Source organism: Beta vulgaris, chromosome 3 (genome assembly GCF_026745355.1).
Source record: "Beta vulgaris subsp. vulgaris cultivar EL10 chromosome 3, EL10.2, whole genome shotgun sequence".
Lineage (NCBI taxonomy): Eukaryota > Viridiplantae > Streptophyta > Magnoliopsida > Caryophyllales > Amaranthaceae > Beta > Beta vulgaris.
This window is the reverse complement of record NC_079204.1, coordinates 56,067,467-56,131,010: the sequence shown is the minus strand read 5'-3', so window position 1 is coordinate 56,131,010 and position 63,544 is coordinate 56,067,467. Positions and strand designations below refer to the sequence as shown.

Sequence of the window (63,544 nt, the reverse complement as noted above, 5' to 3'; positions counted from 1 at the left end):
TGTGTTGGAATATTATCCTCCAAAGTTAGTAGGAAGTTAGTTGTAGTAAGTAATTTCCTAGTTTTACTCTACCATAGTTTAGGATTCGTTATTTGATTATGATAAGTTAGCTGTGTCAGTGGAGTTAATTGTAGGATCATTGTTGCCCCACATCGCTTGTTAGTTGGTTCTTTATAGCTACTTAATTTTACATGTAAGCCCATATATATGGGCCTAGTATTTTCTCTTTAACAGAAGTAAGTAAGCATTAGATCAACTTCTCTTGCTTCTAAGTTCTAACTTCTTTTATTTTTTTTCTACATGGTATTAAGAGCATCAGGCTGGGTACTAAAAAAATAGAGAGAATTGAAAAGAAAAAGAAAGGAGAGAAAGAGAGATAAAAAAAAGTTAGGAGATCAGAAAACTATAGAAACAAAAAAAAAAAAATTGAGTGTGTGTGATAAACCATGGAAAGTAATGTTTTTTTCTTCTTGGAAGTGTGTGGATGAGTTCCCTTTTAGCCCATGAAAATATGTATTTTGGGTAATATAAAAAGAGGGAGATAAGTCATTTGGAGTGCAGTCTTCACAAGCAAATTAGATATTGGCAATCTGATTATATATGGTGGAAGTCGTAGTCAATGCAGACACGATTTTTGGAATTTTAGTAGTATATGTGGTAAAATTTGCAAGACTACGTCGAAAAGAGTTTATGGAGAGAAGTGCTCCATTCGTTGAAGGTTGATGAGAAGTGCAGTAGCAAATTTGAAGATGGTAATGAGAAGTGCATTAGCAAATTTGAAGATGGTAATGAGAAGTGCATTACATTAGGAAGAGAAGTGCTTCCATGTTAATGGGGAGAAGTGCTCCATGAAGATAAAAAAAAAAAAAATTAAAGGTCCATCATGCGAGAAGAATTACCAAGAAGCAAGATTGTGACACAACATTTCAATGTTAGCCCCTACAAATTTTGGAGCAAGGGGGTGGTTGAAAGTGCTCCCAAAATTATAGGAACATTTCTTATTTTAAGAGTAGTTGAGTAGCTCCTAAGGTCTAACAATATGTTAGTGGGTTGTTTATTAAATAATTGAGCATGTGTTAGTTTAATCTTATTATGTGGTATAGGAGTGGGTCTCAGCTAGGCCACTACCTAGTCATGCGATTAGATTTTAGATTTTGTTGGTTTAATCCTAAGCCTGTTTAAGGTCTCATGTAATTTCATTAATCGAAATATAATGTGCAAGCAGTCAACTTCATCTCTCATTTGTACATCCGCTTTTAAATTCTACACGATAAGTATTGGTGGCGCGGCTGCTTGAGTGCTCCTGATTTTGTTGACAATATTTTCCAGGCAGCAACTGCTTCCTATGTCAAACATCATGCTTGATGAAACTGTGTCAAAGGTAGGGGAAACATGAAGTGTATAGCAGAGGACGAGCTTCGTGGCCGCGCGCTCTAAAAAAAAGGAAACTCCTCCCGGAACTGTTTGCCAGCAAACTATGATAGAAATTTGTGGCGCACACGGAAGTTTTGACGAACCCGAATAGTATCATGAAATTGTTTTGGATTATTTGCCCAGAAAGGGCTCAACTATTACCCATTTACTTTAATAAGTCCCACCTTTTGATTATTCCCTATAGGTCCCATGTTTTATATTTAGTTTCCCCTATAAGACCTAGCAGGTCACTTACCTGCTGTAGCAGGTTTAATGAGGCACGTGCTTTCAAATTAATGAAAACACGTGATTTCCCCTTCCCTTTTTCATTTCCCCTTCACCCCTGCTCAATTTTCCTTCATTTTCCCTCCTTCTTCATTTCCCCTTCACCCCTGCTCAACCATGGCTGCTCATCATCAACACTCTGGAGGTTCTTCGAATTCAAGACATTCAGGAGGTGCGCAATTGGATGTGTTATGTAACCATAACATTCCTTCGAAGCTGAGGACTGTCAAAAGCGGAGGACCAAATCAAGGGAGGAAGTTTTATGGGTGTGCGTTGTGGCCTGTAAGTGTGAATTAGTGTTAAAATTGCTTAATTTGAACCTTCCATCTTTGTTATTGGGGCTTTGTTAATGCTACTGAAATACCCAAAAATAGGAAATTAGGGCTTACATGAATCCTTTGAAATTAGGGTTCGTAAAATTCGAAATTAGGGCTTTGGTAATGCAATTGAGATACTGATATTTTTTTGTTTTGTTATTAGGCTGAGGACTGCAAATTTTTTAGATGGGAATGCAAGGACTCTGACTGCCCCAAGTGTAGTGACCTTCAGTCAACACTGTTAGAGCAGTATACTTCAATTGCTGAACTGGAGCTCTTGTATAAGACTGTGGAGGAGAAATTAAACAAATTAAAGCTGAAAAGAGAAGTTGTGTGAAGAGCTTGCTGTAATGAGGACTGAGTTGGCTAGGTCTTCAGGAGAAGCTGATAAGAGTGCAAAGGGGGAAAAATTTGCTCTTGTTGGGTTGTTTATTTCATGGGTTTTGTTTGCTGTTGTGTTGGTTTTCATTAAGTAGTTGGGTTGTTTAGTGGGGCAGTTGGTATGGTTATGGGGAATGTTTTGTACTAGGGGGTTAGTAAGTACTAGGGATTTTGTAATGGAGGTTACATACTCCTATTTTGCCTAATGTAATGGAGGTTACATACTCCTATTTTGCCTAATCAATGAAGAATGATGTATTCCTACAGATGAATGAAACATAATTTTGTGTCCAAAAGTAGTTAAAAATTGACATTGCTGTAAAAATACAATGTTGTGAATACACCCCAAATAACAAAGTTGCAATTGTTACTGCCTTAACAAAATACATTAATCTTGCAAATGTTTCAGTTCATAAAGAGCTAAAAAAATGTGAAATCCAAGTGTCACATGAGCTGAATCAGCCAAAGGTGGCTTGTCTTCATGAATGGCTGGTTGATGCTTGACTACCTAATGGACAGCCTGATGTTGTTGTAACAGAAGGTTGAGACACCAACCTTGGACCTCCAATCTGTCCAGGAGCCTGTAGAACATAAGTGGTAAGAATGTAAAAGTGTGGTAGCTAGAAAAAGTATGGAAAAAATAAACTCAAATCAAGAAAAAAACTCACATTGATCATTGTTGATCCATCTTCACCAATTAAAACACCAACTCCTTTTGGCATCTGCTACACCATAATGAAACTAAACAAGTTACTTCATGGTGAAAATGTTGATGAACAGAAAAAAAAGCTATTCGGTTGCACTTACATTTTTCCCTCTTCCACCCCTTCCAGCTCTTCTTCCACCCCTGCCAACACCAGACCCACCCCTGCCAACACTAGAGCCACCCCTGCCAACACCAGAGCCACCCCTGCCAACACCAGACCCACCCCTGCCAACACCAGAGCCACCCCTCTTGATAACTCTTCCATTCTTTCCAGTTCTACTTGGTTCTGCAGTGGGTGTCAAGTTATCAATTTGTGGTCCTCTAGATGATGCAACTGTTGACTTGCATCTCTTTAATGGAGGTTGTGGAGGTGCACTGGTAGTAGTGTCCTTATTAGGACATGTTCTTTTATTGTGGGTCTTTGATTTACATATGCTGCAGGTCATTTGAATTCCATGTTTTGTTAACCTTCCAGGCTTATTGGGGTTTTCATGGGGGTCTTTCCTTCTATTTTTCCTTGGCCTCCCAGGACCTATCTTTATTGGGGGTGGGTTCAGAGGGAGTTGATCTTTGGCCAATGTCTATCACCAGCAACAGGTGGGATTGAACCTCCATAAGACTGCAAATATATGTCCCTGGTGTAGTAGCCAGAAACATAATCTTCTGCATCCTTGTGGCAGAAGAAAATGCATGAAATTGCATGGCAACAAGGGATGCCAGTTAAGTCCCACTTCTTGCAAGTGCAGGACCTTGCTTGCAGATCTACAGTTAAGCTATCCATGCCATGGTTCACTTGGAAAACTGTATTGGTGGATGGTATGGGAGTGCAGTTGGCAGCCCATTCTTTCTCTTTTTCCAACCTTGCTGTTATTCTAGGGCATAATTGTGCAGAACTACCCTCCATGGTTTGTCTTTTAACAACCAATCTCTGCATCAAAGCTACCCTAATGTCTTCTAATAAATATATCAAGTGTTTGGTCCTGGCATTTATTATGTAGCCATTAAAAGTCTCAGATAAGTTGCTAGTAATGACATCCACTTTGGTTGTAGTATCTAAAAATGCCCTACAAAAGACTTTAGGGTTGTGAGCTTTGAAATCAGTCATAGCATTAGGGTTTTCTGCCTCCATTTCTGCTAAAGCTTCATTGTAATCTGCTAAAGAATATGCTTTAGCAGCCTTCCAAAAACATGAGTTTCATGTCATCTCCTTTGTGTACCTTGTGCCAATGGGCAAAAATATGCCTGGCACAATGCCTATGCTCACAGTTTGGAAATACTGCCTTCACACTACTTAGTATGGCCTATGTTGCATGAAACAAAGTGCATTGGTAAGAAACAAAATACATATTAAGCTAAACAAATCAAATGCATAAGCAATAATAGATGAGATGAAGAATATATACCAGATGCTCATCTGAAACAATGGTGAGACCATCTCCTTCACCTAAGCTGAGAGCCTCCCTCACCTGGGTCAGAAACCACTCCCAAGAGGAGTTGTTCTCTCCTTCTACAATAGCCCATGCAACAGGGTACATCTGGTCATTTGCATCCCTGCCAACTACTGCCATGAGTTGTCCCCCCAAGAAAGTCTTCAAAAAACAGGCATCAATGCTCAAGAATCTCCTACACCCATCCATCCATCCTTTTCTAATCCCTTCAAAACAAATGAACAACCTTTGAAATACTGGTGTAGCACCTCTTCCTGTAGTGAACAAGGTGATACATGTGTTAGGACTGCTGTCCTTTATAGCTTGCAAGTACCCTCCTAGCTTGAAATAATGCTCCTTCATTGAGCCATGTAACAGCCTATGGGCCTTGTACTTGACCTTGTAAGCCATAGACCTTTTAATGACCACTCTGTAGGACCTCCTCACAGCTTCCATTATGTCTTTGGCTGGCCAATGAGGTCTTGCTTTAAAGATCTCTAAAAACTGCTTAGCAAGCCAACTGGATTTCATCTGCCTATTAGCCTCCATATTCCTAGTGCATTTGTGCTCACCATCAATTGACTTCACCACAAAACATTCTCTCCTTGAGTCCCAGCTTCCAAACAATCTAAATGGACAACCTTTTTTACACTTCACTTCAATTCTCTGCTGCCTTTTAGTATTACTTGCACAAATGTACAAGTCTCTCCCACATTGAATTGCAAAGTGTGCAACTGCACTCCTGAAAGCCTCTCTGTTAGGAAACCTTTGTCCTACTTTCCAGACAAACTTTGCCCAATCTGTGTCTTCAGGCACCAACATCCCCCTACCTTTCCTTCTTCTACCACTGTACTCTTCATCTTCACTATCCTCTGGTGTATCAAGATCATCCTCACTATCATAGTAATCACTCACATAGTCTCCCTCATTAGGTACATCATTTTCCCCAGATATATTACTTGCACCTCCAATCCTACCCTCCTCTGCCTCTTTCTGTAGCTGCTGAGCAAGCAGTAACAATTTAACATTTACTGCTTTCACCCTCCTCCTAGCAGTTTGCAACTCATCATCACTAGTCTCTGGATATTCACCAAACTCAACACCTTCTCCCTCTAATTCTGCAGGTTCTTCTTCCTCCTGACCCTCTAGATTTCTCAACTCCTGCTCATCAATTTCAGGATCATCAACCACCTCCCTTAGATCTTCTTCTTCTGAACTAGCAGTTGAAGGCTCATAACCAGGATCTGTATCATCTGAAAACTCCTGCTCTGAACCTAGTGGGCTCTCTAACCTACAGTCATACCATTGGTAATAATCATGTGGGAAGGTCTCTTGGTCATATATGTATGCCTCATCAGGTATAAGAGGTGTTTCATTTGCTTTGCTAGTTTCACCAGTGTTTTTTGTTGTCCTCTTGGTTGTTTTCTTGCTATTTTTTGTATTCACAGTGGGATGGGATGGTTGTTTTTTTGTCTTCTTGCTGTTCAGTGATGGTGTTTTGTCAACAGTGGGTTGGGATGGTTGTTTTTTTGTCTTCTTGCTGTTCAGTGATGGTGTTTTGTCAACAGTGGGTTGGGATGGTTGTTTTTTTGTCTTCTTGCTGTTCTTTGATGGTGTTTTGTCAACAGTGGGCTGGTCTGTTGTAGGTGGTTGGGAGGGCTGGTCTGTTGTGGGAGGTGGGGAGGGCTGCTCTGTTGTAAGAGGTGGGGAGGGCTGGTCTGTTGTAAGAGGTTGGGAGGGCTGGTCTGTTGTGGGAGGTGGGGAGGGCTGGTCTGATGTGGCTTTGTTTTGCTCAGCAGTTGGGGTCTTAATAACAGGTATTGAAAAGGCAGGGTCATATGGGGGAGGTAGGTCTGTAGGTAAAATAAGTTGGCATTCCTTCAACCTTTGACTTGACCTAATTGGGGTCAACTTTTTGGGTGGAGTCATTTTCCTTGAAATTGCTACTTTGGGTGGGGCCTCATCCCTTTTGGCTGACTCAGTTACATTTGCTACTGTTGTGTCTGTGTGGATGGGTGGGAGAGGTTGGGGGATTCCATCATATAACATTGCAGGCTTATCTACTCCATGTAATACATACAGATCAATAAACTTGGTTTTCAACACAATTGCACCCATTTGAAGCACCTCAGTGTCATTGTAAACCATCCTCAACCCATCATTTAGTGTTTTCCCAGGAATCAAGTAAAAAATCTTATCAATTTTCCTATAAGTACCACATTTCCTTGCCATATCCTCCAAAAACCACCAACACAGTTCATCAGGATCCACTGCAAATGTCCTACCAGCCCCACCAATGTACTCCATTTTCCCTCCTTTATCCTTAAACAAACCACCATGCCAGAAACGCAAACAAACACTTTCCATGGACTACAACATTCACAAAACAATGACAAACCAGAGCAGCAATTTAATTAGAACTACATTTTCATTTGGGGATGGGGGCCATGCGCAGACAACAAACAAAAAACCCATAATTCAGACAACAATGAAAATTAAAACCCTAAATTGGTTTAGGAAAGAGAACCAAAGGTCACTGAAAAGCTAAATACATGCTCCTACTTAGTTAACATTAACATTAGTAAAATAAAAATTCATAATTTGGGAAGGGAGGGAGAAGATGAGCAGAGAAAACTTACTTGAAGAAGACAAACTCCTCAACTTCGCTACTGAAGAATCGACTCCAATTGAATGAATGAAAAAAAAAATTTCTTGCGCACCTTCGTTAATGGTGAAAATTTTCAGAAGAAGCTTTAGTGGGGAAGAAGACAATGGAAGTTTTAGGGGGGAAGGTGAAAAATTTGTCAACTCACCTTTTCTCAGAGTAATAAAGTCAGCACTTGTAAAAAAAATTAAAACCGGCTGTGGGTCCCGCTTTTAAAATTTTTGTTTACCTTCTCAACAGGTTATAAGTTACCTAAGACTTATAGGGGAAACTAAATATAAAACATTGGACCTACCGGGAATAATCAAAAGGTGGGACTTATTAAAGTAAATGGGTAATAGTTGAGCCCTTTCTGGGCAAATAATCCAATTGTTTTTTCATTGATAATTATTTGTACAAGTGTGTTTGTGAGAGCTCATGTCTCTCATTCACCTTGGTAGAACTCTTTGTTTCTACCTTTCCTAAAATTTTGTGTGGAGCTCACTTGTTTGGCTCTCCCTCATTTTTGAGCTCATTTTGCTCCCTCTCATTTGAGCTCATTTTTCATCTCATACAACTATTACATATTTATACTAGTTACATATTTAACTCTAGAATTTTCTATAATAATCTAATGCTAGATACTTCTACCTACAAATATCTCTAGATATTTCTACAATTCGATATCTCTAAACTTTTCCACATCATTTTTCCATCCTAATATAACTTAGAATTTTAACAAGATATATCTAGATACATCACTTAATTTTTCCACTTAATACAAGATTTTTCTAGAATACATTAGATATTTTCTTAGAATTTACATCACTCACCTAGAATTTTCTAGATTAGTCTTCAACACTCCCCCCTTAATCTTGAAAATTCTTGTAATTCAATATTCTTTTGTTGACGCACTTGTCATCAACGATCCCAATCAAGATTCCGATTTTGTTCCTTGAAATTTTTCCAAGTCTCGTTGGCGTCCATGTCACCAACCATCTCCAAGTTCACTTTCATTTTCTTCACATATTGTTGATATTCAACATTTTGTGTTGGCACCCTTGTTACCAACTTGCTTCCCCTAATTATCATTTTTTCTCCTTTTTTTTTTGTTGGTACTGATATTACCAGCAACTCCTTTTTTTCATTGATTTTTTGTTGATCATTATGTTGACACCCATGTTGTCAACCATTCAATCTTCAATCTTTTTTTTCTTTCTTGGGGTGCTCATGTCACCACCCACCACTGCTAATGCTGATGTCATTAGCAAATTCCAATAATATTCCCTTTCTCCTTTTTTTTCTTCTCTTTTTTTTTTTACTTCTTCTTCCCAACCGTCGGTGCTCTTGTCACCAACATACTCTGCTAATGCCTTTGTTATTAGCTTCCTCTTTGTTTTAGCTTTCCCCCCCACCATTTTTAACTTCATTTTGTTGATGCTCATGTCATCAACCCTCCAGCTTATCATTTTAATCCTTTTCCACTTTATCTTCAAATTTTCCCTTCACCAATTTTTTTTATCTTCACCTTTTAATTTAAATTCTTCCACATATTTTAAATTTGACACTTACCTCAACTTCTTTATCTTACTTCAACCTTCAACTTGATAATTTGCATCTTCTATCTTCTTCTTGCTACTCGGATGTTGGCGTTATCACGTTCCGGCTCTAATACCATGATAGAAATTTGTAGCGCATACGGAAGTTTTGACGGACCCGAATAATATCATGAAATTGTATTTTCATTGATAATTATTTGTACAAGTGTGTTTGTGAGAGCTCATGTCTCTCATTCACCTTGGTATAACTCTTTGTTTCTACCTTTCCTAATATTTTGTGTGGAACTCACTTGTTTGGCTCTCCCTCATTTGAGCTCATTTGGCTCCCTCTCATTTGAGCTTATTTTTCATCTCATACAACTATTACATATTTATACTAGTTACATACTAAACTCCAGAATTTTCTATAATAATCTAATTCTAGATACTTCTACCTACAAAGATCTCTAGATATTTCTACAATTTGATATCTCTAAACTTTTCCACATCATTCTTCCATCCTAACCTAACTTAGAATTTTAACAAGATATATCTAGATACATCACTTAATTTTTCCACTTAATACAAGATTTTTCTAGAATACATTAGATATTTTCTTAGAATTTACATCACTCACCTAGAATTTTCTAGATAAGTCTTCAACAAACTAAACGTCGCCTCGAGTTTCATTGCCGGCTCGCAGTGCCAACACTCGTGTTAGGGATAATATAGTTACCCTAGTTGATATATTATCATATACGATGTTATTGTTATAGTAGAAGTCTAGTAGTAGAAGATATGACTACAGTTAATAAAATAGAATTAGAATATATATTATAAAAGGTGACTATATGAAAAAAAGGATCACTATGTCATATAGATGGTTGTGGTCCACGCTAGACATGTGCATGGGCCGGACCGGGCCTGTTCATGGGCTCCGTCCGCGGGCTTAGGGAAATGGCGGGTCGGGTCGGGCCGGGCTTGAAATTTCCAGATTTTACCCACGGCCCGGCCCAGGCCCACGTGCCAAGCTCGTGTCTCCTGCGGGTCTGGCCTGTGTTTTATGTTGTTTTTTTTTGTATCTTTGACAGTTTTAGGCTAAAAAACAAAGGAAATGAGCGTTTGGCTGGCGGACCGGTCCACGCGGGATCGTGCCGGTGCGGACCTGAAATAAAATTTCTTGACCGTGAGAGGCCCGCGACCCACGTAGTGGAAAAAGGGCCTCGAGCAGCCTCGTGCCTAGCCGGGCCAGCCCGCGTGCTGGCCCGGCCCATGCCCACCTCTAGTCCACGCAAGCTAGACTAACTCATTTTCCCCCACCCCCTCGGAATTGAGCCCCTGAGTATCTCTTAAGTTCAGTAAACATATTTCTATACGTGAAGCCATGAATTGAGGTCATCTTTCTTGAATAAAAAGGTTGTTGATCAGGAGGAGGTTAGTTTCAAGTAGCAAGGAAATTTGGACAGTCTCATGTTATATAAATGGTATATTTCATTGAATTTTTGCAACCAACATACGAAGATTTGCCTGCACTAGAACTGTAACACCCCAAAATTTGAGTCGTTCTTATAATAATGTAAAAAATTAGATATTTCATAGAAAAAGATCATTCACACCTTGAGGATAATGTTCGTGAAATTTGAAATATGTCCCAAGTTAGTGAAACCTCGCTCGAACAATAAATCATTCCATACATTTGAAAATACGGAAAATGATCCCCTTGCCACATAACCATTTGGATTCTAGATACCCGTATAATAAGGATCTTAAGAAAGAAAATGCAGAGTTAGCACTACATCTTGTAGTTGGAAAATGTTTGAGTAACCCTTAGGGTTGCCAACCCTCTTAGACACATTAGAATAAAATATTAATATGTATGTAATAAATGAGGAGAGAAGAGATATAAAAATAATGTTTTAATGTATTCCTAACCAATGAAAATTCAATAATAAGAGGGTTGACAACCCTTAGGGTCACTCAATCAATATCCGAGATTGGTATTGGTTGTCAGACATAAACTTAACAAAATCTAAATTAAATTAACTAAACTCTTATCATTTACATACAAATGAAGGAAGTAACTCTTACGAGAAAATAAAGAGAAAATCCTTCAGTACATAGGACTAATTCAAAGACCTTCATAAAAAGAGAACCACACATACAAATATCTAAATAAAATTGAAAAGTAAAACAAAACATTCAAGCTTACCAGTTACCAATACTATGCATCATCAAATGATGACGGATTGGTCGTCACAAACTTTCATTAGACCTTTCAAACTTCAGAAGTTATTTCCCTGGTGGAAGTTTTATGTCCTTTCTTTTTTTTCTAAAAAGAGCAAAATAGTTTCAAAAACTAGGTCTCAATTTCACCAAGAGTTTATTGTGTAAAACCGAAAAAACGTGACAAACGAATTACACATTAGTAGGAATGTAGTTGTGTCCAAAAAGACCCGGCTCGTGGGTCAACTGATAGCGACTTGACCTGAATTTTTCGACCCGAGAAAGTCCTCATACTTGATTGAGACCCGATCCGAGATCAATCAAACCTGATTGGTACATGACAACATAATATCTTAATCCGACTATATTGATCTGAATTCAAAACTCGTTACGGACTGAACGCAGTGATCAAAGATCCAAACCCAACCCGAAGTCAACCAAAAACTCGATTAAACCTGATAAATAATTGAGTTCGTATGAATTGTTTATGACATGAACCCAAGTGTACGTTGACTCGGTCCCGACCCTAATGGGCTCGACCCGAATTACACCCGAGCTGTGAGAATGTTTGACCTAAATATGATGACCTAAGATAAAAATCCTTCTGTAGAATTAATACAAATTTATTGAAATTACTGAGATTCTAGATAATCAAAGGATCCTCAATATAACCGGGGATCCAAACAGAGGCACTGAAGAAAAATGGCGAAGCATAGATCGAGGCTAAATCGATACCCGGAGGATATGAACACACCCAATAGGCCAATATGGTGTACTGGGTCAACCTAAAATGCTAAAACCCGGCTAATAATCTGAATTGACACTTATAGTAGTATGATAACGTATGTTACCAAATTGTGCCATGTCAATAGATGGAGACACATATAAAGATACCACGTACTTACATATCCTTAATTTGTGTGGTTCTGAATGGTGTCCAAAGTAGGCAAGCAATATAGAATTGTTACTATAAATTGTGCACCCATTTCCAAACTTAGCTCATTGCATCAAGTTTAGCTACTGAAAATGTTAGACTTGCATTAAAAAAAGAGGTGTAAGATTAGGTTAATTACAAGACAGAGAGAGGGCGTGGTGATGGGCTGATGGCAACAACATTAAAGCAAGTATTTCGTATGAAAGAGGGGACAAATGAAAGTAGTTATGCTAAAGCGTCTTACCTTCAGGTACTTTCAAGTTTCAATTTGCTATACAATATTATTAATCGAATGAACTATTGCGAGTATTATAGTGTTGAGATTCTCTAGAGTTTTAAAATAACTCTACACGGTAGAGTTCGTTAAATATCAGTCGTTGATTAAGAAATCAAAGGCTTGTATTTTCTTTCCCAAACATCCCCCCTATTTCCCCCCGAATATTCTGCCCATATCTTTTCCTTTCCCACTAATCATGAGCCCTTGATTTTATAATATATGGTTAGGATTCAACTCTATTTTGTAGAGTTTTCATAAAGCTCTAGAGGATCCGGACCCAGTATTACATTATTTCTATTAGCAACTTTGTAAATATGTGACGAATGCAAAGATGCTAAATTGTGATATTCTCTAATTATATATTAAAAAATACAAAAGAATTAAAGACTGATATATGTGTGTGTACGCGTCCACACCTAAAATTTTCTTCATTTAGTCTATTTAGCTCTAAAATAGTGTCGTTTGTTTGATTATGCCTTCTAAGTTTTGAGCTGATGATACATTAATCATCGATCAATCACGTCATTATGTTCTTCAACAATAATATTTAAAGTTACAAAACTTACAAGGTACAAGTACCTCTATATATGATATTTTATGCATTCGAAAAAAGATGTCACGTATATTTTTCATTTAATGTGTATATCTTTGCGAATTTAACTTATTTTTATTGAGTTTAACTTAATTTTGCTGAACTTTACTTATCTATGCTGAACTTATTTTTGCTAAACGTAACTTTTTTTTTTTTATAGCTAAAACTTATTTTAATTAGTTACAATATTTTTATATGTCACCAATTATTGAATTTATTTTTACTGAACTTAACCTAATCTTGTTGAACTTAACTTATTTTTACTGAAACTTATTTTAATAAGTTAAGGAGAAGAGAATGTATGTACAGTAATCGCTCACTCATGAGTTTATTAGTAATTATTTATCTTCCCCAACCTTGTACTAATCTAGTATTGAAATAAATCTTGATGGAACAGAAGGAAGTGCTATCATTGACAAAACCCCTAAGAGAAAAGGCTATAAGGGAGTTCTACTACAGGGAACGACCAACAACCTTATGCATAGCAGATTTGGGTTGTTCTTCTGTTGAGCTAAGCAACTTAAGTCCGGTGTTTGGACTCCTAGAATCTGTTGAAAATGCTCGTCGAGAGCTAGGAAAAGAGCCACAAGAGTATCAAATTTACTTGAATGATCTTCCAGGAAATGATTTTAATACAATCTTTAGGTCATTGGGAAGCTTTGGAGATAAGCTTAAACAAGAAATGGGAGATGATTTTGGGCATCATTTTGTGAATGGTGCTCCTGGCTCTTTCTATGGTAGGCTTTTTGCCTCCAACCATTTGCATTTTATCCATTCTTCATATAGTCTTCATTGGCTATCTCAGGTAATATTTCAATTTTCCTCCAAACAACTTGTATTTTTGTCCATTCATTTATTGTCCCATTGATCATTTCTTATACTTGACTGAAGGATGACTTCGGAATAGAGATGGCCAATGCTGCGGGCTGGGTGGGATGGTCTACGGCCTCGAGTGGGTTGGGTTGAGATTTCATGGTCCAAGACCGGACCGAGAAATTCATGGTTTGGATGGGCTGGTCCATAGGCTGAAATTTTTTGGCCCACATCGGTTTGTTACCGATTTCATGGTTCGGGAAGCGCATATGGCGGTAACGTGGGCCTACTAGGTTGGCGGACCTGCATGAGAATATTTTTCAAAATTATTTAATCATTGGAATCATTTATTATTGTTACAAAAAACCTTTCAAATTAATTAAAATATATGTAATTAATAATATTAATGAATAATTTCATTATTTTTGAATTTAATTGAATTATATTATATGAAATTTGATTAAAATATATATACAATTTGATTAAAATACACACAATTTTGTTGAATAATTACTTGGACTGGGCTGGACCGGTTTCGTGGACCGGACTGGGCGATTTTCGTAGCGTACTTTCATGGGTTTGGCTCAAAAAAATTAGCCTAAGGCCCCACACACCAATTTCCCGGTTTGAGCTAGGCTGGACCAGACTTTTCATGGGCTCAGACCACACAACTTAAGAGGTAGGCTTGGCTGGATGAGTTGGATTGGCCTGCACTGTTGGCCATCTCTACTTGAGAAGTATTTTTTTTATTTTTAATTAGTTAAGCTAATTGTCCAAAGATAGAAAAACAACCTATTCAGGAATTAATTGTGACTTTGGCGCAAATTGAGAATTAAAACTCCCTTAGACAATGGGGTGTTTGGCAATTAGAGTTTTGGAGCAAAAAGAGAGTTTTGTATCACTTTTAGAGTTTTAACTAATCGATAACTAAATAACATATAAAAAGTGTTCATTTGGAATGATTCTCACCCTGAAGAAGTAGTTTACCTATATTCCTTATTGTTTTTGAAGGGGCCTATATTCCTTAATTTGTTCAGCTTGAAAAAAGTGTAAAAGCGTTTTACTGAGAGAGAAACATTTAACTTGACTTTAATTATCATATCTTCATTTCTCCAAGTGCTTTCTACTTTTTCTTGTAAGGAACAAAACAAAAGATTTAGCTACAATTTGCAGCACTTATTTACTGGTGTATTATATTTTTTGATCATATAGTTTTTGGTACGATGTTTAATGATTTTGGATGAATAGGTACCAAAAGGAATAGAAGACAACAAGGGAAATATTAACATAGCAAAGACAAGCCCTCCTCATGTGATTAAAGCTTACTATGAGCAGTTTGAAAGGGACTTTTGGTCGTTTCTAAGGTATCGCTCTGAAGAAGTAGTGGTCGGAGGGATGATGGTGCTAACACTTATAGGAAGGAAAACTCGTGAACCATATAGCAGGGAATCTTGTTACTGGTGGGAGATTCTTGCGTCAGCTCTAAAAGACATGGTAGTTGAGGTAATATACACTATAGCTAGTTTTATATGCACGCAATGAATACGAAATTAAATAAAAAATAAAATCGTATTATTTATATATAATAATAATAATAATAATAATAATAATAATAATAATAATAATAATAATAATAATAATAATAATAATAATAATAATCTCAGCTAATACTTCCTCCGTTTCAAAATAAGTGCAACATTTGCATAGTGTTTACTATTCACAGTTTAAACTTTAATTAGCTTTGGTGATTTACATTTTAGGAAAAACATAGTCATGTGGGATCTTGTTAGATTCGTCTGAATGTGAATTTTTTTAATATCAACTTTTTATAATTTTTACTTATTGATAATTGAAGATATTAACGGTTAAAATAATGCATTGGCAAACGTGAAAACAAGAAGTGTTGCACTTATTTAGAAACAGAGGAAGTATGTTAGAAGAAAAAAATTCATAAAGTACCTCTGAAGCAAAATTCGACATAAATTATATTTAGCAAACAAACATTAGATTAATAATCACGTGCATATATAGTGAAAACGTGTTGATCGATTAAATAATGTTTGCATCATTTTTTGAATTAATTAAATTTAATTATTATGTAAGTGAGGGTATTTTAGTCTTTTAACATGGACAGTCAAGAGTTGGCTTACAAAGTAAAAAGTCTTATATGCATGTAAAATGCATGCGAAATCAAAATAGAAAAAAGATTTTTGTTATTATGTTTATTAACTCAAATAACAGGACAGAGAAAATGTTCTAAATTTCCTCTAAAGAAAAAATTGATATAAATTTATTTTAGCGACTAATAAATAATCACGTGCATATATAGTGAAACTCGTTGATTAAATAATGCTTGCATAATTTTTCGAATTAATTTAATTTAATCATAATCTGAGTGAGGGGTATTTGAATCTTTTTGCGTGGACACCAAATTCATCAGGATCGAAGTTGGCTTATACAATATAAAGTAGTCATGTTTTTGTATTTCTCCCCTCTCTTACATTATAAAATACTAGCCTCATGCGCATGCGCATGCAATGCGTGCAACAATATATTATTATTAATACTAATATTTGTAATTGTAAAAATACATTAATATTAATGCAAAAGCTATAACCATGTACTTTGTACCTAAAATTTATATTGTACAAAACATAGGATTGAAAATGAAGATAAGATAAGTTGATCTATGTTTACTTTTTCTCATCAAATAACTGTTTCGCTTGAATAATATCTTGACTACTATAATTATAAAATCGAAAAAAAGATGATATATACACTTTTTTCTTGGTAATTTTATGAATTTTTAATTTATGTTCTTTGTAATTGTTGATGAATATTTAGGTAAAAGAAAATTTTGTTTTGTTTGGCTTTACAATAGCTGGAAAATTTCTTTGTATGCTAGTTTCCTCATCAAAAGTATCCTTTAATGGCAATTCTTTTATGTTAGTTTTTTTCTCTTTATACAACTTTTCTTATTATGCATAATTGTAAATCAGGTGAAGAATGAGAAATTTTGAATAAGTTTTTTTATGTTTTAAATTAGGGGTACATAGTCTTTTCAATAGGAGGACACCATAACTTCTCCCTTACCTTATATAATAAAGATAGATAAAATAGTCAGGTTTTTATGTGTCTCCCCCTCTCTTACATTATAAAATATAAATAAAGTATCATTTTTTTTATTTTATTTTTTGGATTTTTTGGTATTTCTTTCTCTCTTCTCTTATAAAATAGAGATAAATTAGTCAACTTTTTTGGAATTCCCCCCTCTCTTCCCTTACTAAATCACGATTATTGTCTAATTTTCTCCATCCTAAAATAATAAGTGTTTTTATCCTAATCCATCAACATCATTATTATTATTGTGTTGGTGTTGCTGTTACTATTATGCATTATTGATCATTTTTTGTGCAGGGTTCCATAGATGAAGATAAGTTAAATACTTTCAATACCCCTTTTTATGCTCCCTCAGAAGCAGAGTTAGGTTTTCTAGTGGAAAAGGAAGGTTCATTCAATCTCAATAATCAAGTTCAAATTTCAGAAGTCAGCTGGAAACCAAATGAACAACATAAGAATTCTCATCCTTTTGAGTCAGATCATGATGCCTTTACTAAATGCATAAGAGCCGTGACCGAATACTTGATCACAAGTCATTTTGGAGAATCCATTGTAGAAGAGGTGTATCACAAGTACAAGGAATTTGTCAAAGTTTCAATGGGAAAGGAGAACAATGTGTTTATCAATATTACAGTCTCATTGACAAGAAAAGGTTGATAAATTGCCATGGGAAGAAAATTAATAATTGTTCTAAAAAAAGTTTTTGTACTATTATTTTATACTCTTGCCATATTTCGAGCAAACTAAGGCAAAGTAAAAAAGATAGTTCTAGAGAGAGGGGTCTCCCTTCTCTCTAGAATTCTCCAGCCCCTCCATCGCCTTTTTTCACATATTCTCTCTCTAGCTTTATCCACCGTCTCGTTTCATAGTCTCTCTCAACCTTAACCACCCCCACTACTTTGCCTCCTCCTCCACTGGAGATCCGATCCGTTCGCCGCAAAGAAGCGAGCTTCTGCCCAGTTCGATGTCACCGCCATCTAATCCGACCGCCGCCGCTTGTGGCTCCGCAGCCGATACGAGGAGACCATATGGCCAGATCTGGAGCGAGTCATCCTTCTTCCGGGCTTTGCTCCGAAATTCTTAAAATTCGATCTACCGCCACCACCGACACATCCCTCATCTTGTCGGTGCCGTGTTTGGTGGTTGATGGTCCGTCCCTCATAGTCCCTGCCACCAAAAGGACCTGGACAGCGCCCTCATGTTCCAGATCTGGCGATTTGAAGCTGAAGTGAGTGATCCGCCTCCTCCACTGTTGTGGGGGTTGCTACGTATTTGAGAAGTTTGCCTGTAAAGCTTCCTTGAGAAGTTAGAACTAGTTTTCCTTTTCTATTTTCTTGTACATTAGTTATTTAGTAGTCTCTCCCTGAGATAGGGATTCTACTAAATTTAGGTTCCTGGTGGATATTTTCTCTGAGATAGGGATCCACTAGTACCTCATGTACAAAAAAATACTCTTGCCATATTTGTAAGATGCAATTATGTACCATGCCAGTACTTTTATCTATAGATGCTATTTCTAAATACATCTTTTTGGTTATATACACACGATGTATTTTTGATATGAAAGTTGTCATAATTTCGCATTATTGCCAATAAATCATAGTTTTCAGGTTGAGTTTAGATTCAAGAAATTGTAGGTTCTTTGGATTTGAATCAAAATCTTTTTTGATTAATTTTAAATCAGTCAAATATTTTTACAAGTCTATTATTTTGGTCTCAGATAAATTATGATATTAAGATACATGTGAAGTATGTTATCAAATAATCAACCTATTTGTCAAAAGTTCTATACATGCCCTAGCACTCTTTTTTTAAGAAAGAAAAAGATGTCACTCTCACTAGTCACTCATATTAATGTTAGTCAAGAGTCATATGATCTCCACCAAAGCATGGGCCCAAATGCTCTTCCCAATTATGCATGTTTGGATGTGTCAAAATTAGTAAAACAGGTGTGCAGCTAGCCCATAATTTTAGCAGTACAAGATAGAAAAAGAATGTAATAATACCTTCTTTAGTAATGCCAAAAGGCAAAAAAAGAGCATGGGCCATATAGTTTGAAATTCTCATGTTATGTGAATATGTGATACTTATCTCTGAGGTATTTTTGCATCACTTGGAGCTGAAATATTAGCCCAGCCCACGCTATATATTTCAGCTCAGAGTTAAAAAGCCAACCAATCCTTGCTCTTTTGTTCACAATTAAAAAAACGGTTTTTTCACCAAATACCCCTGACAAAAAAATTTATTCACCAAATACCCCAGGTTTTTTCAAAATTCACCATATACCCCTGACTTTTAACAAAATTCACCAGATACCCTTAGTTTTAACGGACGTTACTGCTCCATTAGGTTGTATTTACAACTTTGCCATTAGCCAACATAATTAGTCTTAAGTCAACCTAATTAGCCCTAATTAAGTCCTAATTAACTTAATTAACCTAATTAACTTAATTAACCTAATTAACTATCCCTAACCCAACCCCCAACCCCCAAACCCTAGACCCACCATACCACCCAACCCCAGCCCCACCCCCTCCCCCTCCCCTTCCCCTCGCCGGCAACACCTCTCCCTCGCCGGCAACCCCCTCCCCCTTTCCGGCAACCCCTCCCCCTCGCGTCGCCTTTCCGGTAGCCCCTCCCCCTCCCTCACTCTCGTCGCGCTTCCCCTCCCCCTCCTTCCTTCCTTCGCACTCTTTTTCCGGCAGCAGCGAAAACGTGAAACACCTCCTCTTTCGCGGCACAGCAGCGAAAACGCGAAGGAAGGGGAGGGAGGCGCGCGAGAGTGAGGGAGGGGGAGGGGAGGCACCGACGAGAGTAAGGGAGGGGGAGGGGAGGGGAGGCGCGCGCGACGAGAGTGAGGGAGGGGGAGGGGCTGCCGGAAAGCGCGAAGGAAGGAAGGGAGGGGAAGGGGAGGCGCGACGAGAGTGAGGGGGAGGGGGTTGCCGGAAAGGCGGCGCGAGGGAGGGGGTTGCCGGCGAGGGAGTTGCCGGAGGGGAGGGGCTGCCGGCGAGGGGAGGGGGAGGGGGGCTGGGTGGGGGGGCTGGGGTTGTTGGGGGGGGGGTGGTGGGTTAGGGGAGAGGGATGAAGTTAGGTTAGTTAGGTTAGTTAGGGTTTTTTAGAGTTTTTTTAGGGTTTTTTAGGCTTAATTAACACTAATGACTAACGAAGTTAACCGCCGTTAGTCATTAAGGGCATTATTTGTCATTTTTTTTAAAATTTGGGGTATCTGGTGAATTTTGTTAAAAGTCAGGGGTATATGGTGAATTTTGAAAAAATTTGGGGTATTTGGTGAATAAATTTTTTTGTCAGGGGTATTTGGTGAAAAAACCGTTAAAAAATTCAATTAGGAGTGCTATAAGTTAGGGTGTTCATGGATGGTTACCCATCCTGAAATGAAATTTCGATTCGATAATTGATAGTCGGTAATCGATAGTATCGATTTACCATTTTGTGAGTCGTAACCGTAACTGTTCAAACTGGTAACCGGTTAACCGGTTTTTCGATACGGTTTAGCGGTTAACCATTAGCCATTACTCAAATTTATTTTATGGATTTATATATTAGATTTCAAATTTTTATCAACAAAAATAATATAACATTAATACCAATATACCATACTATATTATTACTCCACAAAGCTCAACGCCAACATAAAAAGAGCAGCAGGTGAGATCCTAGTGGTATTGACATCACCACCGATCCCAAAAATCTTGAGATCGGGTCTCACCCCTTGCAAGGAGGGATCCCCAATTTCCCCCCTCCTTACAAGGGACTTCATCTTAACTTTTTTTTTAAAAAAAATGCCAACATAAATTACTAATACACACACTAAGGCTATGTTCAGTTCACCTTATTTTTGCTTATTTCAGATCTAATCAAATCAGATCAGATCATGCTTATATTTAAAAACTCATTATTATTATTATATATCTTTCATTACATATTAGTAAAAATTATAATAATTGAATATTAATAAAGTACTCATTGAGACGAATCAAACAAGACCTCACATGACTATATTTTTTCTTATATATTGAGAAAAATCTAAAAGATTCTCTCTAATTGTGAATTGTATCAAGATTCTAAGTGAGAACGATAAAAAAAATACAAAGGGAGTATTAATATATACTAGTACATTTGTTCAAAAGGATTATTATTGTTGTTGTTGTACTTATTAATTATTAATGTTGATAATTATTATCAATCTTATTGTTATCATTATAAATGTCATTGTTATCATTATTTTAAGTTATTTTGTTGTCATTAAATAATAAAAAATTAAAAATCACGTGTTAAGAACATAAGATTGACGCAAAAATAAGAAATATATAAAATATGATAGATCAAATTCATGAAAATGAAACTACTAAGTTCGGATTACATTTCAAAATAAGCTAAGTGCGAGATACAAATTATAAATTTAGATTCGGTATACCTCTTCCTACCGAATTCCAAATCTCTCTAGCTATTTGAAGTTGCACGCTATTTATATATTTCTTGCACAAGTCATAATTGTTTGTATATCTTATTTTATATGAAAAAAAGAGTTGAGTCTGCCGACTTCTCAAGTGTGAAATATTTTTTTAAGGGAAAGTGTGAAAATAATTATTTTTAATAATAATAATTATTATTATGATTATAATTATTGTTGTTATTCTTATAATAATGATAATAATAATAATTAATAATAATAAAAGTTGTGTAAAAGTTGTAACAGAAATTAAATGATAATAATAGTAATACTATAAATAAGATCTTATAATGTATTGCATAATAATGAAGTACAAAGTAATAATATATTTTATAAAAGATAAGATCTTGTAAATCACATCAGATCAGTTCAGATCAGATCAGATCAGATCAGAAAAAATAAGTTCAGATCAGATCAGATCAAATCAGATAAGTTCAGATCAGAAAATTTCAGGTGAACTAAACATAGCCTAAGTGGCAGAGAGTTAAGAGTTTAGTACTAGTTTACAGCCTAGATCAACATAAGTACTGCTGTGGCAAAGAGTAACTTACACAACCTTTAAATTCTTTATCTCTATTTGAAATGACTAGAATACCCTCTAATAAATTACAATAACGTTTTCTTATAATAAATTTAAAAATGAGAATTAATGCAACTTGATTGCCATATGGAATAAGTCAAAAATAGAATATGCGATTACCATTAATAACTTGACTAGATTGACACAATCAAATCATGAAATTAATTAAAATCTTCAATTTTAAAAAAAGTTAGTAATATATCCTGACAACATAATACTTCATATTTACAAAGTTCAAACAATATGATTTATTAAACATTTATAATCGTTAAAGAACTATACTAAAGCCGCTGACAAAGAATTATTAAATCTCAACCAAAATTTTCTAACCAGTGAAAATCGGTCACCTTTAGTTCAAAAAGATAATAACATCTACAAAAAAACCTCAATAATTTAAATCACTACCAAAATAATTTTAGATTAAAAATATATATGCCTATTCGTACATAAGATTATCAACGCATGCATCGCATTGATATTCGGCTAGTTTAACAGAGGCAGAGAGTTATACAATGTTCAACTTTACCCAAAAATACTTACCGACTTTCCTTTCTCCAAGTCATGCTAGTCTAGATTACTTACTAACTTAGTGCTTTTAGTAAAAAAAACTAATAATTAATTAATGTAATCATTATAAAAAAATTGAATAATAAAAAAATAAATATATCCGATTTTTCGGTTAACCGTTTCGTAAAAAATCATAACTGTAACAGCACCGTTCAAACGTATTTTTTACTGGTTTGGTAACCGAACCGTTTAATCCTTATTTTTCGGTACGATTACTACTCATTTTGACCGATTTTTTAGTACGATTTCTCAATTTTGGTTTTTTTTTTTAACACCCTACTATATGCCTATAGCACTCCCTCGGTCTCAATATCTCAGCTCAGAGGTAAAAATTTGGATGGAAGTATTGGTCCACTAATTGTTAGACAATTATATAACTGATCTAATAATATCTTTAATTAGTAAGTTTGTTATAATAATGCATATATATCTCGCGAGGGAGGCATAGCTCAGTTGATTAGAGATTTTCTATCGATTCTAGCGGATCATGGATCGATTCTTATCACCCGTCATCTCTAGCAACTAAAAAAATAATCCTAGATTAGTTTTCTACTCCCTCTGTTTCCTAAAGATCTTCCCTCTTTCCATTTAAGTGCGTTTCCAAAAGATCTTCCCTCTTTTACTGTATTCTTTATTTGGAATCCCCCCCCCCTTTTTACCCTCTCATGTCCCTTTCATATGGTCCACTATTACATTATTAATTCAATTTTACTTCCTCTGTCTCTCCTACTTTAACCTCCTTTTGTTTGTTTATTTATCTTAACCCCTTTCTCTCTCCTACTTTACCCACCCCACACCCCACACCCCACAACCACACAATGGATCTTCCTTGATATCTGTAGGAACAGTAACAAGGAAGATGTTTAGGAAACGAAGATAGTATTGTATAGCGTAGATTACTAGATTGTAGCCTGACTTTGTGATTTACCCCTTAGCTTATTATTTTATTAATGTATATATATCCTAAATTTCCCCCTTAGCTTATTATTTTACTAATGTATATATATCCTAAATTTGCCCCTCATTATTTTATTGTTGGTGCAATATATTGTATATAATATATGTATTGACCCAAACAATGAGAAAATCTCAATTAGGGTCTAACGTTAATGGTAACATGACTAACATCACACTCAATTATGGTGTCTTTTAAAATTTACACTTGTGCACGATTTTTGATAATAGCTATGGTTATATTATTTTTTTAAAAGACAAGCTTGTTTGTATTTTTGGCTCATGGTCATGTCTGTTTTTTTCAAAATATTTTTGCGCTCTAGTAAGTATTAACAATGAATATTTATAAAACCCCTCAAAAAAAAATGAATATTTATGAAACGTTCACGAATAATTCTTTTAAAAAAATTTAATCCTAGAGAGAAAAGTTAGATACGACTATTCGAGGAATGGAGGAAGAGAGGACTGAGGGCATCAGAAAGAGTATATAGAGAGTATTCACCATATTTTATAGGGTGAAATATAGTAAATTGTAGCGATATTTAACAAATTTGCAATACCCAAAAGTTAATGATTTTTGTATGTCATATACTAGTTGTAAGTAATGCAGATTGACTTTACCAAGTAAAATAGATGATAAAGGTTAATAATAATATAATTACTCCCTCCGTCCCAAAATATAGTTTCCATTTCTAATTTGGGAGTCAAAATTAAAAATCTTTGACCAAATATTCTCACTAATATATACAAGAAAACATATTCATGTAGGGTATTGTTTGATTCGTCTCAACATGTACATTCATAATATCAATTTTTTTTATATTTTTTACCAACACAAAATAAAAGATATAACAGGTCATATAACAGGTCAAAGATACGTCTCGAAGACTGCGCAAAAAGAAATATGGAAACTATATTTTGGGACGGAGGGAGTAGTACTTATGCAATTGCGGAGCTATTCAAAAAGAGGTCTTAAGCTATCGAGCTTATTAGGATTTTCATTTATGTGACCCTCGTAACAAAATCATTAACAATCAACCTCGAAGAGAGCCCCAGTGCCCCACGTTGTTGCTGATCTGATCATATTAACGTTGGACTTTGATTGTGATAATAATAAAGTGGGATGCGTGCAATGTAGTAATAGTAGTATTAAATTATTAATTAATGTACAACTAGGAATTAGCAATTTGAAGCTAAGGTTAACCATAATTATCATAAACGCTATTTTCACAATCAAACTCTAACCATTAATATTTGACAGCTGACATCTAACAGATGTCACAACGACTACTTTTGCCGAACAGACTCTTAACCTTGCCATGATGGTGGCCGGTGAGGCTGCCCAGGATTGCAGAAAAAAACAAGGCAATGTTCAGCAAAGTGGCGATGCCCAAGTTCAATAATAGTATCATTTCTCCACCATATTTATCATCTCATCATATCTTAGTGATTGCATTGACTCTAATTAGACAAAATCGTTAAGAATAATTCACCAATTCACCAATCTGAAAGATAAGCTAGCTAGCCCAAGGCACGTTGTTATTGATCAAATCCACGTTGAGCTTTTCTTGCGCTAATAATAAAAAAGGAATGCGTGAAATGCAATAAAACTTGATTTATATAATGTTCATCTAGGAATAAAAAAATTGAGCATCAGACAGTTTGAAGGTTATAAAAAGGGATGATCAATTGAAGCGATATATAGAGCACGCGAAAAAACAAATATAATTTGATTTCACAGAAATACATATACTAGAAATGAATACAAAGAAATACAATGTTGAGGTTGTGTTGGTGCTCACCCTTGCCATTTTGCTGATGGTAGCCACTGGTACGGCTGCGCAGCAATGCAGAAAAAAAGGCGAATACTGCTACACGGATTCATTTAGTACTTCGTGTTGTCATGGACTCAATTGTGATCTTACCTTCAGAGGTGGAGGCACTTGCCAAGGGTGCCCTGGATTTGGGGCTTCTTGTGGTCTTCTTGATCGTTGTTGCGGTGGATTTCACTGCACTGGATATCTTTGGGGTGTATGCGTCAGAGATTAGCCGTACTCATGAACCCGCCTACTGCATCTGCATACCTGTTGAGTTTCTCCACCTAAATAAAATTTACTACTACTGTTGTATTATTCCTGCGTTCTATAATTCATGTAATGCTTGCTATTTGAACGTCAAACTTTATAAATTTTGACCATTAACTATCACCAATATATATATATATAGACACGATCACATGAGAATGCTCCTTACATGAGAATGAATTTCAACCACACGTACGTGTGTGTGTGATAACAGACGTGAGAAAGAAGTACGTGTGTGTGTGATAACAGACGTGAGAAAGAAACAAATAATTGAATGCAAAACAATGAAAAAACACACAACAAATTTACGTGGTTCACCAATTTGGTTACGTCCACGAGCAGAGATAGAATTTTTTATTATGTGAGGAAAATCAGATTATAGAGAGAATTAGACTAAATTCGTAGTCTAAAACAATTAGGTAAATAATCTATTTATAACCCCGCATCGAAAACGCATTTTCTGCAGAAAACGGGCCTGCGCTCGATCGAGTTGGACGACGTCCGCCCGATCGGTCGATATATTTCCCAAACCCCAAATTTGACGCGGGCCCGATCTGGCGACCTCGCCCGATCGTTGTTCGCTGAGGCGCCCGATGCCATCGGGCGACCTCCTTAAACACCCTGTTGACAAATTCGTCTCGGACCCGATCGGGCGGCTCTATCCAACCCGATCGAGCAGTACTCAGAAAACTCCTTTTGACGCATTTCTTCGAACATATTCAAGGCACTATTGTTACAATATGAAATAGTCGTAGACTTGTAGTAGTGTTATGACTTATGAGTTCTTGTTGGTTCATCTCAATTTTTAGTTTTTAATACATCAAATTCTTATGATTTTTACTTATATATAATTGAAGATATTAATGGTCAAAATAATACATCGGAGACTGCCTTTGAATGGCAGATGTTGCAAGAATTATGAGATGAAGGTAGTATATGATAGGAGATCGTTTATATCTTCCTGAATATGTATGATATTGTTCCATGGTCGTTTTATATACTATGGTACTATTCCTTTTTTTTTTTTACATTTTGTATTGTGGCTTATTCTTGGCTTGGATTTAACCTCAATAATGTAAGGATCTTAATTATTATAGAACTTAGCTTTAAACATTACAAGTATAATTTTAATTACGGAAAATTGATGTAAGTAATTGCAAATTTCACCCATGTTCCCAAACTATTACTAACTTTAATTTTCATCGAAAAATCTCAAGTTTTATAATATTCCAAGCTTTTAATTTTCCTATACACCTTATATCCAAATCAATGGACTATCAAAAGAAAGAAAATAAAGAGTTTGGATTATCTTGAAAATCTAATGTTATGATTATTTTATGGTTGAAAGTTGCATGCATGAGATTAAACATATTCCTTTCAATTAGGGTCATTTCGGTTTCAATATTGTCCATTCAAGCTCGACTAATGATCACACTACCGAGGAAGAGGTGGTAGCTTAGTGGAGTACCACACCCGAATCCTAGCGCATTGCCTAGGGTTCGAATTCTCATCCCAACAATATGTTCGGCATTTAATTCCGGGCTGTTTAGCCTTGTACCTAGCCTCTCAACTGGTGTGCCCTGCAGGATAGTAGCTTAGCAGGGGTTGGTCTTTTGATCGTTTATCTTTCTTAATAAAAAAAAAATAAAAAATTGATCATACTAACTAGTTATACATAGCATGTTCGAATTCTTATCCCAACAATATGTTGGGCATTTAATTCTGCGCTTGAAATCTTGAAATCCGGGCAGCCACGCACCGTGGCAATTTTTAAGCTATCGAACACATCTAATCCCCCTCCCCCAAAAAATGGCAAAAATTTATGAAGTACAATTCTAGATATGAAATCCAAACTTAAAATTGAGCATTTAAATTTATTGAAAGGCACAATTATAATTTATAAATGTGTGTTTATTTTTAGAATATTCTTGGGGCTTAATTATAATAATCAAGACAAGGTCTCCACAATAATTGAGATGGCCGGATCAAGTGATCAACTACAGGTTATTTTCAAATGTTCTCAACCGTGCAAAGTTTCTTCCCAAAAAGATCTAGTAATCTCCTACTTCTACTACTAGAAATCACACATTAACGACGGGAAATCCCATCAAGAAAGATCTTTGCGACGGGATTTCCTGTCATGCCCCTGTCGTAAAAGGTGGCAATCGTAGTTGAAAATTCCATCGTAAACCCGTCGTAAAAGGCATTCGCCACGGAACAAATCCCCATAGCAAAAGTCAGGTATTTGCGACGGGCCAAAATTTCCTGAAGCTGAATATTAGTATATTTAAATTAATCACGATAAAAAATTGAAACCTAAAACCTAAATATACTTGGGATTGATTATAATACTTGATAGAAGAAGAGTAGAAAGTATCCGGATTAACTGAAAACTTTGATTGCACTGAATTCGGATTACAATCGAGCATGAAGTTTTCCTTGTTAATTTTTTAAATATCAACTTATTAATATTTTACTTAATTATGTACAACAAGAGATATTAATGGTCTAATTTTTGCATTCGCTGTTATAACGGATGTGAGAGAGAAACAAATAATGAATTCAAAAGCAATAAAAACAGACACCAGAATTACGTGGTTCACCAATTTGGCTACGTCCACGGCAGAGAGAGAGAATATTTTATTGATGAAGATGATGATCTTAGGAATACAGAGTTACAGATGTTATATATAGACTATCTTAGTCGCATAAACGACCTAAGGGTAAATCGGAAATTTAACCCGTCTAATAACAATTAATGAAAACACTCATCGCAATCTATCCACAAAACCGCGAGTCGCGGTTCTGGCCGCGAGTTGGCCGCGAGTCGCGGTTCTGGCCGCGAGTCGCGGTCAGCTCTCGTCAGCTCTCGTCAGCTCTTCGTAAAACGATCATAACTTTCTCGTTTCTCAGCGGAATTGGGCATATGACCTATAGTTGGAAAGCTCTTGGAACAAGCTATCACCTCCAATTTGAATCATATCAAAAACATTTATAGATTGAGATATATGTGCTTTCAAAGTCAGCCTTATGTCATTCCTTCTTCACGGATTCTACCAAACACCTTCAAGCTAAGGCACCATTTAAGGCACTATTCTTACAAATCTCCACCTTGACTTGAATCCTCTCATCATAAACTCCAAAACAGATGCATTGATCACAACTCCCAGAATCTCCCTTCATCCAGATTTGTCCCAAACGACAACCAGAACAGATTAGTCCCTAAGGACCCCAGAATTTCCCCATGAGGGCAACTAACAATCACGAACAGCTTGTAAGTCCAAGCAACCTTGGAACTTACCATGTGGAATCAGATTCGAACAGATGTGTTCCTTATACCCTTTCCTAGCACAAGTAACACCTTCCTTGGACGCCCAAAAATATTCACCTCTCCGACATACAGTGCAAAACCCACCATGTCTTCACAACCGTCCCTTTGGGGAGAGTTCCCAAAGATTTCATGCTGACCAGGAGTCAAGTTTGACTGACCCAATTTTGATGACGAAGAACACGGAATTTCAGATTCAGATTGTGAGTGTTAAGATTTCTCCCTGACGTGAACCACCACTCCAACCTAGAGTGCCTCTGTGCTCCACCTGTTTCTCAACACTATCACAAACGCCAATGTAGCAACCCCAGACTCAGATAACGTAGACCCTTGCGAACACATACAATGTCTCCCGTTTAACCCCTTTCAGAATCATCTTCGAACCCCTGTAGACATACAACCCTCCACCCTCACCTTTGAAACTGAACCCTTTCTTGTCTAACAGACTAAGTGAAATCAGATTCTTTGTGACCTGTGGAACATGCCTAACTCATTCAAAGTAAAACTTTGCCATCACATGTCCTAATTCTGATGGACCCTATACCAACTGTCTTACAAACCTCACTGTTGGCCATAGTAACACTTCCATCAACTTGTTTATAGTTCATAAACCACTCCCTGCGAGAACATATATGACAAGAAGCCCCAGAATCAAGAACCCACACATCCTACAATATGTGGCTATTAGCTACTAGGGCATATCCCTCAGAATCACCTCCAGTTTCTGCCAGAGCAGCAGAACCTTCATTCTTGTCCTGCTGCTTCTTTTTCTTAGGACACTCCCTTTTCCAATGCCCCGTTTCCTTACAGTAATTACAGACATCACTAGATTTAGGACCTCTAGAAAACGGTTTCCTGGATTTTTTCCCCGAATTCTCCTGTCCATTACTACTGGCTACTAATCCAGCAGCCTGATCACTGTACCTGTACCAGACGCCTTATGACGAATCTCTCTAGTATGCAGAGCAGATCTTACTTCTTCTAACGACAGACTATCTTTACCAACAATAAAGAATCCACAAAATTCTCATATGAATAGGCAAAGATACCAACAATATTAAAGCAGCATCCTCATCATCTACTTTAACATCAATATTTCGCAGATCTAGAAGATGTATTTAATTTATCTAAGTGTCTCCTTAGAGACGTACCTTCCTGCATACGCAGGCTGAACAGACGTTGCTTCATCATCAACTTGTTGGTTAGAGATTTCGTCATGTATAAACTCTCTAACTTCAACCACAGACCAGCAGCAGTTTCCTGCTCCGCAACTTCAGTAATTATGTCGTCAGACAGACACAACATAATTATTGAATGCGCTTTTTCCTCCAGAATTTCCATCTCAGCGGTACTGAATCCGTTGCCTTCTTGCCAACGGTGCCCACAACCCCTGTTGCTTCAGTAAAGCCCGCATCTTGATTTGCCACAGACTAAAACTATTCCTCCCAGTAAATTTATCAATTTTGACATTCATCCCAGACATCTTTCTCACACAGATCGAACACCAAAGCTCTTGATACCAATTTGTTATAACGGATGTGAGAGAGAAACAAATAATGAATTCAAAAGCAATAAAAACAGACACCAGAATTACGTGGTTCACCAATTTGGCTACGTCCACGGCAGAGAGAGAGAGAGAGAATATTTTATTGATGATGATGATGATGATCTTAGGAATACAGAGTTACAGATGTTATATATAGACTATCTTAGTAGCATAAACGACCTAAGGGTAAATCGGAAATTTAACCCGTCTAATAACAATTAATGAAAATACTCGTCGCAATCTATCCACAAAACCGCGAGTCGCGGTTCTAACCGCGAGTCGCGGTTCTGGCCGCGAGTCGCGGTCAGCTCTCGTCAGCTCTTCGTAAAACGATCATAACTTTCTCGTTTCTCAGCGGAATTGGGCATATGACCTATAGTTGGAAAGCTCTTGGAACAAGCTATCACCTCCAATTTGAATCATATCAATTTAAAACATTTATATATTGAGAGATATGTGCTTTCAAAGTCAGCCTTATGTCATTCTTTCTTCACGGATTCTACCAAACACCTTCAAGCTAAGGCACCATTCAAGGCACTATTCTTACATTCGCAAACGTGTAAAAGAGAGACAAAACAACTAAAAACATCCATTACCATTTGGGAAGGTGCGTGGTATTGGGTTGTAAATGAAATTTATGAAGGAAATGTTTGGGTATCTCCAAAAAAAATATTCAATTTAATTCACATTTCCAAGAAGCCATATACAGTAAGCCTTCCTACCATTATTAACTATTCTTATTGTAATCCACTTGTATAATTAATTCACTATTCTTCTTTGTAATACTCTTTTGTGAGTTTCTTGCTATAGTTAGAGTTTCATTGTATACTCACCCTAATATTATTTACGGTTCTTACACTATCCTATTTTCATATAGTGGATTTTCGGGTACTCATCGTCTGTGGATTTTTTGCCACTATTTGAGGATTTTTCTCACGTTAAATTGTATGTCCATCTTTTACAACTTTCTTGCCGCATATTTCCAGTTCTATTTATTTGCTCAATCTCTGCATCTTTAATTTGCTTCTGCTACGCACTCACAACCCTAACAACAATTATAAATAAGGGACTTGACTCGGGACAATGATCCCTTCATCATCAACTTAAGATTCATTAAAGACAACTACTTTATTTCTGCTCAAAAAAAAAAAAAAAAAAAAAAGGACAATTACTTTATTTTGGAGTATATATCTTGTAACAGAGTTGAAGAATGAAGAAATTGGCGAGTACTGTTATAGTGGTTCATGTTATCATGGTTACAGTTGCCATCATTTGTTGAAATTTATAAGAGAAAAGATGGAGAAGAAAACTTTGCCAATATATTCATACTACTCCGTTCAATGTGTCGGTAAAATATACTGCTTTATAAGAAAACTATAAGCTGCCTTTAACGTGAGAAAATTAACTAAAAATCCTAAAATAAAGGAACACGATCATATCCTACTAACTCATGATCACATGATCTAAACCACTTATTTATAAACTTATAATGAAATTAATAACAAACATCCACTAACGTAATTATTGCTCCTACTATTTTGAAGTAATATTTCAACATCATTATGATGGTAAGCGTTGGTGGGGGCCTGCTGGTGACAATTTTTCCAGGCAGCAACTGCTTCCTATTTCAAACATTATGCTTGATAAAGCCTTGCCGATGGTGCCCAATGGTATCCATATGAGCATGAAGGCAGTATAAAGCAGGGAAGGGGAATTCGAATCTGTGACCTATCGTTCACAACATCTTAATCTTAACCACTAAAATAAGATATCCTTGGTATGAGACCTAGAATGTTAATGTCATGAAGAAGATATGCAATAAAAGAAATATAAGATGGAATTACATGCTTACATATATTAATGTAGATAAGTGAGCCTTATATATATAAGGTCAAAATACAACTAACTTAAGCTAAGCAAATGGAAAAGTGAGTGGGAGAAGTGGCCCACGTCTAACACTCCTTAATGCTAAGAATTAGCAACTACAAAGTAAAAACATAACAATGACTACCCACTAATTTATTTGTGCTTAAATAGAGGAAAGTCAAACAACTAGCTTTAAATTACTTCCTAATAATCCAACAGTTCAAAGAAGGCAAGCAATGTAGAATTGTTACTATAAATTGTGCACCCATTTCCAAACTTAGCTCATTGCATCAAGTTTAGCTACTGAAAGTGTTAAGACTTGCATTAAAAAGAGGTGTAAGATTAGGTTAAATACAATACAAAGAGAGGAGGTGGTGATGGCAACAACATTAAAGCAAGTATTTCGTATGAAAGAGGGGACAAATGAAACTAGTTATGCTAAAGCGTCTTACCTTCAGGTACTTTCAAGTTTCAATTTGTTATACAATATTATTAATCGAATTAACTATTGCGAGTATATTACTCTATTAGCAACTCTGTAAATATGTGACGAATGCAAAGATGCTGAACTTAACTTATTTATGCTGAACTTATTTTTGCGAAACATAATTTATTTATTTTTGCTTAAACTTATTTTAATTAGTTACAATATTTTTAAATGTCGTCAATTATTGAATTTATTTTCGTTGAACTTAACTTAATCTTGTTAAACTTAACTTATTTTCGCTGAAACTTATTTCAATAAGTTGAGGAGAATGTACAGTAGTCGCTCATGCATGAGTTTATTAGTAATTATTTGTCTTCCCCAACCTTGTACTAATCTAGTATTGAAATCTTGACGGAACAGAAGGAAGTGCTATCATTGACAAAGCCACTAAGAGAAAAGGCCATAAGGGAGTTCTACTACAGGGAACAACCAACAACCTTATGCATAGCAGATTTGGGTTGTTCTTCTGTTGAGCTAAGCAACTTAAGTCCGGTGTTTGGACTCCTAGAATCTGTTGAAAATGCTCGTCGAGAGCTAGGAAAAGGGCCACAAGAGTATCAAATTTACTTGAATGATCTTCCAGGAAATGATTTCAATACAATATTTAGGTCATTGGGAAGCTTTGGGGAAAAGCTTAAACAAGAAATGGGAGATGATTTTGGGCATTGTTTTACTAATGGTGCTCCCGGTTCTTTCCATGAAAGGCTTTTCCCCTTCAATCATATGCATTTTATCCATTCTTCATATGGTCTTCACTGGCTATCTAAGGTAAATAGGTAATATGTCAATTGTCCTCCAAACAACTTGTATTTTTGTCCATTCATTTATTGTCTCATTGATTATTTCTTATACTTGACTGAAGGATGACTTGGGGAGTGTTTTTCTATTATTTTTAATTAGTTAAGCTAAGTCGAAAGACAAAAAAACCAACATATCCAGGGAATTAATTGTGACTTTGACGCAAATTGAGAATTAAAATTCTCTTTGACAATATCTAACTATCTAAAGAAAAAATTCCTTCAATATAAATCGATAACTAATTAAATAACATATAAAAAGTGTTCGTTTGGAATGATTCTCACTCTTAAGAAGTAGTTTAATAACCTATATTCGTTAATTGTTTTTGAAGGGAGAAACATTTAACTTGTCTTTAATAAAAAATGCATATCACATCTTCATTTGTCCATGTGCTTTCTAATTTTTCTTGTAAGGAACAAGATAAAAGATTGATCTACAATTTGTAGCACTTAATTTTTTTTACTGATGTATTATATTTTTTGATCATACAGTTTTGGTACGATGTTTAATAATGCTGGATGAATAGGTACCAAAAGGAATAGAAGACAACAAGGGAAATATAAACATAGCACAAACCAGCCCTCCTCATGTGATTAAAGCTTACTATGAGCAGTTTGAAAGGGACCTTTGGTCTTTTCTAAGGTGTCGCTCTGAAGAAGTAGTGGTCGGAGGGATGATGGTGCTAACAATTGTAGGAAGGAAAACTCTTGAACCATATAGTAGGGAATCTTGTTACTGGTGGGAGATTCTTGCGACAGCTCTAAAAGATATGGTAGTTGAGGTAATATACATTAGTTTTATATGTACACAATGCATGCGAAATTAAATAGAAAGTAAAATTATATTATTTATACATAATAATCTCAAATAATATGCTAGGAAAAAAAAAAAGGAAACTCATGAAGTTCCTCTTAAGAAAAATTTGATATATATTCTATCTAGCAAACAATAGATTAATAATCACGTACATGCATATATAGTGAAACTTGTTGATCCATTAATAATATTTGCATTATTCTTTTGAATTAATTGAATTTAATTACTATGTGAGTGAGAGTATTTTAGTCTTTTTACGTGGATACCAAACTATTCAAGAGTTAGCTTACAGAATAAAAATTAGTCTTAGGTGCACGCAATGCATTCGAAATTAAAATAGAAAACAAATTTCTATGATTATATCTAATATCCTCAATTAATAGGAAGAAAAAAAATGTTCATAAAATCCCTCTAAATAAAAAATTGATATAAATTTATTTTAGCTACCAATAAATTATCATGTGCATATGTAGCGAGACTCTTTGATTAAATAAAGTGTATGCATCATTTTTCGAATTAATTCGATTTAATCATTATTTGAGCGAGGTTATTTTAGTCTTTTTACGTGGACACCATAATTATCAAGAGTTGGCTTATAGAATAACAAATAAGCATTTTTTTTGTGTGTCTCCCCTCTCTTACATTATAGAATATAGATAAAAATGGTCAATTTTTTGTGTGTCTCCGATCCCCTCTCTTACATTATACTTCAGAATATAAATAAAGTAATTGGTTTTTTTTTTGTCTCTTATAAAATAGAAATAAAATAATAGCTATTCTTTTTGGTGTCCCTCGCCTCATCTCTTTCCTTATTAAATCGAGATTATCTAGTACTCTCTGTGTCCTAAAATAATCTGAGTTTTTATCCAATTCCATCAATATCACTATTTTTTTTGAAACAAGAGAGAAAAACTAGGCTAGTCCCTAGAATAGGACCAACCTAAAACATCCTTTTGAATGGTAGAAAGAAAGGAAAAATCAGAAAGTTCAAACCCAACAATGGAGAGAACCACAAGTGTGACCTTTGTGAGTCAGACAGTCCGCCGCTTGATTCGCCTCCCTGAAACAGTGAGAAAACATGACATTCCCACTAACAACCAAATCCACCCGCTAGCATCCGCCACCAGCGCATGAATTTCCCAAGGAACTTTCCAAGTCTTTCAGAGATAATTAATAATAGCCAAATTATCCCCTTCAACAGTGAGATTCTCAATACCGCAGCTAAAGTAGCACGAACCCCTTCTCTCATACCCAAGCTTCTGCCACAAGAATAGAATTATAGGATTAACATACATTGCACCCATCATAACAATCCCTCCCGAGTCATTTTTAATGATGAAAACTGCAAGAAGCATTGTCATCTTGCAATTTAGAACCATCAAATTTTGACAAATAGGGTTAAGCTTTTCTGTGTATTCTCTCTCCTTCTGTTAACAATATACAACCTATTTATATGTTGGCACTTAAGCCCATATTAACACACTAAATACATTATACATCATTAATGAATGACTAGGGCCCAATACCCCCCCTCAAGTTGGAGCATGCGGATGACAAATGCCCAACTTGCCTAACAAATGTAAGAATTGGCGTTTGCCAAGCGCCTTCGTAAAAATATCCGCAAGTTGTTCACTAGTGGAAACATGATAAGCACTAATAAGATCATCTCGTATAGCGTCACGCACATAGTGACAGTCAACTTCAATGTGCTTTGTGCGTTCGTGAAAGACTGGGTTCTGAGCAATATGAAGTGCAGACATGCTATCACAAAAGAGAGGCATGGCATGCGGCTGATGAACACCTAAACTCTGAAGCAGGGCCTTAAGCCACTTCAATTCCGAAGTAATGTCAGCCATAGAACGATATTCGGCTTTCGCAGACGAACGAGAGACAGTATGTTGTTTCTTGGTCTTCCAAGAGACAGGAGAAGAACCGAGAAACACAATCCAACCAGTGAGAGAACGACGAGTGAGAGGACAACTCGCCCAATCTGAATCACACCATCCTGACAGAGTTAAATCACAATTGGTACTCAGAAGAATGCCCTGGCCGGGGGACCCCTTTAAGTACCGTACAACCCGCAAGGCCGCATCCCAATGCTCCTGACGTGGGGCCTGCATGAACTGGGCGAGAATATGGACACAATAAGCCAAATCAGGACGAGTGAAGGAGAGATAGATAAGACGACCAACAAGCCGCCTATATGACTCGGGATCAGACAACAAAGCTCCACTAGCAAGAGCGAGAGTATGATTTTGTTCAATCGGAAAAGCAGCCGGTTTAGCACCCATAAGCCCAGTCTCAGAGATGATGTCCAAAGTGTACTTACGCTGACACAGGAAAATACCGTCCGAACTACGAGCAACTTCAATGCCAAGAAAGTACTTCAAACGTCCCAAGTCCTTCATATGAAAACAATCACCCAAATATGTTTTGAAAGAGAGAATAGCCGAAGGGTCATTACCAGATATGATCAAGTCATCAACATAAATAAGCACAGACAGCTGAACACAACCATGATTGAGAGTGAAGAGAGAATAATCTGAGTAGCATTGAACAAAGCCATAACGCAACTGAGAAGCAGCGAGCTTAGCAAACCAACACCGCGGAGCCTGACGAAGACCATATAAGGACTTAGTGAGACGACAAACAAGGCCAGGCTTCGGAGGGGTGAAGCCAGGCGGGGGACGCATATAAACCTCCTCCGCTAAGTCACCATGCAAGAAGACATTATGCACGTCCATCTGATGCAACTCCCAGTTTTTAGCGGCCGCAACGGCAAGAAAGGCACGAACATTCACCATCTTAGCAACGGGGGCGAAGGTCTCGTTGTAATCAAGACCTTCAACCTGATGATTACCAAAAACAACCAGACGAGCTTTGAGGCGCTCAACAGACCCATCAGAGTTATATTTGACTTTGTAGACCCACTTGCATCCAAGAGCCTTGTGACCAGGAGGTAACTCAGCCATGACCCACGTCGCGTTATCCTCTAAGGCACCAAGCTCATTCTGCATGGCTTCACGCCAACCAGGATCCTGCATAGCCTCTTTAAAATTACGGGGCTCAACCCCTGCAATAACAGCTGCAAGAAAAAGACGATGTCGCAAGGAAAATTTATCACAATTCACAAAGTGTGTTAAAGGATAAGGGGTACCTGAGGAACCAGTGGAAGAAGATGAAGGCGTAGATGAACTCTTTTTTCGTACTGTGTCTGTGACAAAATTCCGTAAGAGAACCGAAGGACGCTTGTCGCGCAAACCACGACCCAAGTCGCCAGGGCCCGTAACACCCAATGCACCATCCTGTGAGCCCAAAGAAGAGGGAGGAGGATCAGAGGACTGATCCACCCGCAGAGGCCTAACAGGAGCAGGCCCAACAGCGGAAGTGGAGGCCGTGTCCATAGAGGCGGCTGCGCTGGGTCCGGGGTCTGAAGCGGGCTGAACGGACAACCCAGCAGTATCCAACAGGGACTCATTGTCCAAAAAAGAATCCATAGGAGCATCCATAGGAACAACAGTATTCAAAGTATCCAACGAAGCATAAGGAAATTCATTCTCATGAAAGTGAACATCGCGAGAGACAAAAAAAACCCCGGAATCAAGATTATACAATTTCCAACCTTTCTTGCCATTTGGGTACCCAACAAACACACATCTACGACTCCTAGGAGCAAATTTATTGCCCTTAGCCCGTTGATCATGAGCAAAACATAGGCAACCAAATACACGAATATCATCAAAGGAGGGAGAAGTGCCACATAGGACCTCATAAGGAGTCAAATCATTCAATATGCCAGACAGAGTCCGATTAATTAAATAAACGGCAGCTAAGACACATTCTCCCCAAAACTGAACAGGGAGATTAGCTTGAAACATTAAAGCACGCACAACGTTTAAGATGTGTTGATGCTTACGTTCAACCCTACCATTCTGTTGCGGCATACCCACACAAGAGGACTAAAACAGGATACCATGTGAATCAATATAGGTCCGCATACAATTAAATTTTGTCCCATTATCAGAGCGCACAATTTTAACCTTGGTGTCAAATTGACGATCAATCATAGCAAAGAACGACAAGAAAAATGTTTCAACCTCCTTTTTATTTCGTAATAAGTAAACCCACACAGCACGAGAAAAATCATCCACCAAAGTCAAAAAATAAATAGCATCACATGAGGAGGGTGTATTATACGGGCCCCATAACTCACAGTGAATAAGTTCAAAAATCCGAGAAGCTTTATTATGACTAACAGGAAAAGAATCACGTGTTTGTTTTGCTTGAGGACAAACTACGCAAGCTTTATTCAATTTCTTCCTAGAAGAACTAGAACGAACAACAGGAACTAACTTGACAACTCTATTTGAAGGATGACCCATACGACGATGCCATAATTCGAACTCTGATAAACTAGGAACGGTCACTGCGTGCACTGTAGGGATCCTACGGAAAAAATAGAGTCCATCACGCCGCTCACCGGCTCCAATCAGGCTCCCCGAACGTTGGTCCTGTATAGCACACAAAGAGTCAGTAAATCGGACAACACAGTGGGACTCGTCAATCAATTGCGACACCGAAATTAAATTGCAGTGAAGTTGGGGTACATATAAAACATTATGAAGAGTTAAACCATGAGTGAGATGCACCTGACCCTCCATGGTGGCAATAGCACGTTTACCATCCGGCAAACCAACCGGACGATCAACAATAGACCGAACATGGGATAAATAAGTAAGGTCACAAGTAACATGGTGAGAAGCACCAGTGTCAAGAAGCCAATGACGAGAAATAAACGTACCCGTCATGTGATCCACATTTTTCGACTCATTATTAAGCAAATTCATTAAAACCTGAACTTGTGAAGGAGTAAGATCCACAAGGGGAGACCCCTGTGATGAAGCGCCACTGCCACTGCCATCAGGGAGGACAGCATGGGATGTGGCTTCGACATGGCGGCTGCGAGTAGAAGGGGGGGCAGCAGTAGACAAGGGGACAGCAGCCACGGCCGAAGCAGATGCAGCAGCAGGTCCGGGGCGCGACGAAGCAGTCCGGCCAGCAGCAGCACCGTTCCCAAACTTCTCCTCCCACCAAGTCGGCTTACCATGAAGTTGAAAACATGTAGAAACTTCATGGCCCTTCCGTTTACAATGGGAACACACCAATTTCGCCCTATCTTCTCGAGCGAGACGAGGTTTGCCGCGATCGACTTTTAAAGCAAAGGCATGAACGTCTTCCTTCACGGCTTTCCCACGAGCCACAGCACGTGACCTTTCTTCTTGAACAAGAGCTTGGTAGGCCCGATCCATGTCTATAGGAGGAGAGTGAGAGAGCAGATTACTCCGCACCGTACCATATAAATCATCATCAAGGTCGATCAAAAACTGATGCAGTTTCTCCTCCTCCCGATCCGCGGCAAACTTGTTCGACACACCACAGGAGCACTGACTACAAACACAGCCATGTAAGGGTTTTAAACGAGCAAGTTCATCATACAAACTCATCAAACGGGTATAGTACTCTTCAATGGACATAGCCCGTTGCTGTTTACAGTCAACAATGACTGCCTGGATTTGTTGTATGCGTGGACCATTGGCCATGCAAAATCTCTTCTCCAAATAATCCCAAAGCTTCTTAGCCTCATCATGGAAGGGAATGGAGGCGGCAAGCTTCGGTTCCATACTACGTAAAAGCCATGAAACCAACATGGAATTTACAGTGACCCAATCAAGCAATTTCTTCTTCTCCGTCGGTTTAGTTACGGTACCATCAAGGAAAACAAATTTGTGCCGAGCCTGTAGCGACAAAGTAATGGCGCGCATCCATGCTACTTAGTTCTCGCCGGTGAGAACCACATGTGTGATGAGGTTGCCCGGTTGATCACCCGAGCCGAGATAAAAAGGAGAGGAAGGATGAAGACGATCTTCGTCGGTCATGGTGACTGATAACTATCCACGCTGGTGGAGCTACCAAGTCGGCCGGTGAAAAAAAAACGGAGTGATGAGGCTATGTGTGACCTAGCTCCGATACCATGACAAATAGGGTTAAGCTTTTCTGTGTATTCTCTCTCCTTCTGCTAACAATATACAACCTATTTATATGTGGGCACTTAAGCCCATATTAACACACTAAATACATTATACATCATTAATGAATGACTAGGGCCCAATAAATTTTAACTTATAAGAGCCAATGGGAGGCTTGACCCACCAAACATCTTTAGGAAGTCTAGGAACAACAGACTTGGGAATCCTAGGAGACAAGATGCCATAAATAATCTCAGTCTCTTTTTGACAAAAGAACCATTCCCGGTTAAATTTTTTAATCATAATAGCTAACTTAAAACATGATAAACTCTCTCCCTTGAACGTAACATTGTTACGAGTAAACCAACCATGCCACCAAAGGATAGCCAATTTACAAATTGAATGGGAAGAAAGACTAGCACATGCAAGAAATCAAAAATATTTTCCATACCCATCTGCCTATCCACACAAGGAATATCAGGTCAGGGCTCTGATTGAGAAATCTGAAAAATAGCATAATGAGAGAAGGGGCATTCAAACAATAAGTGAAAAGTATCTTCAGTGTGGAAATTGCATAATACAAAATCCTTTGGCATGAAAAGATGAGATTTCTCGAGACGACATTTGGTGGGAAAGACCATCCACACAAACTTTCCAGAGGAAAAAAAATTGATTTTAGGGGGAACATTAAGTGCCCATATCCACTTGAAACCTACTGTAGAAGGAACCACTTTATCCAGCTCTTGAGGAAATTTAACACCAGACTTAACCGAATACTTACCATAAGGATTCGAACCCCATGAAATTTGATCTTGGTGATCTGACGCTGGGAGAAAAACACCCAGGATATCTTTAACAATACAAGATGGAAGGCGTTCTTCCAGTAGTTGGCGATTCCAAACTCCATAATGCAAAAATAAAATCACCCACACAAGAATATACAAAGCCGGAGGGCCAAGCACAAAGGAGGAAAAGGGACGCGATAAACCCAGTTATCATTTCATAATGAGATTTGAGAGCCATCCCCAACTTGCCTTCTCAGGCCTCGCTTAAAGATAAGACGAAGAAGCATAAGATGATGCCATTGCCAAGAAACATTACTTTTCGGAACATAAGACCAGATGAAGAAATTTTTTAAATACTTTTGTCGGACCAGCTCAACCCAAATATTAGAAGGACAAGCAATTATTTTCCGTAAAAGTTTCATTTGAACGCTATATAAGTAATTTTAGCCTTTCTAAATCCTAGCCCACCCCAGGACTTGGGTGAGCATTATACTGTATCCCAACCAATCATGTTGGTCACACCCGTACTAGGATCTTTATTCCAGAAAAAATTCCTATGGATTTTATCTAATTCATGTAAAACAGCTTTAGGAAGAGAGAAGCTCTGCATTTGAAAATTAGCCTTAGAGGCAAGATTTGATTGGATCAGAATAGCCCTACTTGCTTGAGAGAGAAAGAATTTGTTTATGCTCTATTTAAACCAAAAAAATTAGTAGAAAGTAATATATTTATTGTTGTTATTGTTACTCTTATGCATTATTCATCATATTTTGTGCAGGGTTTCATAGATGAAGATAAGTCAAATACTTTCAATACCCCTTTTTATGCTCCCTCAGAAGCAGAGTTAGGTTTTCTAGTGGAAAAGGAAGGTTCATTCAATCTCAATCAAGTTCAAATTTCAGAAGTCAGCTGGAAACCAAATGAACAACATAAGAATTCTCATCCTTTTGAGTCTGATCATGATGCCTTTACTAAATGCATAAGAGCCGTGACCGAATACTTAGTCACAAGTCATTTTGGAGAATCCATTGTAGAAGAGGTGTATCATAGGTACAAGGAATTTGTCAAAGTTTCAATGGGAAAGGAGAACAATGTATTTATCAGTATTACAGTCTCATTGACAAGAAATGGTTGATAAATTGCCATGGGAGAAAATTAATAGTTGTTCTAATTAATAAAAGGTTTTGTACTATTATTTTATACTCTTGCCATATTTGTAAGATCCAATTATGTACCACGCTAGTACTTTTATCTATGGATGATATTTTTCGAAAGTGATTCATTGCCTCCATTTCATTACCAATCAACAGTTTAAATACAAGAATACAAGAGTATAAGTTGGCTATAATTACAGAAACTAATTAGTTACAAATCTAGAACTAAATATATACTTTACATCTAAGGTATATACACTGAATCAGAATATATATATATATATATATATATATATTATATATATATATATATATATATAATAATATATATATATATATATATATATATATATATATATATATAATAATATATATATATATATAATTATATATATATATATATATATATATATTCTAACACACTCCCGCAGTTGTAGCAGGAGGCTCACAAATGCTAAGGCTATCCCAAAAATCATCAAATAATTTGCGTGGAATGCCTTTTATAAAAATATCTGCAATATGATAATGGGAGGGCACATGAAGAACTTGTACTTCGCCTTTAGCAACTTTTTCACGAACAAAGTGAATGTCCACCTCAATGTGTTTGGTGCGTTGATGTTGCACCAGACTACAAGACAAATTAATAGCACTGACATTGTCACAGTATATCAAGGTAGCAAGATGAATAGGACAGTGCAATTCAAGTAATAAGTTCCTGAGCCAACAAGTTTCAGAGACTACATTAACAATGCCACGATACTCAACCGCTGCACTAGAACATGACAAGTGGGTTGTCATTTGGACGACCAAGATATCAAGTTATCACCAAGAAAGACACAGTAACCCGAATTGAAGTGGGGCATCTAGTTAAGGTAAGATATTGTAGAGCACCTGTAAAACTGCGATATTTGGTCGGATCCTCATAAGGAGAGTGGCAAGGACTACAGTTAGTCATGCCAGTCGGGAAATAATATATATCCTTAGCATATTGTTTTTGGGATAGAAACATACCAGTAGCATTGCGAGTCACAAGAATCCTCAAAAAGAAACTCAAGGGACCTAGATCCTTCATAGAAAATTCGGTACCCAAGAGAGTCATAAAATGTTTTCGTAATTACCAATCAATAGTTTAAATACAAGATTACAAGAGTATAAGTTGGCTATAATTACGGAAACTAACTAGCTATAAATCAGGAACTAAATATATACTTTACAACTAAGGTATATACACTAAATCAGAATATATGTATTATATATTCTAACAATTACTTATTACATCTTTTATGTTATATACACACAATATAATTTTTACATGAAAATTTTCATAATTTCACATTATTGCTAATAAATCACAGTTTTCAAGTTGAGTTGTTTAGATTCAAGAAATGGTATTCTTCGGATTTGAATGAAATTTTTTTTATTCAAAATCAAATTTTTCGGGTTAATTTTAGATTAGTCAAATATTTTTACAAGTCTAATATTATGGTCTCAGATAAATTATGATATTAAGATACATGTAAAGTATGTTCTCAAATAATCAACCCTGTTTTGAAAAGTTCTATACATGCCCTAGGACTTTTTTTCAAGAAAGAAAAAGATGTCACTCTCACTCATATTAATGTTAGTCAATAGTTATATGATCTCCAACAAAGCATGGGCTTCCCAATTATGCATGTTTGGATGTGTCAAATTAGTAAAAGAGGTGTGCAGCTAGCCCATGATTTAGCAGTACAAGCTAGAAAAAAGAATGTAATTTGCCTTCTTTAGTAATGCCAAAAGGACAAAAAAAAGAGAGCATGGGCCATATAGTTTGAAATTCTCATGTTATGTGATACTCATCTCCGAGGTATTTCAGCTCATCAGAGTCAAAAAGCCAACCAATCCTTGTGCTTAATCCTTGCTCTTTTGTTCACAATTAAAAAGGAAGATCAATTAGAAACAATTAAAAAGGAAGATCAATTAGAAGTGCTATAAGCTAGGGTGTTCATGGGTGATTAACCGTCCTGAACTAACATTTCGATTTGGTGTTCGAAAGTATCAGTTCACCATTTTTCTGAATCGTAACTGTACGTAACCGTTCAAACAGGTAACCGGCTAAATGATTAACCGGTTTTGCGGTACAGTTTAGCAGTTAATCATTAACCGTAACTAAAATTTTATTAGTTTATTTTACTGAATTTATATATTATTTATCGACATAGATAATATAACATTAATACCAATATACCATACTACATTACTACTAAATTATGGGCTAGTGGTATTGGTTTACAAGCTCAATGCCAAGATAAAAAGAGCAACAGGTGATATTCTAGTCGTATTGGCATCACCTTCGATCCCAAAGATCATGGGATCGGATCTCACCCCTTGCAAAGAGGGATCCTCAATTTTCCTCCTTGTAAGGAATTTCATCTTATACCTATAAAAAAAATGCCAGCATAGAAAATAACATACTAAATTACTAATACACACAAACACACTAAGTGGCAGAGATTTAAGAGTTTAGTACTAGTTTACAGCCTAGATCAACGTAAGTGCTGGCAAAGAATACTTACACAACCTTTAAATTCTTTATTTCAGAGAGGCGGAGAGTTATACAATGTTCAACTTTACCCAAAAATACTTACTTTCCTTTTTCCAAGTCATATTAGTCTACATTACTTAGTGCTTTTAGTAAAAAACTACTAATCAACTAATGTAATTATTATAAAAATTTGAATAATAATAATAAAATAAATATATTCGATTTTTTGGTTAACCGTTTTTAAAAAAATCATAACTGTAACAATCCGTTTAACTATATTTTTTACCGGTTCAGTAACCGAACCATTTAATCCCTATTTTTCCGGTACGGTTACCACTCATTTTTGACTCGTTTTTTGATACGATTTCTCGATTTCGATTTTCTGTGAACACCCTAGTATCATATATAATATTAAAGCAAGAAAAAATTGTCCTACGTGGCAAGACCTCAACCTTCCTCTGTTCTCCTTCACCCTCAACTTTCCGACCTAATGCTTGCTTATGCCACGTGGCATTGCTAAAAATAATTTTAACAATAATCAATTAATTCCTCCGATTGTGTAACAATGAAGGAAATAATATCAACTACAATAACTAAAGGAATCAATCAACCAATTATCAATTAAGAAAACAAATCAAATATTATCTTTTTTTAAACGAAAATCATATATTATCTTAGCGGTCATTCTTATTATTCACAAAAACCAGTTATGGAATTATTTTCAAGCTAAATACCAATTTAGAGGAGAGAGAAAATATATACAATAAATCTATGAAAAAGATGAATTGATATAACAACTTTAAGTTTTTCACTAATACAAGATACTCAAAAAGTCAAAATATGAAATTTAATTCAAATATAAAACAAATATTAGCTAAGTACAAGCCAATGGGTGCGTTGGTATAACAACTTTAAGTTTTTCATCACACCTATCAAACTTATATAATATAATTAATTTAAAAATTACCTAATTTCAAGCCAATGGGTACATTGGTCTAATAAGTTTTTTTTTTTAATATTATTCACTTTTGGTAATGAATACCACACCATTATCATGAGATGCTAGCCCCTTCAAGAAAATATGCAAATGTAATAATAATAGTAATGCAAGTTTATTTTATTACCAAACAAAAATAAAAAGATGATTTTGTTGAAAAAAATATAACACACCATGATTATGACTAGAGATTACATATAACAAAAAATAACAACTCAAATATTCAATTTTTAGTCCCAAAGTGGTTTAGGTAAGCTAATATGATAATCATAAAAAAATCATATCCATGACCAATACATACTAAAAGTAGTTTTTTAAAAAAACAAAGTTAAAGTGAGAGAGGTAAAATAAGAGTTCATCTATATATATGTTCAAGAAATTGAATTAGGTAAAAAAAATGAAAACCAATATATAAGCATCTGTCTACTTTAACTAATTTTGACATAACTATGATAATATAAGTTTGGAAAATTTAGATAAGATTAAACAAATTTAGATATAATAATTAAGTGTTTTTCAGACAACTTAAGGGAGAATTAAGAAAATGTCAGACAAGATAAGTTGTTTAAAGATAAAAATGGATACTCACTACTAAAAAGTTAAGGTCAAGAGTACATTAAAACATTAATCTATGGCAATTCTCTCTCCAATTTATTGGATATATATTAATATATTATTCTATTATTGCGACTAAGAAGGTTGACAACCTTAGGCTTAGGGACTAGGGTCACTCAAATATTTTCCCACATTCTTACATTCAAATGAAACAAACGATATAAGTACATACACTTATGAACTTACGCTTGATACTAATATCATTTTTAAAGAAAATTCACACACTTTGAATTTGGCCCATTCTATAAAAATTATAAAATAAAAGAGTAGGAGAGAGAGTGAAAACATGACACATGTGCTTAAATTATAAAATAAAGCTTTCTTTAATTTTTATAATAGTTTGCGAATTATTTTGCAAGTTTTATGAAATATCCCAAAAAGAAATATGTTGCGTGTATTAAGAAACTAAGAATAGTAATTATTTTTCTTCAATATAATCCAATATTCTTTAACTAATTATTCTTGCAAAAAAAAACTAATATAACTGTTCATAAATTTAGCATCCTAAACTCAAATTATATATGAAAGTATGAGTGAATCATGAAGTAGTTGACATTATAGGATATCAATAATTATTTTTTTATATGCATGATTAAATATAGTTTCCTTGCTAAAATAGATATTTCTCACTTATTCATCATTAAAGTTAAGCAGCGCCATGATTTTCTTATATAATTAATATTGTATAATACTCATTCAGTTAGATGAAATGGGGAATGATGTAAGATAAAATATATCATCAAAATTGTGGTCATTTTAGGGAACTACAAGTAAAATAATTATCTTATAATTTTATATAAAAGTAATGTTACAATTTTTAAACCATAAATCGTGTGGACGATATTAGACTGGAAAGAGAGATATCTAATGAGCATTGCGACACTAATTTAGAAGGTGAATCAACAAGATGAGTTAATTGTCAAGCTTATATGTAAAAAAAAAGGGGGATTTATAAGTATTCAAGTTTAATTGGTTTATAATAGAGTGAAACTGTTTTGAAAAGATCAAATAAAGTTATTGAATTGGAAAAGTTGTTAATTTATTTAAAAGATCAATAAGAAGATAATATTGAAATGTACATCTTATAAAGAACCTATAACACACACATATATTATACAAGTAGTGCGTATTTATATTTGTTTACATTTTCTAAATTAGTCTTAATGAATATTAAAACTTTAGTTCGCTTAATATATTCGAAAATTGGTTTTAGGAAGAAATTAATGAATAAGGGTTAATTGTGGACCATTGAAGTCACTTGAGGTAGTCTTTGGGAGGTGAAAAGTAAATTGAGAAACCCTGTATTATACTCATTCCGTCAGATGGAATGGGAAATAAGGTATGATACAATATATCATCGAAATTGTGATCATTTCAAGTAGCAACGGGGAATAAGGTATTTAGGAAAAAAGTAGAGTGGGAAACCCTGTATGATACTCATTCCACCAGATGAAATGGGGAATAAAGTATGATACAATATATCATCGAAATTGTGGTCATTTTAGGTAGCAACGTGGAATAAGGTATTTATACCCCGTATGGTACTCATTCCGTCAGATGGAACAAATTTCCTCTGAGGTTTCAAAAAAGGCAATTTTAGTTGGTCGTGTGTCAAAAGTCAAGGACAATCCCTATCGCATGGTGGGTTTGTATCTCCCGAGACCAGTTCTCAGTCATGGCCAATTTTATGTAGCCATTTCTCAGTCATTGGTAAAAATTGCCTAATAGTACTCCTATATCAGAAAGATAATGGGAAGTCTAATACTTTAAGGCCATTTCGAGGAAAAAATGAAGATGTAATGTAGAGAGTTTCTGAGACGATTGACCCCCCCCCACTGGTTACTGGGATGAAAACCAAGTTCGTGCAAATTTTCTCCCTGTTGAGGCGGTTGAGATCCTTAACCTTTACCATCTCAACCCTTAGATGATGGCTTTCTATGGGGCTACACCAAAATTGGTATGTTCTACTAAATAAGACCATCACTTTATTAATTTTTTTTAAGAATTCCCATACAGTTGTTGGCGATTCTATTGTATCGGAAGTGTGGAAGAAAATCTGGAATTCCAATCTTCCTCCTAAGGTGTTGTTGGCTTTACTTATGATGATATAATTGCTTCTGACTATATTATACTTCCTCCGTTCTTTTTCTACTGCAGCAATTGGGTTTTCACGCTTGCCAATGCTCAATTTTTACTATTAATATCTTTATTTACTATTTAGTAAAATTATACACATTTGATATTTTGAAAGTATATATCAAGACGAATCTAACAATACCCACATGACTATATTTGTCTTTACATAAAAATAACAATATATAGTGAAAGGGTATGATAGTGAATGAATAGTGTAAAAATCTCATTGATTATATTAGACTACGAACGGATGAAGTAGCTTCTTAAAACATTTTGTTTTGCTCTAAAAAAGAATCTTCCAAAACATATGAATATCATGTATCTGTTAAAAACTTTATATTAATATAAATGTGTATTTCTCTTAAACACAAAGTTTTTGATCAAGTAGACGTAAATAATCGTTTATATGTTTTCAATGTAGCGGATATATAAACATTTTTATTGTATTAAAGTTCCCGTGCATTATGCACGGGTCCAAAACCTAGTATATATATATATATATATATATATATATATATATATATATATATATATATATATATAATAATATATAATATATATATATATATATATATATATAAAAGCCTATAGCACTCCCTCCATCTCAATATCTCAGCTCAGAGTTAAAATTTTGGATGGAAGTATTGGTCCACTAATTGTTAGACAATTATGAAACTGATCTAATAATATCTTTAATATTAGTAAGTTTGTTATACTAATGCATATATATCTCGAGAGTGAGGCATAGCTCACTTGATTAGAGATTTTTTGCCGATTCTCGGAGATTATGGATCGATTCTTATCACCCGTCCTAGTGGATCTCTAGAAAAAAAAAATTTAGGTTAGTTTCCTATTGTATAGCGTAGATTGTAGCCTGACTTTATGATTAACCCCTTACTATTTTACTAATGTATATACTCCCTCCATTTCCTAAAGATCTTCCCTCTTTCCGTTTAAGCGCGTTTTCAAAAGATCTTCCCTCTTTTACTTTATTTCTTATTTGGAATTTTTTCTCCTTTTTACCCTCTCATGTCCCTATCATATGGTCCACCATTACATTATTAATTCAATTTTACTCCTTTTCTCTATCCTACTGTAACCCCTTTTTATTTGTTTATTTATCTTAACCCCTTTCTCTCTCCAACTTTACCTACCCCACACCCCATACAAATGGACCCTCCTTAGTATTTGTTGGAGCAGTAACAAGGAAGATCTTTAGAAAATAGAGGGAGTATATCCTAAATTTTCCACTTAGCTTATTATTTTACTAATGTGTATATATATATATATCGTACATTTACCCCTCATTATTTTATTGTTGGTGCAAAATCTTGTATATAATATATGTATTGACCCAAACAATGAGAAAATCTCAATTATAGTCTAACATTATTAATGGTAACATCACACTCAATTATGGTGTCTTTTTAAATTTACACTTGTGCGCGAGTTTTGATAATAGCTATGGTTATATAATTTTTTAAAGACAAGCTTGTTTGTATTTTTGGCTCAAGGTCATGTCTGTTTTTTTTAAAATATTTTTGCACTCTAGTAAGTAATAACAATGAATATTTATGAAACGTTCACAAACATTTTTTTTTTAAAAAAATTGAATCCTAGATAGATAAGTGATACGAGGAATGGAGGAAGAGTATATACAGAGTATTTACCATATTTTATAGGGTGAAATATAGTATATTGTAGTGATCTGATGTTTAACAAATTTGCAATGCCCAAAGATAATGATTTTTTTAATGTGATATATTAGGCGTAAGTAATGCAGATTGTCTTTATTTACCAACTGAAATAGATGATATTCACAAGGTTAATAATAATATAATTAGTACTTGTGCAATTGCGTAGCTGTTTAAAAAAAGGAATTCATCTTAAGCTATCGAGCTAATTAGGATTTTCACTTATGTGACCCTCGTAACAAAATCATTAACAATAATAATAGAATCAACCTCGAAGAGATCCCCCACGTTGTTGCTGATCTGATCATATTAACGTTGGACTTTGATTGTGATAGCAATAAAGTGGGATGCGTGCAATGCAATAATATTGAATTTATTAATTAATGTACAACTAAGAATTGGCAATGTGAAGCTAAGGTTGACCATAATTATCATAAACGCTATCTTCACAATCAAATACTAAGAGCTAATATTTGACGGCTGATATCTACTCCCTTCGTTTCAAAATATAAAGCATTCACGCTTAACGAAGATTTGACCACAAATATCTCTCATAAATAAAAATTATAAAAATTATACTGTTGGATTCGTCATGAAAAAACTATAATAACATTAATTTTTTAAATTTTTTATCCACGTAAGTTGAAAGTAATTAATGGTCAAAGTTCAACCTTGAACATCGTACGTGCCTGATACGAAGGAAGTAACAGGCTAACAGCTACACAACGACTACCTTTTGCCGAATATGCCCTTAACCTTGCCATTCACTGATGGTGGTGAGGCAATGTTCAGCAAAGTGGCGATGCCCAAGTTTAATGGTAATATCATTTGTCCACCATATCTATCATCTCATCATATCTTAGTGATTGCAATGAGTCTAATTAGACAAAATTCGTTAAGAATAATTCACCAGTTCAACAATCTGAAAAGAACCAACCTGGAAGATAAGCTAGCTAGCCCAGGCCACGTTGTTGTTGATCAAATCCACGTTGAGCTTTTCTTGCGCTAATAATAAAAAAGGAATGCGTGAAATGCAATAAAACTTGATTTATATAATGTTCATTTAGGAATAAAAAAAATTGAGCATCAGACAGTTTGAAGGTTATAAAAAGGGAGGATCAATTGAAGCGATATATAGAGCACGCGAAAAAACAAATATAGTTTGATTTCACTGAAATACATACTAGAAATGAATACAAAGAAATATAATGTTGAGGTTGTGTTAGTGCTCACTCTTGCCATTTTGCTGATGGTAGTCACTGGTGCGGCTGCCCAAGGATGCAAAAAAAAAGGCGAAGACTGCTACAAGGATTCAATTTATGGCTGTTGTGATGGACTCAATTGCGATATTACCCACAGAGATGGGGGCACTTGCCAAGAGTGCCCAGGATTTCAGTCTCCTTGTGGTCTCGCTAATTGGTGCTGCGGCGGATTATACTGCACCGGCCCTGTTTGGGGTACATGCCTTAGATTTTAGTTACTCATAAAGCCGCCTATTGCATTATTTGCATATGCATACCTGTTGAGTTTCTCCACCTAAATAAAAGTTACTACTTCTAATTGTATTATTCGAGTTGTATAATTCATGTAATGCTTGCTATTTGAATTTTGAAGGTCAAATTTTATAAACTTTGACCACTAACTATCACCAATATATATATATAGAAGCAAGTTCATATGAGAATGCATACTTACATGAGAAATGAGAATGATATTTACGCGTTATAACTCTTATGAATAAGTGATGTAACTTCAAAAAAAGAATATTAGAAAAAAAAATTCAAAATTTGAATTTTTTTTTTGGGGCTCTAAGTTTTTTAGGTGAGTGTAACTCTAATGAACAAGTGTTGTAACTCTAATCCAATCGTGTGGTTGAGATTCATTCTCATTTCTCATGTAAGGAGCATTCTCATGTGATCTTGCCCCATATATATATATCTCTATTATATAAGGGAAGGGGGGAGCAATGGTGTCCTCTTTTGAAACGCCTATTTTGCCCCTCTTCCCTTTCTAAATTACAAAAGGAATGTAAGTTAAACTAAACAGAGGAAGTATCAAGTAGATACGCTCAAATATATTCCCATCTATTTCTACATTATCTGGCGAAGACTTCAGTAACCTTATAAGCTATGATAAATCATCTATCAATCTCGCACTACAGTGAGTAAATAAAAAATAAAAGAATGTACATATTGTAGGAAGGAAGCAATAAATAGGGTAAGACCGTAAGAGATGCGGAAAGGTCCATATGACTTCTTATGCAAATTGAATTTTGGACCAACTAATTTGCTGAATAAGAGCTTCAAACAAATAGTAAGTTCATATGATACAAAAAGGAAATCATATATCTCTATTACATAAGGGAAGGGGGAGCAACGATGTCCTCTTTTGAACTGACTATTTTGCCCCTCTTCCCTTTCTAAATTACAAAAGGAATCTCAATACCAAAATGGGGGTCAAACAAAGCCATCAGAAATTAATTTTCAACAATCACTCAGAAATCACTTATATGAGGAAACTTTACAAATCACTGATAGAATTGAGAAAATCACATTGTAAAAATCACGCAAACCATCCAAATGATCAGGAAACTTTACAAAAACTAAAAATTAACTTACAAACTAAAACTAATATACTATGACGTCGATACATACAAAAACATTCACAAAATTCATTTACAAATCATTGTTCTTAATAACCATTCACAATTACATACTCACAAAAATTACCTATAAACACAAATTTGAGAAAAACATAAGATTTTGACAGTGATATCACACATTCCTCCATCGGCGATTCGCAAACTTTCAAATAGGTACATAATTCTTTTAATCTTCAAAGTTATTTCACATTAGTCGACTGTTATGCAGTTGAAAATGGAGATAATAGCAATTAGTTGAAAAGGGCTTTTATATAATTAGACTTAAATTTGATTCATTTTCATATAAAATCAGAAAACAAGATGTGTATGAAATCTGATTCATATATGACACTAACGAAAAAGTTACAAATTTAGTTCTTTTTTTAAAATTCCAATATAAAATTTTTGCCCAAAACTTTTGCAGAATATCTATGTTCAAAAATAAATTTTGAAAAACAAAACAATATCAAACCTTTTTGCGAACAACTTTCGCAAAAATTCATTTTTAGGACAAAAAAAATTTACATTAATTTGCGAAAACCAATTCATGCGAAATCAGATTGTGCATGAAAATTTTGAAATTTCATTTCACCTATAATTGAAACTCAAAGTGTTCAAATTTAGAAAAGGAGAAAAATCAAACATGACCATTTCATGCGAAATCAGATTGTGTATGAAAAATTTAAAATTCCTTTCAAATATTATTGAAACTGAAAGTGTGAACATTTAGAAAAGGAGAAAAAATAAAAATGATGAATATTCTTAAATATCAATTTGTGAAATCAGAATTTAGAAGTAAGACAAGGAAAAAAAACTGAAATTGTATTATACTTTTCGGTTACAATTTTGGGTCATAGAAAAATACTGAAATCCATATCAAAAACTATTATGAATTACAAAAATGAATAAAACCAAAAAAAAGAACATGGTCATATTTAGTAAAGAACATCATACTTATTATAAAAGAACATGCGCATATAAGACTTGAGAAACAAAAAACTATTCAAAATCATAAAAATGAATAACAACATTAAAAGAACATAGAAGAATTTTATTCACAAAATGGAGGTGAACATAAATACTAACTTACATTTTCAGTTTATTTACTACTTGGTATTAGGCCTAAAAATATCATCGCACGCATCGCGTGCACAAAATGCTAGTATATATAGGGGCAAGATCACATGAGAATGCTTTTTACATGAGAAATTAAAATGAATCTCAACCACACGATTTGTTTAGAATTACAACAATTATTCATTAGAGTTATATTCCTCTAAAAAATTTTGAATTCAAAAAAAAAAAATTGTTTTTTTTTTGAATTTTTTTTTTCAAATATTTTGTTTTTGGAGTTACATCACTTTTTTATTAGAGTTACATCACTTATTCATAAGAGTTATAGCGTGTAAAATTCATTTTCATTTCTCATATAAATATGCATTCTCATATGAACTCACTTCTATATATATATATATATAAATATATAGGGGCAAGATCACATGAGAATGATCCTTACATGAGAAATGAGAATGAATCTCAACCACACGATTGGATTAGAGTTACAACACTTGTTCATTAGAGTTATACCCCCTAAAAAATTTTGAACCCAAAAAAAAATTTTGTTTTAAATTTTTTTTCTAATATTCTTTTTTTTTTGGAGTTACATCACTTTTTCATTAGAATTATATCACTTATTCATAAGAGTTATAGCACGTAAAATTCATTCTCATTTCTCATGTAAGTATGCATTCTCATATGAACTCACTTCTATATATATATATATATATATATATATAATATTATATATATATATATATATATATATATTATATATATATATATATATGAGATAGTTGTAGTCATGTATGAGTTCTTGTTGGATTTATCTCGGTCCTAATTGAAATTGAAGCGAATTGTTGATCGTGTCATAAAGACCCTTATGACCGCTTCCCAACCGTCCCCTGGAGGAATATGTGCTTCTAAAAGATCTTTCGTACTAAGAATAGCTAGGATTTCCTGAAGAAGATTCCATTCGTTTGATGAGAAATTAAAAGGAATATCGATTATTCAAGTGGCTGATAAAACTCCAATGGCATTTTCTTTTGACCCAATTTTTGTTTTCTCCTTATCATTCAGGAAAGACAAGAAAATTTATGGGGAACAAACATTATCCAAAATTTCTCTTAGATTCATATCACATGCTCATTCTGTTCTACGCTATTTTCAAATCTCCGTCAATACCTCGGTGTAGGTCCGGGATAATCTTTTGTTCGGGGCTATTTACAACTAGCCAATTAAGAATTCTCGGATGTAATATTAACATCAAATTTTTACGATTTTTACTTATATATAATTGAAGAGACTAATGGTCAAAGTAATGCATCGAAGACCGCCTTTGAATGGCAGGTGTGGCATGAATTAGGAGATGAAGGTAGTATATGATAGGAGATTGTTTATATCTTCTTGAATATGTATGAGGTTGTTCCATGGTCGTTTTATGTACTATTGTACTATTCCTTTTTTTTAACATCTTGTATTTGTGGCTTATTATTGGCTTGGATTTAACATCAATGGAAGGATCTTAATTATTATAGAACTTAGCTTTAAACATTACAAGTGTAATGTCAATTAGGGAAAATTGATGTGAGTAATTGCAAATTTCAACCATGTTTCTAAAATGTTACAAACTTTAAATTTTCATGGGAAAATCTCAAGATTTATAATATTCCAAACTTTTTTCCTATACACCTTTGATCCAAAATCAATGGACTAGCAAAAGAAAGAAAATAAAGAGTTTGGATTATCTTGAAATCTAATGTTGTGATTATTCTATGGTTGAAAGAAGCATGCATGAGATTAAACATATTCCTTTACTTAGGGTCATTTCCCTTTCAATTTTGTCCATTATTCAAGATCGACTAATGATCATAATAACCGAGGGAGAGGTGATGGAGTACCATCCCGAATTTCAGGGTATTGTTCAGGGTTCATATCCTAATCTCAATGTTGGGCATTTAATTCTGCATTGTTTATACTTGAATCCAGCCTTTGAGCTGGTGTGCCCTGCAGGTGCAGGCTAGAATCCTAGCAGGAATTGGTCTTCAAATTCATTATCTTTTCTAATAAAAAAAAATGATCATACTAACCAGTTATACAGAGAATTGCCCATGATTTGTTGGGGACTCATAGCTGACAATCATCTTAACTAGAAGAAAAAAAAGTTAATGCAGCAAATGGACGGGGCGAATACGGATACCACTAAATCCACACCCACCTCCACCTAAATTTTCCATACCCGGCCACCACCTGCCCGCTAACCATGGCGGGTACAAGTTTTCATATCCACTTCCGCCCACACGTGTATAAGGTTATACCCACATCCGCTCCACGACCCAAGTGGATATCCATTACCCACTTACCCGCCCATCACCCAGGTGGATATTCTACCCGCCCATCACCCAGGTGGATATTCCACCCGCCCATCTGATTTATTTTCTATATATAACCTATTATATATATAAATTAATTATTAGAAATACCCATTTCAAAGAAAAAAAAGTACACATTCTTTGTCATACATAAAGTGCAATAGTTCAATTTTTTTATACAATAAAGAACAGTTGAAAATTGTTCCAAATGACGATACAAAGTTCACAAAATACTAACAAACAAATACAATTATACAATACAGTTTCATTGTTACTAATAAATCTCAAGAAACATCAATAAATTCAATTTTTTTACAATTTTTTAGATTTATGAACATAATTCTATATTTTATAAAGGGTAAATTAGTAAATATTATACGGGGCGGATGGATATGGGCGGGTGGGCGGGCGGATTTGGGGCGGATGTGACCTCATATCCACCACCTACCCACTACCCATGGCGGATTTGACTTTTCGTATCCATACCCACCTACTACCCACCAAAGTCATATCCATACCCGCCCCAACTGGGAAGGATGCGGTGCAAAACCCGCCAAATTATACCCACCTGTCATCCCTAGCTCCACATAGTTGGGTCAATTGGTTAAGAAACATGAATAAACTTCCTGTTAAACTTTTAGAATATAGGAAAACTCACAACTTTTCATTAAATTTTAGAGGAGTATATATACAACGTAATCAGTAGTGTATCCAGGAATTACGTGGTGGAGGTACGGATAAAATAAAATCAAATAAAACAAAATACGATGCTAGAGTTAATTTACGACTAAAAATTTAATCCAAAATACAATGCCAATATCAATTAATTATTCAAATCACAACTAATTTAAAATGCTGAAAATACATAAGTTTCAAATAAATAAAAATTAAAAGGGCATTCGACGACCTTTTATATATTGGAAGCGGTTAATTACATCATCATCATCACTAACTTGAAAAAAAATCCTTCTCAATATAAGTGACTAAACAATCATTCAAAAATTGATCCCCATAGTGTTTCGCAATTTCTTTTTGTGATTTTCCTCCACCTCTCTTCCAAAAAGATTCTAAATTAAACTTTTATTTTTCATCTTCCAAATCTAGTATAAAGTAAACATATTATTAGATATTAATTCCAAAGTCTCTTGTTTCAAATTACATTTCAAAACATGTAGTTCCAAATTCAACTAATTTCAATTCACAACCTCTATTTCAATTTCACAATTTCTAATCTCTAATTTCAATTCAAGTAATCTAAATTTTCATATTTCACAATTACACAAAATTTAGTTTCATTTTCATAATTTCTTATTTCACTTCAAAATATCAATTCACATCTAATGCTACTGCCGACTACGATTCAGAATATCAAAATATGAATTCACAAAACAAATTGAGAAGTTTATAAATTAACAGAAATATAAAAAACGGGAAAAAAAATACATCTAACGGAGAAATGAACTTCTGGTTCTGCCCAAGCCCAAGCTCGTGCTCTACAGCTATGGCAACGACGCAACGCGACTGCCGACGGACTGACAAGCAGCAACCGACAATGCAAGTCTGGCGTCAGGCAACCGACAGTAATCAGAAAAGAGAAAGAAATGGAGATAGAGAATAAAGAAAGAAAGAATGGAAAAAGAAAAATAACGTTATGAATAGTACTAATAGAGTGACAATGCAAAGGAGAGAGAGAGGGGGAGAAAGAGAAGTAAAAAGGAAAAAGTGAGGGACACGTGATTGTGTTGGACAGTGTAATCTCTTTTTTTCTTTTTTTGGCTTTTATTTCCTTCAAATTATTTTTGGGGAATGGGGGGTACAACTGTATCCATTGTACCCCTGTAAATCCGCACTTGAACGTAATATCAGGCTACCTTATTGAATTAGATATCCTAACTATTTTACAGATAGGATCATAATATAAGACAAGACTCCTAATAAACATACTATTCCAATACTTCCTATCTTCATTATTGCTTATAAAATTATACTCTTATATTATCATCTTTGTGAGGTTTGTTATAACTTATGTTTTTGTTCGACTATGTTTATATAATGTAATTTATATTGTACATACATTGGGCCTTAGTCTCTTGTTTGTAATAAGAGTTCAGTATTCTCGGCGCAAATGTATCTAATACTAGCTAGGGTTGTATATCTTTTGGCTTCCCAGACACAACAATACAACACACATAAATCTAAAACCTTGAAATTTGGGCAGCCACCATGACAGTTTTTAGCTACCGAACACATCTAATCCCCCCTCCCCCCCAAAAATGGCAAACATTTATGAAGTACGATTCTAGACATGAGAAAGAGAGGATGGTGATGGCAAGAGAATAAAAGCAAGTATCTATACAAATATTAAATATATTAAAAGGCGTGTGTGACAATGTATACATGCCACGTGTCACATCTGTTACTCCACTAGAATTTTCCAATGTGTACATAAGTCATGTTGATTAACAAAAGTAAATTTAGCTTGCAACAAGATTTGAACCCGTGACCTCTTGCTATTATAGCATTACACAATTACCATCTCAACAAACTTTTAATCATGCTTTAAGTGTCCACAATAAGATTTTAAATTACCATGTAGGAAAATACATAATACAATAAGAAGCTGATGTGTCGTATTTTTATATAAGTTTTAGTTGCATTTAGGTTGCATTCTAGGAATATTTAGGTGTACTTTAGTTCATAATTGCATGCTTTTACTTAATTTGCGAAATATTACTCCTCTTGTGCATTTTTGGTACTCCTTGATGAATTTCAGGTATCGAAACATAATTGGAGCATTATAGGGCAAGCTTGATACTTAGGACATAATGGAAGCAAACTACATTGATAAGGATCATTTTGGATGTATTTGAGTGCAAATTGGAGCTCAATTGGAGTTGAAATTCATTGATATAATTGCGGAAATTGAGTCATGCTCACTCTTTTATCAATAACTTCTGACTCGATGCTGATATGGGCTGATTCGAAAGGCATTGGAAAGTAGGCTTGAAGAGCTTTCCAACGATAGGCTGCACGGCCCAAGGCGATTATATTCTAAGAGATATGGGCCTTGCAAGTTGGCCCAGTTTGCTGAAATTTCCGGGGCACGCGGACTGCACGATTTCGGACTCTTAATGATTTAATTAGATCTTCCTGCTTTGTAATTAGGGTAGGGCCACGAGTATTAAGGAAAAAAAGATTGATTTTTGGGGATTCTTTTAGGGAGAAATCACGTGAGATTGGTTTTTACTTCTTCCTCTTGGACGCTTCTTCACGTTATTTCATCACGTTCTCCATTATTTCCTCAAGTTCTTCTTTTCGACATTCAAGTTTGCAATTTAATCAATTAATTCAAGTATTATTTTCTCTTCTCTATTCTATTTATTATTATTGTTAATCATCTTTCTTTTAATTTTATTTTGTTTATTCAATCATCATGTGTGAGTAGTTTTCTATTCTAGGTTAGGTTGAACCCTAATATGAATTGATGCTTGTTTATTCCCAATTCCCAACTTTAATTAATTTATGATTCATTTATTTTAGGTTGGTTTTAATTATCAATATAGACTAGAAATAGATATATTGAATGTGATTATTTTTGCAACGAAAGTGGATCTTAATCGAATCTAGAACCCTAATTTAAGATAAAGGAAATCATCACGAAAGTAGTTGATGGAATTTATTAGGATGTTAGGATGCTATGTCTAAAGTCCTTAATTTGCATGACTCCATGAAAATAGGCATGATTGCATTTAGGGAAGCTATTGATTGATCGAAAAGAAATCCTTAGTATTATTAGGGCGCGTCTATCCTATGAGTTATTATTATTAATTAAGGGAAAAGGGATTGTTTGTGCATTAATTCGTATTAGTGGGATACTTAAACCTAGATGTCTTTAGTCTTTGATTCATCTTGATAATTTCATTTGCTTTATTATTAGATTAGTTCATCACACTTATATTGATACTTCAGTATTAATTAGAGTCAATTTAACTACTTTGAATCAGTTAGTCTCTTGGGATTCGATCCTTACTTGCCCGACTACATTAGTTAGGAGGAATAGTTAGGTTATTTTTGTTAGGTACGCGATAAGCCTTTCAGAAGCCACCAGAGAATCAACCCTCTTGGTAAAAATAAACCCGGAGGCCATCACTTTGCATTATAAAAAACGAGAACCTCACTTACAGAACTACAGAAGTGGAAGTAAGGATGTGTAAATCAATAAACATAAAAAAAAAATCTAAAAATCTATTTAGCATGGAAACTCTCATGAAGATCGTGTTTTTCATTTTCAAAACTCGAGAGGACAAAATTTCTTTGAAAGACCAGCGAGTTTCCTGCCTCAATGATCTTCAGTCACAAAATAATATTTTCCCAACTGAAAATCTCTTAGCGAACTCTATAATCTATGCCATATTCTATACATCTTTTGTCAGCAATAAACAAAACTACAACAGATATCTATGCAACAACAATAGTTATTTAATCCTAAATTTTGGGTTTCATGAGAAATGAACAAATGGGATGTTTAGAGGCTTTTCGAGGCAACACAAATGAGCCAAGCACTTGCGCAATGTTACAAGTCACATCGGCTTTCCTAGGAATGTTTCGGGAGAAAATATGAATAAGTCCAAAAATGTCCCAAAAGCAGCTAAAATTGAAGGTTATAATACACGCTTTCATACTTTCCCATCGCCTGAGATTCGGACGGCACGAGGTGCCTTCTAGGGACATGGGATGTCATTGGAAAGGAGTCAAGTGGCTTGGAACGAATATATGGATGCATTTATGGTCATTTTGAGACAATTTTCAATTTCACTAGAACTGAACATATATATGCGGTTTTCAAAGGCTTTTCAAGGCAATGCAAATGGTGTGAAATACCCGCGCAACTTTCTAAGTCACGTCAGCTTTCCAGGAACATCTTGGAAGAAAATATGATCACCATGCCTAGAGAAGTCCAAAAATGTCTCAAAAAGAGCCAATATTGAAGGTTATAATATACGCTTACGGACTTTCCCACCGAACGCCACGGGATGCCTTCTAGAGACCTGGGATGTAATTGGAAAGGAGTCATGTGGATTGAAACGAATATGTGGATGCATTTATGTTCATTTCGACACAATTTTGGATTTCACGAGAAATAAACAAATGGGGTGTTTAGAGGCTTTTCGAGGCAACATAAATGATGTCAAGCACCCGCGCAACATTACAAGTCACATAAGATTTTCTAGGAATGTTTTGGGAGAAAATATGGTTAGACCAAGAGAAGTACAAACATGTCCCCAAAACAACCAAAATTGAAGGTTATAATACACGCTTTCGGACTTTCCCGTGGCCCGAGCTACGGACGTAACGTGATGCTTCCTAGCGACATGGAAGGTCATTGGAAAGGAGGTATGTGGCTTGGAACGAATATACACGAGAAAAGAACAAATGGGGTGTTCAGATGCTCTTTGATGGAATGCAAATGGTGCCAAGCACACACGCAACGTTACAAGTCACGTCGGCACTCCTAAGAATGTTTCGAGAGAAAATATGACCAGGCCCGAAGAAGTCCAAAAATGTCGCAAAAACAGTCAAAATTGAAGGTTATAATACATGCTTTCGGACTTTATCGGGGCCCGAGCTCCGAAAGCTACGGGATACCTCCTAGGGACCTGAGAAGTAATTGGAAAGGATTCATGTGTCTTGGAATGAATATATAGATGTCTTTACATTCATTTCGAGGCAATTTTAGGTTTCAGATGAAATAAACAAATGGGGTATTTAGAGGTTTTTCGAGGCAACACAAATGGTGCCAAGCACCCGCGCAATGTTACAAGTCACGTCGGCACACCTAGGAATGTTTCGGGAGAAAATATGACCAGGCCCGGAGAAGTCCAAAAAGTTGCAAAAACTGTCAAAATTGAAGGTTTTAATACTCCCTCCGTCCTAGAATACTCTTGACCCTTATCAAGGCACGTAGTTTTAGATGATAAGTTGCTATTTGGTTATCAATTGTTATTTTATTGAAAAGTAAATGTGATAGACCTTAGTAATTAGTCAATGTAGTATTATTTTATTTTAACGAGAGAGAATGTGGGCCATGACTAGAGTTGGTAGGTAATAAGAGTGGTTATAGTTTATTTGGAGTAGAGACAGTGTTGGTCAATAGTTAAAGGTAGAATGATTAAAATAATAGTGAGTCATCTCCCAAAACAGATCTCTAAAGAGTATTTTGGGACAGATAAAAAAGGAAAGTGTAAAGAGTATTTTGGGATGGAGGGAGTACACGCATTTGGACTTTCTCGGGGCCCGAGATCCGAACACCAAGAGATGCCTCCTAGGGACATGAGAAGTCATTGGAAAGGAGTCGTGTGGTTTCACGAGAAATGAACATATGGGATGTTTAGAGGATTTTCGAGGCAATGCAAATGGTGTCAAGTACACGCGCAATATTACAAGTCATGTCGACATTCCTAGGAATGGTTAAATGTCGCAAAAACAGCCAAAATTGAAGGTTATAATACACGTTTTCGGAATTTCCCGTGGCGCGAGAACTGAACGCCACAGGATGTCTCTTACGGACATGGGAGGTCATTGAAAAGGAGTCATGTGGCTTGGAACAAATATGTGGATGCTTCTATATTCATTTTATGACGATTTTAGGTTTCACAACAAATGAAAACATGGGGTGTGAAGAGGCTTTTCGAAAATTTTGGGTTTCACGAGAAATGAATAAATGAGGTGTTTAGAGGTTTTTCCAGGCAACACAAATGGTGCCAAGCACCCGCGCAACGTTTCAAGTCACGTCGGCTTTCTTAGGAACGTTTCGGGACAAAATTTGACTAGGTCCGGAGAAGTCCAAAAATGTACTAAAAACAACCAAATTTGAAGGATATAGTACACGCTTTTGGAATTTCCCGGGGCCTGAGCTACGGACGCCACAGGATGCCTCGTAGCAACATGGGAGGTCATTGGAAAGTAGTCATGTGGATTGGAACAAATATGTGGATGCCTTTATGTTCATTTCGAGGCAATTTTGGGTTTCACGAGAAATGAATAAATGGGGTGTTTAGAGGCTTTTCGAGGCAACACAAATGATGCCAAGTACCCGTGCAACGTTACAAGTCACGTCGGCACTCCTAGGAATGTTTCGTGAGAAAATATGACCAGGCCCGGAGAAGTCCAAAAATGTCGCAAAAACAGCTAAAATAGAATGTTATAATACACGCTTCCGGAATTTCCTGGCGCGCGAGCTCTCAATGCCACGGGATGCCTCCTAGGGACATGGGAGGTTATTGGAAAGGAGTCATGTGTCTTGGACCGAATATATGGATGCCTTAACGTTCATTGCGAGGTAATTTTGGGTTTCACGATCGAGAAATGAACAAATGG

At 35.5% G+C, this 63,544-nt stretch overlaps 3 protein-coding genes across 4 annotated transcripts; 2 read left to right on the top strand and 1 right to left on the bottom strand.

Annotated features, from left to right (window-relative positions):
* Positions 1–2,875: 2,875 nt before the first annotated feature.
* Positions 2,876–3,548, bottom strand: LOC130590861 (rRNA 2'-O-methyltransferase fibrillarin-like). Its single transcript, XM_057393447.1, has 3 exons — positions 3,204–3,548; positions 3,065–3,118; positions 2,876–2,977 (listed from the first exon to the last, which is right to left on the bottom strand). Exons 1-3 carry the CDS (start codon positions 3,546–3,548, stop codon positions 2,876–2,878), a joined length of 501 nt encoding a protein of 166 aa, XP_057249430.1.
* An 8,349-nt stretch (positions 3,549–11,897) lies between these two features.
* Positions 11,898–18,285, top strand: LOC104889705 (S-adenosyl-L-methionine:benzoic acid/salicylic acid carboxyl methyltransferase 1). The gene is made up of 4 exons (XM_048640057.2): positions 11,898–12,118; positions 13,135–13,542; positions 14,799–15,053; positions 16,968–18,285. Exons 1-4 carry the CDS (start codon positions 12,038–12,040, stop codon positions 17,325–17,327), a joined length of 1,104 nt encoding a protein of 367 aa, XP_048496014.1. The 5' UTR covers positions 11,898–12,037; the 3' UTR covers positions 17,328–18,285.
* Positions 11,926–42,256, top strand: LOC104889707 (S-adenosyl-L-methionine:benzoic acid/salicylic acid carboxyl methyltransferase 1). Of its 2 annotated transcripts, XM_057393211.1 has the most exons (5): positions 11,926–11,981; positions 32,398–32,524; positions 32,914–33,321; positions 33,878–34,132; positions 41,757–42,256. In XM_057393211.1, exons 2-5 carry the CDS (start codon positions 32,444–32,446, stop codon positions 42,111–42,113), a joined length of 1,101 nt encoding a protein of 366 aa, XP_057249194.1. In that variant the 5' UTR covers positions 11,926–11,981; positions 32,398–32,443; the 3' UTR covers positions 42,114–42,256. The 2 variants fall into 2 exon arrangements, with proteins under 2 accessions (XP_057249194.1, XP_048496013.1); XM_048640056.2 differs by lacking the exon at positions 11,926–11,981 and having other exon boundaries at positions 32,229–32,524.
* Positions 42,257–63,544: the final 21,288 nt, after the last annotated feature.

What these genes read in the sequence shown, in the direction of transcription:
- LOC104889705 (XM_048640057.2), top strand. Translation starts at nt 12,038, where the DNA reads ATGGCAACAACATTAAAGCAAGTATTTCGTATGAAAGAGGGGACAAAT. An exon ending in GTCTTCATTGGCTATCTCAG is followed by an intron (nt 13,543 to 14,798) that starts GTAATATTTCAA and finishes TTGGATGAATAG; the next exon opens with GTACCAAAAGGAATAGAAGA. An exon ending in TAAAAGACATGGTAGTTGAG is followed by an intron (nt 15,054 to 16,967) that starts GTAATATACACT and finishes TTTTTTGTGCAG; the next exon opens with GGTTCCATAGATGAAGATAA.
- LOC130590861 (XM_057393447.1), bottom strand. Translation starts at nt 3,548, where the DNA reads ATGACCTGCAGCATATGTAAATCAAAGACCCACAATAAAAGAACATGT. An exon ending in GGGGTGGAAGAGGGAAAAAT is followed by an intron (nt 3,119 to 3,203) that starts GTAAGTGCAACC and finishes ATGGTGTAGCAG; the next exon opens with ATGCCAAAAGGAGTTGGTGT. An exon ending in ATGGATCAACAATGATCAAT is followed by an intron (nt 2,978 to 3,064) that starts GTGAGTTTTTTT and finishes TATGTTCTACAG; the next exon opens with GCTCCTGGACAGATTGGAGG.
- LOC104889707 (XM_057393211.1), top strand. Translation starts at nt 32,444, where the DNA reads ATGGCAACAACATTAAAGCAAGTATTTCGTATGAAAGAGGGGACAAAT. An exon ending in GTCTTCACTGGCTATCTAAG is followed by an intron (nt 33,322 to 33,877) that starts GTAAATAGGTAA and finishes CTGGATGAATAG; the next exon opens with GTACCAAAAGGAATAGAAGA. An exon ending in TAAAAGATATGGTAGTTGAG is followed by an intron (nt 34,133 to 41,756) that starts GTAATATACATT and finishes TATTTTGTGCAG; the next exon opens with GGTTTCATAGATGAAGATAA.